At 35.9% G+C, this 72,089-nt stretch overlaps 1 protein-coding gene, 1 long non-coding RNA gene and 1 pseudogene across 2 annotated transcripts; 1 reads left to right on the forward strand and 2 right to left on the reverse strand.

The window, feature by feature from the left end:
• Nucleotides 1–9,090: 9,090 nt before the first annotated feature.
• LOC141337994 (SLAM family member 5-like) lies at nucleotides 9,091–14,212 on the reverse strand. Its single transcript, XM_073843568.1, has 6 exons — nucleotides 14,155–14,212; nucleotides 12,793–13,110; nucleotides 12,295–12,579; nucleotides 12,061–12,180; nucleotides 10,552–10,619; nucleotides 9,091–9,144 (listed from the first exon to the last, which is right to left on the reverse strand). The coding sequence occupies exons 1-6, from the start codon at nucleotides 14,210–14,212 to the stop codon at nucleotides 9,091–9,093; spliced, it is 903 nt and encodes a 300-aa protein (XP_073699669.1).
• Nucleotides 14,213–35,684: 21,472 nt separating this feature from the next.
• Nucleotides 35,685–50,389, reverse strand: LOC141337995 (flavin-containing monooxygenase 5-like; annotated as a pseudogene).
• An 11,330-nt stretch (nucleotides 50,390–61,719) lies between these two features.
• On the forward strand, nucleotides 61,720–66,733 carry LOC141337828 (uncharacterized). The gene is made up of 3 exons (XR_012355791.1): nucleotides 61,720–62,260; nucleotides 62,380–62,475; nucleotides 65,625–66,733. It is a non-coding gene; the product is annotated as an uncharacterized lncRNA (long non-coding RNA).
• Nucleotides 66,734–72,089: the final 5,356 nt, after the last annotated feature.

Below are 72,089 nucleotides of genomic sequence, written 5' to 3' on the forward strand. Positions count from 1 at the left end.
AGTCTTTTATTTATGGACAGAAGCCCAAAATGAATGATTAACCACTATCGAACACAAATCATAAACTGTATATCATACATTGTATTTATTCTTTAAATGACCTAGACACTGGCCGAAAAAAAAAAAAAAACAGGATATGCCCTGATAGCACATGTAGCCTACATCACGGAGACGTCTATTTGACATCTGCATTTACATTATGTTAGACATAATTTGTATGTAGCTTGCTCATCTGCAGTATGTCTATTGGATGTTTCCTATCAGATCTCAAACAGATGTCTATTAGATGTCTTTAAGATGTTTATGACTTAGAATGTAAAAAGCCATCTGAAAGATGTCTGTTAGATGTTACACAGCAGATCAAGTGATCTTTAACAGACGTCTTGCAGATGTTTGTGTGCTCTTTAGGAAACTAATTTTAAAAAAAGGCACAAGTTATAACTAGTGCATTACTTTTTTGCCCATGTGAATTTTAATATGCACCCATAAGGGATAAATAAGATGCAAACATTTTTTTTTTAAAGTACTGCACATAACAGTTTTTTTACACCTTTTTTTCACACTCAAACAGACATTATCGACACCTTGACATCAAGTTCGAACATCTAGCAGTAGACACGTTCTCACGCACAAGCATTTTTTTTTTTTCTGCCCAACAGATTAAACCACATTTCTGTTCAGTTGTAAATAATGGACACCGCAGCAGAGTTTACTTTGTCACCTTTTCAGGGATAGTTTGCATCTCTGTTTTGACATGAAAAAGCTGCAATGAAAACGCTCATCCATAGACTCAGAGTCTGGGGTCATTGCAGGAGGTTTCCAATGAAAATGATCTGGGTCTTTTACTTAGAACAACATTTAGGTTTGATCATCTTCTGATTTTGATTGGTGCATATTTCACATGACTCTCCTCTTCAACTTTCTGTGAAAAAAAAACAACAAAAAAAAAATATCTTTTTGGTAGTAGTAGTCTTTTATAAACACATGGTGCAGTAGTGTGTGAAATGGATGTGATAGATCCTTATGCTATGAAAGCTCATTATCGCAACTAGGCCTGTTGCAATAACCAATATACTGAGTTGTCAAACAATATATGCAAAGAACGGACATCGACAGGTGCAAAGAAGGCATTATTTGAGGCCTTATGGAAGAAAAAGTCCAAATAAACTCAAAGTTGCTATTCACTGTTATGCTGTATATATAAATGTAACAATGCACAAATAGGGCTCTTTCTCAGCTACTGTTAATGGAAAGAGAATGCATTTTTTGCATTACACTTGTGCTGTTTTTTTTCTCATGAAAATCTGATTTTCAATGTGAATATTTTGCTCTTGTAAATAAAAATCTATTTTAAAAAAGTGACAAAGTAAAAATTCTGAGTATTAATAATTGAACAAATTGAACCAATTTTAATATATGCTGTAGTAAATGTGTTGTTCAATGTTTGCTCAAGTTAGGCAATACAGACCTTTTTGTAAATTGTCAAAAATCATACAAATACTCAACAAAGGACCAATAAATTGTCTTACCGATTTCTGTGTGTGTCCTACGTGGAACGTCATCTCAACATAAGTGATCTCTTCTTCACAAATCTCAACTGTTTTAACAAAAATACATAAATTAAAAATACAAAACTCAGTCTTGATTAGATCTGGTTCTCCGGAGCCAATGTGTTATATTTAGGGTTTTCAAATCGAACACCAAAGTAACACTTTTAAATATGGCATTAACAAATTTAACTTCTTGCGCACACAAATAGCTTCTAAACCAGTGTGCATCATTGCATTTACAGAGACACATAAATCACATCATTTTTACATAAATGAAACCCAAATTTTTAACAAAATAAAGTACTTTTAAGTCTTTGAATTTTATCAGCATTTAAATTCAACAAGCACAACAAAAGTTACCATTAATATACCTTTTAGAGCACCTGCCACATTTTTACACAGTAAAATAGAGATACGATAAAATGGAGAAAGCTTTGTGTGTGTGTAAGTGATATGCTCAGTGTTCAGTGTCGTTACATACAAATAGAAATCTTGTATAACAACAGAAATTATGAGAATCATTTTAATTAAATGATAAAACAGTGCTGTCTGTTGGCTTAAATATTTGTCCTTTTAACATGGTTTAAAACATTTTTTTTAATCTGTTTAAAAGAAAAGCATAATACTTGCCTTCTGTATCCATTTCTTTGTGTTCCCTGCAGATGCAGAAGATTACAAATGCTGCTACAATCAACAGAGACCCAACAGCCGCAGCAACAGCAGAGATCGGTACTATGAGAGAGACTGAATCTGGAGGATATGAAATTTAGTAAAAGAGATGTAAGTGATTGAATCAGTCTGATCTACAACTTAAGACAGAGATCAGCTCACTAAATAAACACGTTGACATTGTCGTACCTGCACATGTGTGACAGAGTTCACTGATGTCCAGATGTTGAGTCTGGTTGCTGATGGGATTGTTGAGCACACAGCTGTAGGTGTTTTTATCCTGATATTCCACCTCCAGAGATAGAGAGAGACTGATGCTGATAACAGACACACTGATGCTGGACAATAAACTGTTTCCTTTGTACCAGGAGAGAGTCACACGACTCACATTCAACACCGAACACAACAATGAACAGTTTGATGGTGAAGGACATTGTGAAGAGTTACTGCTGATGACAGGAACAGGCAGACGAGCTGAAAATATGAGACAATAAGAGGAACATGAACACAACAATCAGCTTATTATCAATTTATTGAATTGTAGTAAATCAGTGTAATACATTTAGTGTTGGGTGAGTGTTTTATCAGTGTATTAACAGTCACTAAATGTTAAACATTTGACTATGTAAATAGCATGTGAACATTTCAACAAATGATCTCTACTCACCATAGACAGAAACACTGAATGTTTTTGATGACAGTTTCACTCCCCTAATCTGTTGTTCATAGAGTCCAGCATGTTGAGTTGTGATGTTTGTGATGGTCAGAGATCCAGTTTTACTGTCCAGCTTCAGTCTGTCTTTGAATCTCCAACCAGCATCATTATGTGTGGAGACGTTTTGCTTACTTTTTGTCATTGTAGCAATGGCAGAGTTTTCAGCTCCATATTTCCATCGTATGTAATCGCCTTTACATATTTCAGTAACATTAGTTTTTAAAGTGACAGAATCTCCCTCCATCACTGACACTGACTCGCCAAACACACCTGATGAATAGATTTTACACAGATTAAAGCCTCTTTTGTTTTACAAAGTCTAAAATCAGTTTAATCTGCTTGTGAAGTTGAGAACAAGCAGGAGAAACAAAACAAAACAAACAAGATGTAAAATGCCAAAGGACTTAATAAATGACTTTTGTAGGCTGTTAACTGTTACGGTAATAGAGAGACTGTAAGAATCAAGCAGACAAACGATACGTTGCAGTAGGGCTGGGCGATTTGGCCTAAAATCAAAATCTCGATTAATTGAGCATTTTAACCCGATTACGATTAATGAACGATTATTTTATTCATTAATAAAATTTGATTTAATTATATTTAAATAATATTTATTTTTTTGCCCTCATAGTTCACTGACAAGTTTTGTACAGTAAATATGCTCACATATTACAAGTGAGAGATTTTTGAAGGAAGGGTGCACACACTATCTACTATCTATGATTATTTATTGAACATCAGTGTTGAACAACTGAAATTAAAGCACATATTGCTTAAAACGAAAAGTCACATTTTTCTTAAATTTGTGAAAATAAATAACTTGCACTTTTGGAAACAAAATAAATTATTTATGAAATAATAATAAATATTAAAAGTAGAAAATAAGCAGTATCTCTTCTAAATAAAATTACTCTTGTATATCCTGTAAATACTTTTTACTGTATAAATACTGCTTAAGCTCTCCATCGACATGTTGGAGGAATAACGTAACGGAGCGGGGCCACCTGACTCCACACTCAGTAATGTTTTTAAAGGGAAAGTAATTGAAATAATTGACCTGGAAAAATTTTATCGATTATAGGTTCTGAATGTCGATTTTGATTACTTTTCGATTAATCGCCCAGCCCTACGTTGCAGCAGCGCTGTTTAATCGAACAGAAAGTTCGCATTTTCTGATCATTTACATTCACTGCATAGATTTTAAATATTTTCATGACCTTTTCCAGAACTGGAAGTGTCAATGTAAACTTGGACCTGGATTTAAAATCAGTAGATCTTGTATTATATTCATACAAAAAACTTACCAGTCAGACTCCAGCAGCACAAACAGAACAAGACAAAGTTGTGAAACATTTTCTTGAGTGGTTCAGTGTGAGATATAACACAGGAACTGCTAAAGTGTTGTGTGAATTCTCCCCTGAGAGCGTTTGACCCTCCTAGTTCACATCCTGCATTTGCATATGATCAGTGTTGAGGCTTGTATATATATATATATATATATAGACCCCCTTAAATGTTTCACTCTTTGTTATATTGCAGCCATTTGCTGAAATCATTTAAATTCATTTTTTTCCTCATTAATGTACACACATCACCCCATATTGACAGCAAAACACAGAAATGTTAACATTTTTGCAGATTTATTAAAAAATAAAAACTGAAATATCACATGGTCCTAAGTATTCAGACCCTTTGCTGTGACACTCATATATTTAACTCAGGTGCTGTCCATTTCTTCTGATCATCCTTGAGATGGTTCTACACCTTCATTTGAGTCCAGCTGTGTTTGATTATATGGACTTGATTAGGAAAGCCACACACCTGTATATATAAGACCTTACAGCTCACAGTGCATGTCAGAGCAAATGAGAATCATGAGGTCAAAGGAACTGCCTGAAGAGCTCTGGCCAAGGTTACAAAAAAATTCTACAGCACTTAAGGTTCCTAAGAGCTCAGTGGCCTCCATAATCCTTAAATGGAAGATGTTTAGGACGACCAGAACCCTTAGAGCTGGACGTCCAGCCAAACTGAGCTATCGGGGGAGAAGAGCCTTGGTCAGAGAGGTAAAGAAGAACCCAAAGATCACTGTGACTGAGCTCCAGAGATGCAGTCGGGAGATGGGAGAAAGTTGTAGAAAGGCAACCATCACGTCACTAGATAGCGCTCTAATATAGCGCACTGTCTGTGGTGTGCACACCGTGTTAAATACTAGGCAAGTTATCAAAAAGGCACACTGTGCGGATGCCGTTCTTGCAAATAAATAAATAAACATTTATGCAGCATTAATCGGTCAGTTTTAGACTATGGGTGTTTCATATATGGGAGAGCCTCTAAGTCTGTACTACAAAAAATAGAAGTTATACAAGCCCAAGCATTAAGGATATGCAGTGGAGCCTATAAAACTACACCAGTTCCAGCCAGGTTTGAGTGAACTAACATTTAGCCAATCACAGCTCAAATCTCTTGGGCGTCTGCCATGAGCTTCAAATGTTGTTGCTCTTGTGAATTTTCGTTCGTTAATCCCCCCCCCCCCCCCCCCCCAACACTTAAATTGCCTGCTACGCCCTTGGTTGCAGCACTTCATGTGGAAATGTGGGGAAATATCTCTAGAAAGCAAGCAACTCATGATGAACTTGGCTACTGGATCAATCTCCAAGTTGTTTTGTCTTTTTCATATTCCCGACTTTATGTAATTTAATCATCTTGAAACAAAAGTCCTTTCAGTTCTGCTTTCTGAGTATGAATTACCATATGCAGCCTTAATTAAGGCAGGCTTCTCAAAAAAGAAACACGCTACCAAATCTATGTTCACTCCACACTCCAGATCAGTAGGTGGCGGTAATGCACCTCTTTCTTTGGTTTGCCAAAAACCGCCAAAAAAAAAGAAAAAAGAAAAAGAAGACTCTCTAGTGGTCAAGCGATGTATTAGTTTCAGTATGTACATCTGCTTTCTGTCAGTTTCTATACACGCATGGCGACTTTTTGGTGTACAACAGAATCATTAGGTGGATACACATACATCTGATGCGGGATGTAATTTATGCAAACGAAAAGAACATGACTGAAGACCGACACATGTTGCTCTCCGTGTTTGCGTGACGTCATAAACTCGGCGGCATTTTCTACCTCAGCTGTCATTTTGCTACGCAGATGTATTTATCAATGTGTAAGTTTTACTGCATAGTTTCAGCCCTGTTTTCCAGACACGAATAATTCCTCATCCTGTGTTGCTGAGGAGAGGTGTGCTGCTTTAACATGACCAGGCTTATGATTTTCACCTGCTGGACCATGAATCCGGTGAATAGTACCCAGAGGCGTAGCAATAGGGCAGGCGAGACAGGCAATTGTCTGGGGCCCCGCATTTTGAGGGGGCCCCCGACAGCTGACCATTTGAACAATATGAAATGTCATTATTTAAAACATACACGTAACATGAAGCAATATATCCGCATCCCCCCTAGAGGGCTCTCTCTCGCGTTACGCTGGATGTGCTTGCTTTTTCTTCATGATGCGTCAGCCGCGGTTTTCAAACTGGCACAGCAGCACTTATTACTTGGCTTTTTTAAAAATGAAAAGGACTTACTTATCTGGCAGCCAAAAGCAGGAAAAAAAAACAAACAAACAACAACAACAAAAAAAAAAAAAAGAAGAGTAGGAAAAGAGGAAACATGACAGCGGTAAGTTAAGTGATGGAGATAATGATCATTAATGACTTAATGATAATTATATGACAAACCAATGTTTTTGTTGTTCCAGCTTTTCTAGGTTGTCTAATTTCTAATAGGGTTACTAGCTAGAGTTACACTTACTGTAGCAGCAGCATGTATTTCATGCAGGTATTAATAGGCTGCAAAAGAATAGGTGATAATGTTATTGGTGAACACTGCCCTTCAAAGGCAAAGTGCAGTAACTATGCGAACACTGAAACTGAGAAAAATACCTTTAAAGTTTTTTGACAGCAAGTCAAACACTCTTGTTTCTCTGAAACGGGACAAAATTAAACCAGGAGACTTTGCCACGACAGTTGTCACAAAGTCCATTTTAAGCCTCAATTCAATTTTGACCAAATGTGTAGTTACTGTACTTTGCTTTTGGAGGGCAGAACATGAAACTTGGCAAGTTTTGATACTGTTTTTTGCTGCCAGTGGAGAGCTCACAAAACAATTTAAATAAATATCATTACATTTACTTAGTTGACATTTTTGTATTTAGCTTTTCTACATTAAAATAGTTGAGTTAACATAATTAGTTGTCATCTAACAATGAACTAATAGTCAATATTCTGCAGAGTGACCAAATATTTTGTATAGGGTTTAAAACTGAAGTCTGACCAGGCCAAACATGAGCCTGATGAACTTTGTTCTCAAGCCATGTATTTGCAGTGTGGGCAGTTGCATTGTTTTGTTGGGAGGAAAAAAAAAAATCTTTAGATAAAAAAAAACAATTGAACGGAATATACAAAGGTCTTTAAATATGGAGGACAAAGTGACAGCATTTGCTGTAGCTAAGGCTCGTAAGCACCATTTTTAAGCCGACAATCCATTACTGTAAATAAGAAGATTGTTCTGTATCTTTAAGGTTTTAGATTAATATTTTGTTAAAGAATATGCACTTTGTTTAAAAAATAAACTATTGATGTTATATTAAGTGTTTTGACTACTTTTTGTATGTTGTATAAATGTATAACGAAATAATCTTTTAGAAGGGCCTCGTCTATTCATTTTGCCTGGGGCCCCCACTTCACCTTGGTTCGCCTCTGATAGTACCTCAGACTCGCATCCAACGAGGGACCTGAGGAATATCTACAGACCACATCAGACATGTGTGCTCTCCTGACCAGTAAACAACCATCCAGTCAGAGCACACAAGCATAGGTACTACAATCTACCAGAACACTGCACTAACCAAGTAGGCCTACTTGCTAATGCTTTTTTTCTACTAAAAGTTCAAAACAAGTGGTTTGTATCATTTGTTGGATAACACCCCTTCTCCCCATTACTCATGTTTTGTTCTCTGATTCTCAGGTGGTGATTACAGAGCTAGAACTGGAGCAGGAGTGGATATCTTGAGCAGTCCACATAGCCTATTTGTGACTGATCTACTATTATCATTGGAAAGCTAAGGTGAGATTTTCTATCTGATCATAGTCTTATACTGACAATTTCAATTTTAATCATTGTTTCATCTATGGTCAGAAGCCCTGTTATGCTACTGAAAAATGTAGTGTAGCTGATGCAAACAAAATGAATAATTGACCATGATCAAACACAAATTTACATTGCATTTATTCTTTAAACGACCCAGACACTGACTGAAAATAATACAGAATATAACCTTCACATGGGTTTAGAATCTGTTTAGAAAGAATAGAAACTGCTGAAACTCACTTTTAGAAAAAAGGTACAAGCTATACTGGTGCATAACCCTTTTGCCCATTTAGATATTAATATGCACCATTAAGGGATAAATACGATGCAAATATACTTTTTGAAAAGGTACTGCACATAACAGCTTTTGTACCTTAACTGCAGGATCACTGTATGAGATCACAGTGCACATAATGTATAAAATATATTACATTTTCGTACTGTAAATATTGCTGTTTGATTGAGACCGTTTTTTTTTTTTGGCAAAAATCTGCATTAATGAGTTTAGTATTTTGTAGTCCCTGTAGAGAAGAAGTAAACAGTTTTATGTAAGTGTAAATGAAAAAATCCTTGCAACGACAGGCTGATCACACAGACTGACACCTCAGACACACTCGCATGGCACACGCTCACACAGACGAAATACTGACACCTCAGACTCATACTTGCACAGATGCACACTCAAACAGACACTATTGACACCTTAGACACACACTAACAAACTGACATCAAATGCAACCATCCAGCAGTAGAGACGTGTTCGCATGCACAAGCTGTTTTTTCAGCCCAACAGATCAAACCACATTTCTGTTTAGTTGTAAATAATGGATACCACAGCAGAGTTCACTTTGTCACCTTTTCAAGGATAGTTTGCATCTGTTTTGCAGACCTGAAAAAGCTGCAATGAAAACGCTCATCCATAGACTCAGAGTCTGAGGTCGTTGCAAGGTTTCCACTGAAAATGATCTGACAATAAGGGTCTTTTACTTAAAACAACATTTAGGTTTAATTATCTTCTGATTCTGATTGGTGCATATTCCACACGATCTTCCTTTTCAACTTTCTGTAAAACAAAAAGCATAACACAATGTTTTGTTTTTTTTTTTTGTAGTAGTAGTACCAAGTCTTTTATAAACACATGGTGCAGTTGTGTAGATCATTATGCTATTAAAGCCCATTACCGCAACTAGGCCTGTTGCAATAACCAATACATCGAGTTGTCAAACAATATATGCAAAGAGCAGACATCGACAGGTGAAAAGAGGGCATTATTTGAGGCCTTACAGTTTTTTTCCTTACATCTCCAGATAAAAAAATCCAAATAAACTCAAAGTTGCAATTCTCTGTTCTGGTGCATATATAAATGTCACAATGCAAAATGGTGCTCTTTCATAGCTAGTGTTAATGGAGTTTCACAATGGAAAGAGAATGCATTTTTGTATTCCGCTTGTGCTGTTTTTTTTTTGTTTGTTTTTTCTCATGAAAATCTCATTGATTTTCTGTGTAAACATACATTATATAGATGTGTTCGACTGTCTTTTGCAGCATCTTGTGCATGCAATACTTGCATTATTATGCTGTTATGTTGTCATTATAAATTCAGTGGCCTAAAATGGTCTTAAAATGACAATAATATTGTTTATTGCAGTTATTTCTGGGACACATTGGCCAACAAAAGTAGTTTTTACGACAGGCCTAACTGCTAAATAATAATAATAATAATAATAATAATAATAATAATAATAATAATAATAATAAAAACTCTGGTAAATTATAATCCATTAAAAGTGACATACAAAATCAAAAGTGTGAGATTAGAAACTCCAAATTTTGACCTTCTTAAATCAGATAATGGCATACGGAAGTTTAGTTATATGCAAAATTAGTCATAATTTAACATTTTAAGTTATTACATTTTTTTAAAAAATCTCATTATGTAAACTTTGTACATTTTTTTAACTTTTTAAATTATAATTTTTAATTTGTAATCTTAATTAAAATTAATATGTCATAAGTAATTTTTTTTTTTCATAATTATGATTAACCAGAGCATTTTTTTTATGTAGTGGAAATGGACTTATCAAAACAAGCTGATCTACAAACTACTCTTTGCTAAAATTGCACAGTAACATTTTGCAATAAAGATTGATTAGTTAACATTTTTTGGAATTAGAATGAACAGTACTTCTACAGCATTTATTAATCTTAGTTATTATTAATTTCAGTATTTACTAATGCATTATTGAAATTAAAAGTTGTGTTAACATTAGTTAATGCACTGTGAGCTAACATGAACTAACAATGAAACTGTACTTTTATTACCGTATTAACAAAGATTAATACTGTAATGTATTGTACGTTGTTTGTTCATGTTAGTTTATACATTATTTAATGTTAAAAAAATGACACATTATTGTAAAGTGTTACCAATTATACAAATACTCAACAAATCAACAATAAATCGTCTTACCGGTTTCAGTGTGTTTCTTTTGTAGAATGCCATCTCAACATAAGTGATCTCTTCTTCACAAATCTCAACTGTTTTAACAAAAATAGATTCATTAAAACCACCAAACTCAGTCTTGATCAGATCTGGTTCTTCACAGCCTATGTGTTATTATTAGGGTTTTCAAGTAACACGCACAATTTTAAATATGGCATTAACAAATTTGAATAAATATTATAGCATTAGGCCTGTAACATCTTACACGCACAAATATTTCCTAAAGCACTGTGTATCATTACATTTAGAGAAACGCATAAATCACAAATTAATTTCTATAAATCAAACCCAAATGGGATGTTTAACCAAGTATTTTGCATTCTTTGTCTTTAATGGAGAATCAGTTTGTGTGTGTGTGTGTGTGTGTGTGTGTGTGTGTGTGTGTGTGTGTGTGTGTGTGTGTGTGTGTGTGTGTGTGTGTGCACCTGGTATTTATCACGTTGTGGGGACCAAATGTCCCCACAAGGATAGGAATACCAGTAGATTTTGACCTTGTGGGGACATTTCTTAGGTCCCCATGAGGAAACAGGCTTATAAATCATGCACAATGAGTTTTTTTGATGAAGTAAAAGTGTGCACAATCTCCTGTGAGGGCTAGGTTTAGGTGTAGGGTAGGTGTAGGGCCATAGAAAGTACGGTTTGTACAGTATAAAAACCATTACGCCTATGGAATGTCCCCATAAAACATGTAAACCCAACATGTGTGTGTGTGTGTGTGTGTGTGTGTGTGTGTGTGTGTGTGTGTGTGTGTGTGTGTGTGTGTGTGTGTGTGTGTGTGTGTGTGTGTGTGTGTGTGTGTGTGTGTGTACCTGGTATTCATCACGTTATGGGGACCAAATGTCCCCACAAGGATAGGAATACCAGTAGATTTTGACCTTGTGGGGACATTTCTCAGGTCCCCATGAGGAAACAGGCTTATAAATCATGCACAATGAGTTTTTTTGAGGAAGTAAAAGTATGCACAATCTCCTGTGAGGGCTAGGTTTAGGTGTAGGGTAGGTGTAGGGCGATAGAAAGTACGGTTTGTTCAGTATAAAAACCATTACGCCTATGGAATGTCCCCATAAAACATGTAAACCCAACATGTGTGTGTGTGTGTGTGTGTGTGTGTGTGTGTGTGTGTGTGTGTGTGTGTGTTCAACAATTGTTTGAACAATTATTTCTTATTTTAGTTGCACTGTAAAAAAAAAAAAAAAAAAATCATAAAAAAGGTCAAATGACTGGCAGCTACGGCTGCCAAACAAAAAACATAATATTACAGTAAGATACCTTAATTGAAATAAAGTGCAAAAACAATAATTTTACAGAAATTTTCATTAAGGGTTTTAAAGAAAAACTTTATTTTACAGATTTTTTTTTGTTTCAATTACGATATTTTACTTTAATTTTATGGTTTTTGTTTGGCAGCCACAGCTGCCATTCATTTGACCATTTTTTTTTTTACAGTGTATATAAAAAGAAAATGATAATACTTGCCTTCTATATCAGTTTTTCTGTGTTTCCTGCCGATGCAGACGATCACGACTGCTGCTACAATCAACAGAGATCCAGCAGCTGCAGCAGCAGCAGAGATCAGTACTATCAGAGAAACTGAATCTGGAGGAGATGAAGGACAGTAAAAGAGATGTAATGTAAGTGATTAAATCAGTTTGTTCTACAACTTAAGACAGAAATCAGCTCACTAAATAAAACATGCTGACGTCGTCGTACCTGCACATGTGTGACAGAGTTTGCTGATGTCCAGATGTTGAGTCTGGTTGCTGATGGAATTGTTGAGCACACAGCTGTAGGTGTTTTTATCCTGATATTCCACCTCCAGAGGTAGAGAGAGACTGATGCTGAGATCAGACACACTGATGCTGGACATTAAACTGTTTCCTTTGTACCAGGAGAGAGTCACATCACTCACATTCACCACTGAACACACCAACGAACAGTTCGATGATAAAGGACATTGTGAAGAGTTACTGCTGATGACAGGAACAGGCAGACGAGCTGAAAACATTACAGAATAAAGAGGAATATGAACACAGCAATAAGCCTATTTTCGGTGTTGTGAATTATTGTGAATCAGTGTAATAAATTTTGTGTTGAGTGACTAGTGTGTTAACAGTCACTGAATGTGTCTGTCATCTAAAACCATAAAACAAATAAACAATTGACTATGTAAATAGAATTTGAAGATTTTGACAAATGATCTCTACTCACCATAGACTGAAACATTGAATGCTTTTGAAGTTAGATTCTCTCCAGTTATCTCCAGTTGATAATATCCAGCATATTCAATTGTGATGTTGGTGATAGTCAGAGATCCAGTTTGATTGTCCAGCTTCAGTTTGTTTTCGAATCTCCCATCAGTATCTTTATCTGTGAAGTCCTTTTGCTTCCTTTTCTTCATTTTAGCTATGACAGAGTTTTTAGCTCCATATTTCCACTGTATGTTATCACCTTCACATATTTCAGTTACATTAGTTTTTAAAGTGACAGAATCTCCCTCCATCACTGACACTGACTCGCCAAACACACCTGGAGAATATAAACAGATTTTACACAGATTAAAGTCTCTGATGGTTTACAAAGCCTGACAGTAGGTTCAAAAATACAGAGAATGTTGCAGCGGTGGTATTTAATGGATTAAACGCATGTATACGTAATGCACAAATCTATACGTATTATTTTCTGTCCCAGATGTATACTACATTAGTATTATTTCCCCCCTTAGTCTTACTTATTTAATTGTTCTTTGTTCTCGTTCTCATATATGTTCTCGTGTCATATATGTATATTTTTGTGTATGTATATACCAAGAGATACACTTGGCAAATTAATAATAAAGAGATTACATCAAAGAAAAAAGGTAAAGTTAATCTATTTTAAGCGTGAAGTACGACTAGGATCAAAAAGATGATTTAAATGTAAGTGTAAACCCTGATCCAATCTAGATTTAAGATTAACCTTATTGGTGTTTCACATCCTTAGTGTTTAATTTGTTTTAACTTGAAGGGGACAATCAGTTTTGTAAGTTTTATCATTTATTGGCAATCAATACACAGTAATTTTTGCAGATTAAAAGTACAGTTTCAAGTGTGCTGGATATTTTAAATACATTTTTCTTAAATAAACACGAGATTTATGGTTAGTCTTCTGTAGACTGTAAGGTTCCTGCATTTTTTGAGTAGTACATTTTCATGGCATTCGCATGACATGTTTATGATGCAATATATTTTTAAATATGTATAAATGTATTTTTAAAAAGACAAAAATGTCTGATATTGGAAAGCAGCTCAACAGAAATTCCACACTTTCTGAACATTAACATTCACTGTATGGATTTTATACTTTTTGCATCACCTTTCCTCGGACTGGAAGTGTCAATGAAACTTCCTAACCACCTGAATTCAAATTATTAGATCTTGTATCATATTCATAAAACAAAAATAAAAATAATTATTATTATTTTGGTGCATTACAGGAAAATGTCAAATAAATTAAATAAAATAATATGAGCAGCAGGTTTGTTACTCTGGAAAATAGTAAAAAACTAAAACATACTTATTTGAACAAACTTACCATTCAGACTCCAGCAGCACAAACAGAACAAGACAAACTTGTGAAACGTTTTCTTCATTGTTTCAGTGTGTGATTTTACACCAGAACTGCTAAAGCGTTGTGTGATTTCTCCGCTCAGAGCGTTTGACCCTCCTAGTTCACATCCTGCATTTGCATATAATCATTGTTGGGCTCGTTACTCAAAAACTTAATATATTACTCATTACTTATTACTCATTTCAAAAGTAATATTATTACTTCACTTAAGCTATTACTCCTATAGTCAACAGTAATTAATTACACTACTAGTTACATTACTTTTCCGTTACACCCCAAAAAATTACAGAATTTTTGCAGCCTGTGAATCCATGAAAATTAAAATAAATGAAGAGTACAACTTGCTCAAACTGACGTCAAACCACAATTTTCAAACTATCTCAACCAACTAAACATGTTGGCATTTGCAGTAGACAAAGTCTTACGACTAGATTATTTACATGTGACATTGATGTTTAAGCCACTGTAAGAGCCATAAAGAACACCAATAATTTTTTTTATATTTTTCTATAATATTATTTGTATAAAGAGTGATTGTTATTGCTGTTTAAGTGACTGCTGAAAAAAGAAGAAGGGAGGGGCTTGGTGTTAGACAGTCTTTTGACCATTCTTCGAAACTATGTTTAATTTTGGCGCTTTTCCACTACACAGTACCAGCTCGCCTCAGCTCGCCTCGGCTCGACTCGACTCGGCTCTGTTTGGTTTTCCACTGTGTAAAAGTTGTACCTGTACCGGCTTCCAGGTACTTTTTTTCGTACCACCTCCGGCGAGGTTCCAAGCGAGCTGAGGCAATACTAAATGTGACGTGAAAACACAGCAGACTGCTGATTGGTCAGAGAGAATCGTCACTATTCACTCCGTCATCATTGCACGCGCCAGCAATAGTATCCAGAAACCCCGCCATTTTTAAAAAGTTTGGCCAGAGATTGCGTGACATATCCAATCCATTACATATTATGGCAACTCGGAAGAATACGCCGTGGTCAAACGAGGAGGTGCAGACAGCGGGTGTGTGTCGCGTAGAAGATTACATCACGGCAGTTTCTTGCAGCGTCGCTATGACAACCAGGTACTATTGTGGAGGTACAGGTACAACTTTTACACAGTGGAAAACCAAACAGAGCCGAGTCGAGCCAGTACTGTGTAGTGGAAAAGTGCCATTTGAGGCTTGAAGAAGTGTAAATAGTTCTTAAAGGGATAGTTCACCCAAAAATGAAAATTTGATGTTTACCCCCAGGGGTTCCAAGATGTAGGTGACTTTGTTTCTTCAGCAGAACACAAACAAAGATTTTTGACGAAAACCGGTGCAGTCTGTCAGCCAAATAATGGACGTGGATGGGCACCAGACCTTCAAAAGTTACAAAAATTACAGTCATCCGTTCTCCTTACAAAATTCTGCATTTCCAGCTGGGTAAAATAATTTAATCTCTTGCTGATTTTGTATGATTGCCCCCTGACAAAGAAATTATCAGTCTATAATTTTAATGAAAAATGCATTTTACAAAAAAGTTATAAATTGAAGATTGAATAAGTATTTGGCTCCCAGATGACGTTTATACAGTTAGCAAGCTGAGATTAGGAGCACTCTTCTTGTTACCTGTATAAAAGACACCTGTCCACAGAAGCAATTAATCAGTCAGATTCCAAACTCTCCACCATGGCCGAGACCAAAGAGCTGTCAAAGGATGTCAGAGACAAGATTGAAAAGGTTACTACAGTTGGTGGGATTAGTCGCAAATGGAAGAAACGCAAAATAACTGTCATTCTCCCTCGGTCTGGGGCTCCATGCAAGATTTCACCTCAAGAAGTTTCAATGATCGTGAGAATGGTGTGGAATCAGCCCAGAACTTCACAGAAGGATCTTTTCAATCTCAAGGCAGCTTAGACCATAGTCATCAAGAAAACAATTGGTAACACACTACGCCGCGAAAGATCCTGCAGCACCTTCCTGCAGTCACACTGCTCAAGAAAGCACATGTACAGCCCCAGTGGACATCAGACTGATTCAGAGGAAAACTTGGTAAAAGGGTGTTGTGGTCAGATGAGACCAAAATCGAGCTCTTGTGTATCAACTCAACTTGTCGTGTCTGGAGGAGGAGGAATACTGCCTATGACCCTAAGAACACCATCCCCACCATCAAACATGGAGGTAAAAACATGCTTTGGGGGTGTTTTTCTGCTAATGAGGTGATTCATCATGGCCTCCCTTTCATGAAACTTGTGTAAATATGAGTAATTCTGAGTAATTTGTGTAAAACAGACCTTCCCCAAAATTTCCAAACACTTCGTAAACCTCCGATTTGATAGTTAATCTTGTATCTTAATGCATTTAAATAATTTGTAAATAGGGTGCTGCTGCACGCTCATTACCAATTAGCATAATCCCTGCCTATGAATTACAGCTGTGCAAATTGCGTGTTGAGGAACGCAACAGAAAAATCTGGTCTACTTCCTCAGGTCTGGCTCCAGTATAATGCATAAATGCAAAAGACTAATAGGCCATAATTATGCCTAACAATATATTCAAGAATGTGTGTCCACCAAGCTGGCCATCTGAAAAAAATGTCAGGCGCTCTTCAGAAAACGACCAGCTGGTGGCACTTTAGAAGTCTTTGGTGGAACAGCATTTTTCCAGCTAAGGCGCTTTAGTTGCTATGATTTAGAATATCCATGGCGGCACTGTATTACTAGTATCTTATTATTATTATTATTTTAAAGATTTATTTTTGGCATTTTTGCCTTTATTATGATAGGACAGATCAGACATGACAAGAAGCGAAGTGGGAGAAAGATGGGAGGCGGAATCAGGAAAGGTCCTCGAGTCGGGATTCGAACACGGGACGCCCGGAGTGCAACGGCGCAGTATGCCGACGCGCTGCCCACAAGGCAAGTAGGATGGTTGGAACTACTGTGTTGAAGGATCAGTGATGCCACAGGACTGAATTGTGATGAAGCATCACTTAACCATTTCTCATGTTATTCTTCTTCTCTTCTCTACCACCTGAAGTAAAACCTAAGTATGATTACATCACATTTTCTTAATGAAATCAATAGATTGCTCCTGCTGACTATAGGCCTATCCAGTTTTTTGTGAAGACTTCAGATGACCAGCACCTGTGAAAAGATGACGCCAACCCTTGAGAGGACTTCAGATGAAGCAGACTCTAAATAAACATACAAAACTGATAAATTGTCCTTGCATTGTAATCAACATTATCACATCATGCTTTAATTTGTTCATTGTTTCTGATTACAAGATGTTACTTAACTGCATGATTTGTATAGCCTAATTTCAGAAAATTTCTACAATATTGACATTATAGTAACAGATACACCTGTTAACAGAGCTCTTATTTGTTAAGCTGTTAGAACGTGTATACAAAAAAAAAAAAAAAATGTAAATTGAACAAAACTTGATGCATCATTTTTTTTCTCCTCTCCAGATCAGTAGGGAATCCATACATTCACTCTGCTTTATGTGACTGGAGCACTCCCATGCAGCACATCAAACTGTAGTGGAGACTTTTCAAGGACAACTTGGTTTATAATTTATTATAAATGTCTAAATCGATTTCTGTAAATATGTGCATAACAAACTCAACATACATAAAATATATGATTTAATGTGTAAAAATGTTTTTTCAATTTGACTTCAAATATTTTTTTAGATATTAATAATTGAGGGGTGCACAAGAATCAAAAACCTTAACCAAGATTCATTTTCACTTGTGCTTAAAATAAATGTACTTATTTGGAATTAATTTTAAAAAGACAACAAACTTAACACTTACAATGAGATTAGTAAAACGACAATAAACATTAAGATGTGATTGCACTTTGTTAACATACAAGTTGTAAGAACACACACGCACATATATAATTATATTTATATGGAGAGGCTGAATTACTTGGTAAAAGACCACGATATCGTTTTAATAGCAAACACAGATTTTACCACGGTAACTTCAGCCTTAAATATGTTAACAAGGAAGGTACGGATCGCTAACCACATGAGTCCTCAAATATTAGCGTTTTTTATCTTTTAAAACCAACACTGTTACAACTACATACATATATACACTACGTATACGTGTATACATTATTTTATAAATAATGTCAATAAGTCATTTTTGTCAACTAAATAACAAATACCAAAAATCGCTGTTCTGTCCCTCAAACTCAATGTATTCAAATTGCCCGCTTTGAACTTCCCTCCTGGAACTATTTGAGGGCTGCATGAATCACGTGACGATTTTTCAGACTAGTGGAAAGAAAACATCCAAAAGACACCATTAAGTGTTTCTTATATAGCATTTTATCTATTTTTGTCAATATAATTCAATAACAATCCATATTTTTAAAGGCTGTTTTCTCAAAATGAGTTTTTTTTCTCCTACACTGAGCCATAAATCTCCACTTCAGTAGCCATTACACACACCAAACTTCGCATTTTTTATTCCAGTCTATATCTTGAAGGTTTTTAGAGAGGGATTTGTTCTTTTAAAACATTTCATTCTTTTATAGATTTTATTCTCTAAAAATAGTTTTCTGTCTGTTCTAAGCTAATTCTGAATTTTGACAAAATGAGACACCCAAAATTCCTTCTGTAAAAACATTTGACTTTATTATGTCGAAAAATGTAAACAAGAATTTTAAAACTGACTTCATCCAGTGTTTAGATTTTTTGTAAACAAGGATTGAATGCAAATTAGCTCATATTTAATTAAAGATTGGCTCGTTTGCATATATAGACCTAACATTTTAGAAAACTTGTAATACAAAAAATGTTTGCTATTATCAATGTAATTAATCAACTGGGTAAATAAGGAGATAACTATTCATTTTTTTATTACTTTATTCACCTATCTCGCCTTAAACTGAGTAATGTAATCGTTACCGATCCGAAGGAACACGACAGACATCAGTTTTGTTAAATTTTGAAAAATGTTTTGTTTTGATGCTGCGTTCAGTTTTAAATAGCGTAATTCCGAGATAAAAACACATAACATTATACTATTTATTATATCCATGTTTCGAAAATTAACTCTCAGAACATTCGATATAATAATAATAAAATAAAATAAAATGAAAACAATAAAAAAATATATATATATTTACACGCTGTAATGAGTTCAGGAGATTGGCGTTAAAGTGTGGTCTTCGGCGTTGACATTGTTGCCATAGAAACAGTAGAATGTCACGCGTTGTCAAGAGGCATTGTGACGTCACGAATGGAATGTTCGCTTGAGTGCACAGAAACGCGCGAATCTCTGAGGCTCATTCTGTAGCTTGTAGTCGCAGATCAAAGTGCGGGTTATAGCAATACTACAGTATCGGTACGAGTCAGTTTAGTACAACGGTATTTTCAGTTAAAGTTGTAACAGTTTAAGAGTATTTTGGTTAGGTACAACTGTGTGGAAATGGGTCTATTAAGGAAGGCCCTGGCCCGTCTAAGAAATTTCTTAGCCGGGTCGCCTGAGCAAGAACCCCAACCCCATCCTGATCTGGATAATAAGACACCTGTTGGGGCTTGTGAAAATGGAGCAGATGGCGGTGGTAGTGAGACGAGGAGAGAAAAGAAAACGAAAAAGAGGAAGAGATTTTGGAGATGGCGTTTAAGAAAGAAAAAGCACCGTGTTGCTGAGGCTGAAACAAGGACATATAGGAGTCAAGGTAAAATCACATGCCCATCTTATGAATTTTTCTTAAACAGTTTTTTGTATATGTGGCCATGGACCACAAAACTATGTTAGTTTTAATTTGAAATAAGATTTACATTAATGTATGATTTGTAAGGATAGGATACGATTTGGCTAAGATAAAAACAACTACAATAACAACAGACACATCTGAAAAAATAATATGAGGCTATGTTAGCACGATGCCAGCTCTAAAATACTGGATGACACAGTTTTGTTAAAATTGTAGGAGTAGGGTAATTTGAGCCTTCTTATGATTCCAAAGTAATATTTTACTGTAATTCTACATTATATTTAAAATAGTATACACCATACATGAATCCGATTTTGTTCTTTGTTGTTGAAAACTGGCCATTGAAGTATTGGTGAAATTGTATTTCCCTGCTAAATTTGTGAGTTGTTGAGTACTATTACTATCTGTATGGTTAGTTGCTGTATGATTTTATTTTTTTAAATAGTTCAATTTGAGCTTTTTGTGCTGATTCTTTTAAAATAATTTATAAAACGGCTTCAGAGCTGTGAATTGTATCTTTCAATACGATTTTAAAGAAGTCATCCATCCATTCTGTTATCCAAACCTTTATGACATTATTAGGGTTGTTAGGAAATGGATCTTAAGTAGTAATTTTTATTGAATGTCTCTATATAGCATGAGGTGAAAATGTTCAAGCGCAATCAGTAGCACAGTTTAATTCCATGTGTCCAACTCACCCTCTCCCTAGGCTCAATTTACCCCTCAATGGGTGTAAGTTGTGCCAAGAGACCATTTTCTTTTAAGCCATATTTTGTAAGCTGTTTATTTTAGACCCCAAATGTTTATACCCAGGGATGCACGATGCCTTGAAATTTATGTATATTGAAGTTGGACACATTACAGTTATGTGCTCGCTTTAAACACGACATAAGTAAAAACTGGCTCAACTCACCCTGCTCTCTTCTAAAAAGTGCCCCTAAATGAAGAAACTCTTCGATATGGGTTTTATAATATATGTTTTTTTTTTTTTTTTTTTGCTTTTCAGATGTTAGGGAAGTCGTCCCAGGTGCTGAATATCAGCCTGACCAAGAAGTCTTCCAATCTTCGGTCCTCGACACACCAGTGCGTTCATCCACAGATGGCGGCGCTGACTCACCAGTGCGTTTGTCTGTAGATGACGCTGCTGACTCTCCAGTGCGTTTGTCTGTAGATGACGCCGCTGACTCTCCAGTGCGTTTGTCTGTAGATGACGCCGCTGACTCTCCAGTGCGTCTGTCTGTAGATGACGGCGCCGACTCTCCAGTGCGTTTGTCTGTAGATGACGGCGCCAACTCTCCAGTGCGTTTGTCTGTAGATGACGGCGCTGACTCTCCAGTGCGTTTGTCTGTAGATGACGGCGCCAACTCTCCAGTGCGTTTGTCTGTAGATGACGGCGCTGACTCTCCAGTGCGTTTGTCTGTAGATGACAGCGCCGACTCTCCAGTGCGTTTGTCTGTAGACGACGCCGCTGACTCTCCAGTGCGTTTGTCTGTAGATGACGCTGCTGACTCTCCAGTGCGTTTGTCTGTAGATGACAGCGCCGACTCTCCAGTGCGTTTGTCTGTAGACGACGCCGCTGACTCTCCAGTGCGTCTGTCTGTAGATGACGCCGCTGACTCTCCAGTGCGTTTGTCTGTAGATGACGGCACCGACTCTCCAGTGCGTCTGTCTGTAGATGACGCCGCTGACTCTCCAGTGCGTTTGTCTGTAGATGACGGCACCGACTCTCCAGTGCGTTTGTCTGTAGATGACGACGCTGAGTATCCAGCGCTTTTGCCTGCAGATGATGCTGCTGTGTCTCCAGTGCGTTTGTCTGCAGATGATGCTGCTAAGACTTCAGTGTGTTTGGCAGCAGATGTCACCAATGAGTCTCCAATGCGTTTGCATACAAATGTTGACGCTGAGTCTCTGGTGCATTTGCCTGCAGATGAAACCACTGAGTGTTCAGTGCGTTTGCCTGCAAATGACAACGCTTTGTCTGTAGATGACAGCTTTCACTTTGCAGTGAACTCCACGGCACACAGTGTCATTGTCAGTGCAGTGGGTCCCATTGCAGATGAGAGCATTGCCTCTGCAGTGAGTCTCAGAGAATATCAGGACGTTAATTCTGCTGTGAGACCCAAAGCAGATAGGGACATTGCCTGTGCACTGCGTCCCAAGGACGAGAGGGAAGTTGCCTCTGCAGTGCATCCTGAAGACGAGAGGGACGTTGCCTTTGTGGTGCGTCCCAAAGACGAAAGGGACGTTGCCTCTGTGGTGCGTCCCAAAGACGAGAGGGACGTTGCCTTTGTGGTGCGTCCCAAAGACGAAAGGGACGTTGCCTCTGTGGTGCGTCCCAAAGACGAGAGGGACGTTGCCTTTGTGGTGCGTCCCAAAGACGAAAGGGACGCTGCCTCTGCGGTGCGTCCCAAAGACGAGAGGGACGTTGACGCTGCCGTGTGTCCCAAAGCCATAAGGGACATTGCATCAGTTGTTAGGGAGATTGCCTTAGCGGTGCGTCCTAAAGAAAAAAAGTGGTTTGCCTTTAGAGGTCGCCCCAAGAAAGATAGGGCAGGGCACTCCAAAGAAGAAAAAAGCATTGCTACTAAAGGGCGTCACAAAGAATTCCAGGCGGGGCGTCCCAAAGGAGATGCCATCTTTGAGCTGGACAAGGGTAAGTTTACTGCCTTAAACCAAATCACCACTTAGCTTTGTTGTAGTTCATTTAAATAATCCTCCAGTTAATTTTAATTATAAACTGAATAAAAATGAAATGTCATTGTCACTTACATTGATATTCTTTTAACAGATCAAATTTCTTTGCGGTACAAATTTGCTGGCAAGCTGGGTGAAGGAGGTTTTGGCTCGGTGCGAAAAGGAATTCGCATTAAGGATGGTCTAAAGGTATGATTTTTTTAATTACTGTAAGCCTTTTTAATGTATATTATGTTCACTAGTTAGAGAAGTCAATCTTTTTAAACAGTCAGTATAAACAAAACATGCTTTACTAGGTTTTAATTTACTGCTTGTTGATTTACTTGTCTTCAGGATTCATAAGTGGATTGAAATCTCCTCTGTCCATTGCTAATTGTTTATTCTTCGTTTTATTAATCAGGTGGCGGTGAAAAATGTCTCAAAGACGAACAATACAACATATATCACCACAGTAAGTATGCTTCTCCCTCTGCATTTTTTTCTCATTCACTGTTTACCCATCTGATATTGATGTTAATCATATACAACAGTGTGGCAAAAGACCTCAATCTAATGATCATATTTTCATTTTTCTAGGCTTTTCATCCCAAACCTCTTCCCTTAGAGATTGCGTTGACACTCATCGTCAATAGGGAACCCAACTGTCCGCAGATCATCGAATTGTTGGACTGGCAGGACGAACCAGACTGTTACCTCTTAGTCTTAGAGCGTCCCGTGTCTAGCATGGATTTAGGAAAATTTCTCCAAAGCAGCGGAGGTGCGATCAACGAGCAGATCACACAGTCCATTATGTGGCAAGTCATTTATGCAGCAAACTTATGCTGTAATCGTGGCGTTTTCCATCGCGACATCAAGCTGCAAAACGTGCTTGTGAACCCAACAACGTTTGAGGCCAAATTAATCGACTTCGGCTGTGGTGCCCTCATAAGGGATTCAGGGTACACTGCCATCTGTGGTGAGTATGATGCATCGCTTTGCTATCAAATTGATAAGCTCACTTAGACACATCCAGTATATAAGTATATCCTTTAACATATGTGTGTTGTAAACATCCTACATTATTTCTTTCCCCCAGGCACCGAACCGTACATTGCTCCAGAAGTTTTTGACAGAGGCACATACCATGCAAAGCCCGCGACAGTGTATTCCCTTGGGGTGCTCCTGTTCGCAATGCTGCATGGGCGTTATCCAACAGAAAAGGACTTGCACTGCTTGGGTAACAACCAGTCGGCATTTACTGTGTCAAAAGGTGAGATTTTCAGTAAAGAAGGAATAATTATATTGCATGTATAATGCTGTGTATAAAGTTAAAGATAGCATGTTAGTTAAGGTATTCTAATTTCTCTCCTCTTTTTCCACAGAATGCATCAATTTTTTGTGGAAGTGTCTGCAGCGTCATCCAGAATGCAGGATTCCACTGGAGCAGATGCTTTACCATGACTGGTTTGTATTGGGTTTTCCTAATCGCCTGCCAGTTCACGGGAATGCATCTAAACAGCCATTACGTCCTTGATGAGAAGTAGGTTTATACTGTGAGTGTCGTGTCAAGCTGACATGAGTGGCCTTTGCGTGCCTGACAAAATTCCATTTTTAGGGTTGTTTAAATATTGTAAACATTTGTAATACTTAAAAAGTGCTTAAATACTGCTGATCAGTAATATCGCCAGTAATGACTAAAACATACATTACTGAGGATATTACTGATCAGCAGTATTTAAGTATTATATTGTATACTTTTAAAGTAGTTTTATACTTTCTATATTTGAAAAAAAAAAAAAACTATGGCCATGGACACACTGTAACTAAATTCGGTTGTCAGTTCAGCTTTTACTCTTTAATCGCGTTCTGTACACACATAATTTGTAATAATACATAATTGACACATAGTGACAGCCGCATTAGACAACCGCATTAAGTTCAAGTACTTTATTGTCTTAGTGTAACAACAAAGTTTCTTGTGTCAATCCCAAGGTGCAAATAATACAACAGTATGTGGAACAGTCCACATACAAAATTCTTTTTTTACTCAAAATATAAAAAATGCCAAATAAAGTGGCATTTTGAAAAATCCTAAAAAATACAGTTAGTGACAACCGCATTCACAGAAATTCTATGCAGTGTGTACAGAACTGAACTAAACAACTAGTTGTTAATTTCATATTTAAATGCGCTTCAGAAATGTGCATTTGTCTTTATGTGAGATGCAAGAAAATAACTGAAAAAAACACTGCAGTAAAGTGTCAGTGTTGCCAAATCCTAATGAGAAAAACAACAACAACAAACAAGGTCAATTGCAAAAAAAGTAAAACTCCCAAAAGCTTTGTTTTATAACACAAAAAAAAAAAATATATCTTGTATCTGCCACAGACCACTTTATTAACTCTGAAAAGTGTCTAGAATATTGAGCTAGGACCAAACTACTTGCATAAAAGCTTTTGAACATGGCAACACTGCAAGACAGTGCTCTCTAAAGCAGCCTTCCGAGTATAAAAAAAACAGCACATCTATAAGCGATAGTTTAGTTAAAATTGCCTTACAAAAATAGGCTTTTTTACCATAAAATGGCAGATATCAAATGGCTAAATTCTTATTCACTCCTGCAAAATGTTTTCGACCAAAAATTTCATTTCGTTGCATCCCTAATATTGTATTTATACTGACAGTTATAATGTATATTTTTTAATTTTATACTTTTTATATTTAAAAAAATGATATCATCCCTTCACTTTGGCCTTATTACAGCCTCAGGGGTGTTAAAATTGTGTATATTATATATACACTGTAAATAGCTTTTTACTTTTAATATTTAAAATATTTAATATACATCCCTTCACTTTTGCCTCATTATCGGCTCAGGGGTGTTCAATTTTTGTATATTATATATACACTGTAAATAGCTTTTTACTTTTAATATTTAAAATATTTAATATACATCCCTTCACTTTTGCCTCATTATCGGCTCAGGGGTGTTCAATTTTTGTATATTATATATACACTGTAAATAGTTTTTACTTTTAATATTTAAAATATTTAATATACATCCCTTCACTTTGGCCTCATTATTGGCTCAGGGGTGTTCAATTTTTGTATATTATATATACACTGTAAATAGTTTTTACTTTTAATATTTAAAATATTTAATATACATCCCTTCACTTTGGCCTCATTATCGGCTCAGGGGTGTTAAATTTTTGTATATTATATATACACTGTAAATAGTTTTTACTTTTAATATTTAAAATATTTAATATACATCCCTTCACTTTGGCCTCATTATCGGCTCAGGGGTGTTCAATTTTTGTATATTATATATACACTGTACATAGTTTTTACTTTTAATATTTAATATACATCCCTTCACTTTGGCCTCATTATCGGCTCAGGGGTGTTCAATTTTTGTATATTATATATACACTGTACATAGTTTTTACTTTTAATATTTAAAATATTTAATATACATCCCTTCACTTTGGCCTCATTATCGGCTCAGGGGTGTTCAATTGTGTATATTATATATACACTGTACATAGTTTTTACTTTTAATATTTAAAATATTTAATATACATCCCTTCACTTTGGCCTCATTATTGGCTCAGGGGTGTTCAATTTTTGTATATTATATATACACTGTACATAGTTTTTACTTTTAATATTTAAAATATTTAATATACATCCCTTCACTTTGGCCTCATTATTGGCTCAGGGGTGTTAATTTTTTGTATATTATATATACACTGTAAATAGTTTTTACTTTTAATATTTAAAATATTTAATATACATCCCTTCACTTTGGCCTCATTATCGGCTCAGGGGTGTTCAATTTTGTATATTATATATACACTGTAAATAGCTTTTTACTTTTAATATTTAAAATATTTAATATACATCCCTTCACTTTGGCCTCATTATCGGCTCAGGGGTGTTCAATTTTTGTATATTATATATACACTGTAAATAGTTTTTACTTTTAATATTTAAAATATTTAATATACATCCCTTCACTTTGGCCTCATTATCGGCTCAGGGGTGTTCAATTGTGTATATTATATATACACTGTAAATAGTTTTTACTTTTAATATTTAAAATATTTAATATACATCCCTTCACTTTGGCCTCATTATCGGCTCAGGGGTGTTCAATTTTTGTATATTATATATACACTGTAAATAGTTTTTACTTTTAATATTTAAAATATTTAATATACATCCCTTCACTTTGGCCTCATTATTGGCTCAGGGGTGTTCAATTTTTGTATATTATATATACACTGTAAATAGTTTTTACTTTTAATATTTAAAATATTTAATATACATCCCTTCACTTTTGCCTCATTATCGGCTCAGGGGTGTTCAATTGTGTATATTATATATACACTGTAAATAGTTTTTACTTTTAATATTTAAAATATTTAATATACATCCCTTCACTTTGGCCTCATTATTGGCTCAGGGGTGTTCAATTTTTGTATATTATATATACACTGTAAATAGTTTTTACTTTTAATATTTAAAATATTTAATATACATCCCTTCACTTTGGCCTCATTACTGGCTCAGGGGTGTTAAATTTTGTATATTATATATACACTGTAAATAGTTTTTTATATTTAAAATGGAAAAAAAAAAACATCCCTAAGGGTTTTTTGTATATTATATACTAAAATATAAACAATATATTTAAATATAAATATAAAATATATTTAAAAAAATATATATTATTATATATACTGAAAATATATAAAAAATATATATTTTTTACTTTTAATGTTGCAATTTTTGGTATATTATATATACACTGCAAATATTTTTTTTTTTATTTAAATGAAAAAAAAAAACATCCCTCAGGGGGGTTTTGTATAATATATATACTATAATTTCATATATCAAATATACCAAAAAAAATTCTTTAGTTTAAAAAAATATATAATAATAATAATAATAATAATAATAATAATAATAATAATAAATATATTTATTTATTATTTATTTATATTACATATACTATAATTTTGTATATTGTATATACTGATAGTTTTTTTACTCTTAATTTAATTTGTAGAATATTTTAAAATACATCCCTCCACTTAGGCCTCATTACAGGCTCAGGGGTGTTGCAATTTTGTATATTATACATACACTGTAAATTAGGTTTTTACTTTTAAAGTGAAAAAAAAAATTATACATCCCTCAGGGGTTTTTGTATATTATATGTACTGAAATTTTTTTTGTATACTTACTTTTATATTTTTATTATTTAAAATGTTTATTATGTCATCACTCTGGGCGGCACGGTGGCTCAGTGTGTAGCACTGTTGCCTCACAGCAAGAAGGTTCCTGGTTCTTGTCCCAGCTGAGCCAGGATGCCTTTCTGTGTGGAGTTTGCGTGTTCTCCCCGTGTCTGCGTGGGTTTCCTCCGGGTGCTCCGGTTTCCCCCACGATCCAAAGACACGCAGTATTAGACAGTCTAAATTGGCCCTAGTGTGTGAGTGAGTGAATGACTGAGTGAGAGTGTGTATGGGGTTGCAAATTGGCTGTGATAAAATTGGCTCTTGCTCCCCTGATAAAAGAAAGACCCCACCCTATAAAAACACCTTTCTTGCTATTAAAACAACAATCTGAACTCCATAGTGGCGACGAGAGAGAATGTTAGATCAACATTCAACACACAGTCCCTTTTTCAGCTCGAAATTAGCTACTCGAATAGCAACATGAAATGTTAGAACTAGGGCCGAACCTCGATTAAAAAAATCAATCTAATTAATTCGAGTCTTTGCAATTAATTAATCGCATTTTAATCGCATATAAATATCTGACCTTAGAACACTGAGGAGTAAGTTTTTATCATAAGGATTTTTAATTATACCATTGAATAATGACTGAATACATAAGCTTAAGCAACAAAATATTGTTTATTTTTGTTCAACCAAGTCCAACAGACCAGTGCAATATTGCCATTAAGTGTAGCAATTGGCTCGATGTCGAATTCCTTGTTGCATAGCTTGCACACAACCATGCTCTTATCGACGCTTCCATCCATTCGTTTTTTAAAACAAAATTTCCCATCCACAGGGCCAACCAAAGCGGTCTCTTCAGCTTCTTTGTCCATGTTCACTGTGGTTTGTTTTTGTCTGAACGCTAGTTGGTGCTCCAGTATAATCGGTCCTCCGAAACTCATCCAGTGAGAAATGTTCCGCAGTTCATAAATAAGTGCGATTAAAATGCGGAAAAAAAAATTTGTGTAATTAATTAATCTAAATTAACGCGTTAAAGTCCCGGCTCTAGTTATAACCCTTAACTAAACTGGTAAACTTGCCCACTACTTTTTGACAACTACCGTCTTAAAGGTGCCATAGAATGGAAAACTGTGTTTAACTTGGCATAGTTGAATAATAACAGTTCATTACATGAACATGACATACCATGAGTCTCAAACACCACCATTTCCTCCTTCTTGCAAAAGACCACCGAAAAATAGGTCATTGCCAACATAACAGTAAATATTTCCTCCATGTGCAAGCTATTGAGATGAGCAGCTCTGTGAAACAGCCAATCAGAGCAGAGCTAACATTAATATTCACGAGCCTTCCAAATAAGCCAATAACGGACCATTTCACTCTAGGGAAAAATTCTAGGGTTGTAAATTGACCTGTAAAACCACTTCTGGAATTGTTTTGCCCTGTCCTATTCCATATACCTTCTATGTAGATATCAGAGAACAATTTAAATATTGTTTCAATGCATTCTATGGCACCTTTAATATCCTGGGGATTGCAGAATCGTTAGCGATGATAAGATAACATGTACTCTGGGCATGGAGTCATACCATGATATTTTCTTTATTTGGTGTTTATAATGTTTGACTATCCGTTGACCATATTGGACATGGTGACCAAGTCATTATGGAAGCACTGTCTGCCCTCCTTAAAGGAGAACTCCGGTGTGATATTGACCTAAAGTGTATTGAATCATGATACCGAGTGTGAACGTACCTTGCATATCTCATCTCGTCTTGTCCACTGCTGTCCGAAATCTGGGGTCAGTTAGCCGATGCTCACAACAGCTTGTCAATGAGATCAATGGGGCATCGAAGCAGTCATGTAAAAAAATCACTGTTTTATGCCATTTACGAGGCACAAAGTAGCGCCACACTTCATCGGTAGACTTCCAAGGGCCCTGACATTTAAAACGAAACATTGAAAACTCATAAAAAGCACCGGTAGTTTATTTACGAGAAGATTTATACAGACAGTAACTGCAAGAAGTTAAGCGATCGCCGCCATCTTGAATGTAGTCACGATAAGACGAGTGACGAGCAGGAAGGAAACTACAACCTGATAAGTTGAAAACCTGATACGTTCCTTCCTGCTCGTCACTCGACTTAACGTGACTACATTCAAGATGGCGGCGATCGCTTAACTTCTTGCAGTTACTGTCTGTATAAATCTTCTCGTAAATAAACTACCGGTGCTTTTTATGAGTTTTCAATGTCACGTTTTAAATGTCGGGGCCCTTGGAAGTCTACCGATGAAGTGTGGCGCTACTTTGTGCCTCGTAAATGGCGTAAAACAGTGATTTATTTACATGACTACTTAGATGCCCCATTGACTCTCATTGACAAGCTGTTGTGAGCATCGGCTAACTGACCCCAGATTTCGGACAGCAGTGGACAAGACGAGATGAGATATGCAAGGTACGTTCACACTCGGTATCATGATTCAATACACTTTAGGTCAATATCACACCGGAGTTCTCCTTTAACACCTGCTGGAATGAATCAGTCCTGATGCAAGATTGGTGCTATATTTAAAGGATTACTCCCCTTCCAAAATAAAAGAATTATTTTACTCACCCTTATGTCATCCAAGATGTTTATGTCTTTCTTTCTTCATTCATAAAAAAATCTTTTTGAGGAAAACATTACAGGCTTTTTCTCCAGATTGTGGACTTCAGTGGTGTTCAACAGATTGAAGGTTAAAATGCAGTTTCAGTGCAGCTTCAAAGGGCTCTACGCAATCCCAGTTGAGGAATAAGGGTCATCAATCATGTGTGCAGTTCTCACAAGATTCTGAATTTTTGTTAGACAACAAAACATTTATTGGAGGTTTTGACTAAATGTTTGTTGCTTCAGTCTGTTTTAAAAAAATATATATTCATTTCAACTGAATAACTAAATAGAATTTGATTTTGGGGCGCAACAAAATGCAAAATTGCAATCTTTTAATTATTAAACGTGTAGATGTTACGGTCATGGATGCAGAGGTTCATGTGCCAGCAACCAAAGGCACCATGCCACGATCCCAGAGACTCCTTTTATGGCTGCTACAGATGTTCCTGTACCTGAAGATTCCCAATCCATTACAACAGCAGAAGCTCTTGCCATGGCTGTAGACAGAATTGACAGACTCAGGATCACCATAGATGGCGGATGCGGTCTGCAAGCAGAGGAGAAGATGAGAAAAACCAACACATTGCACCAGTGCTAATATTTTTTATTAAATCTGATTATTTTAAAGTGTACAGGTTCAACAGACTTGTACTTTGCAACCAAAAGTAACTGACATTATTTGTTAAAATGAATCTTGGCCCGTTTGTTTGGAATGTGAAGTGAGAAAGATGGCTATATCAATTATGATATCTACCAGGAAATATGTCAGATATCAGTAAAATAGAGACAACACCAATTATAGAGGGTTTGCACTTACATCACGATTAGGTCAGATGCCTGGATCCACGGCCATATCGGCGATACTCGGATGTAAACAACAGCGGGGATTGCTTGGTTAATGTACTGCTGAAGACGTTGTTCTTCTAATGCTGTCTAAACCACGGAAAACATGTGTGGAAGCTGTCAAATTATACAGAGAAGCACTCCGGAAGCAGGAAAGGGGCAATACTTTGACAAACTTAAGTTAATAGTTGGTTAAGATATGTACGGGCAGAATTAATTAAGATATTAGCCTAATTTTTCACCTTCCTGACCAGAACAAGAACAAACACAAATGTTGTCAAGATTCTTGCCCTGGAATCCTCGTTCATTTTGGCCAACCACAAACACTTTATTCTTCCGTTTTTTTGCACTCTTCTCTTTGATCTGTTCTAACTTTTGGCAGTCTGTAATATTCAAAATGTTTTTCCTGTTCCGACCAATTAGTACAGGCCAAAACATGACAATAATTGACCATTTTCAGCAGCAATAATCAGCTAAATATGCGAGTTTCATTTGGTTCAGTGACATTGTTCCCATTGTTTACCGCCAATAAAACGTGAGAAAACACTCTATAGTCAGAGGAGTGGCCCACATTTCTAGCCAATAAGAAAATTAGTTACGCAAAGATGGTGTAGTGGAGTTGGATGCTGTTTGAGATCCCTGATAAGATGATATGTTTACAATATCAGTAGTCCCTGTAAGACTACTATTTCTGGGTCGGTTGAACTGAATCAAAACACTACTGGTCATAAGCATCAACTGTTTTATATCCCTAAGGACAACAGGGGGCAGTGCATCCACACAAAAAGTGCAAAGTGTCACCTTTATTTCTTAATTTGTCAGACCAAATTCAAAAATTGAAGATTAAGCTGCTCAGTTAACAAATTTTTGAAATCTATGAAGAGTTCGGCACACACAATAATAGGCAATGAACTGCATTTAATCAGTGATTAATAAAAATCATAAAGGTCATGTCTTTAATGATTTGCGACATCTGAAAGCTGAATATGCTTTCCATTGATGTGTGGTTTGGCTGAGATACAACTATTTGAAAATCGGGAATCTGAGGGTGCAAAACAAATCTAAACACTGAGAAAATCACCTTTATTGTGCATATTACTATCATAAATTACGTTTTGATATATTTACGGTAGAAAATGTACAAAATATCTTTATGGAACGTGATCTTTACCTAATGTTGTCTGCTTTAAAAGAAAAATTGATCATTTTGACCCATTCAATGTTGCAGGGGCGGATTTAGCCATTTTGGGGCCAAAGGCAAACACAGACATGGGGCCCTCTACATCTTTTGTTCCTCCTTGTAAAACTAAAATCTTATTCTCATAATATATTACCTGTGCAATGATATTTATTGTCAAGCAGAATCTCCTAACTGTATCTGTTTGCTGCTGCCTAAATTGGAAAACTTGTTTATTGTCTTCTATCTTGTTTTACTAAAGCGAGAAGAAAGTTTCTTCAAGATAGAAGACAAGAAACACACGCCATAAATCATGTAAATGATCAATATGGACACATAAAGGTAAAATGCTGTACTACAGTCTTCGTCAAAAAAAATTTAGGAGCACCCAAATTCTTTTTAGTAATGCACCGATCTTGATTATTCATGGCTGATTCTGATTGCCGATGTTTTACAAACAAATGGGCTAATTCTGAAAGCCTTTTTATATTTATTTTACGCCTTAAGCAAGGGACAAGAATGAATGAAAACATGAGTACATGAACAAGATGGTTATTTTTCTATTATTGGTAGAGCCATTTAAATTAGAGGCAACCACTGCATTTTTAAACAATCTACGGTAGAAATGACAAAAAATAAATAAACGACAGTTCGTTCTTAGTGGTGTTGACAAATGCAGCCATAATCTCTTAATATTCAAAGTGCAAATAGAGACCGAATTTTTCAAGCATGACAGAGCTATAGACAACACAACTTATTATATCTATTGCGCACATACTAATAACAGCCTAGATAATAACCTTTACACCTCGACCAAATTTTTTTGAGGGGGCCCAAGGCAACTGCCTACCTTTGCCTAATGGCAAAGTCCGCCCCTGGTTACTCAAAGTTCTCAAAGACAGTCTTGGCCTTGTTTTTCCATGTTATAGCGCGACCAAGTGTCGCTGCGTCCTTTTCCATGCAACCACAGAATGCGCTCTTACATGAGTGCTGAGTTTGATGAAAGGAGCTCATCCCGGTCACAAGTTGTAGCCATTTTAGTAAAAGTTGTTCAATCCACTTGAAGTTTTGGCGCCCTTTAGTAGCCATGAATTGAAATGTCAACTTTTTTGATAATTATTGACAATTGTAGGCTACTGTTGTCTATTGACTATCGATAGTGCCCTTGCCATTTTCACCTAGAGAGCGAGGTGCCAGTTAAGGGAACAAACTTGGAGGAGGATTATAATTGCACACTTACTTAAGTATTTTCTTTTATTATCAGGGTTTCGTCATGAAAGCCTTCGTTCCTGATTAGGCACATATTAGGCTCCTTTAAGAGCCGCGTAGTCTCGCCTGAAATGTAGGCGAGAGTAGGCGGCCTGCAGTGAGGGGAGGAGTAAAATAAGCACAGTCAAGACGTACAGTTCTGAGCTCTGGAAGCGGAACAGATACATACGAGATCAAAGGCGGATATCGCGTTATTCACACTCACGTGCTGTGTTGCTGATAAACATGATATAATTTCAGTTCTGAATGATGCTTTTATATGCAAATAAATACGATACATAAGACAATCAAAGTGCTTGCTTTTTAATTCCACACGAAAGGCGTATTTATCACCTATTTTTTTCATTAATACAAACATATGTTTTAGATTTTTATAGTAATATGACAACAAATACAAATCACACAGAGATCGCACTGTCATAGTGTTTGGGAATATTCATGCAGAATTTAAACACATAACCACATGATATTAGATTAAAAAATAAAACATTTCAGAAAAGAACGCAACATCACAGTTGTTTTAACCAATGAGCATTAAGCTGTGTCGTCAGCCAGTCGTTTCCCATCGTGCAGAAAGCTACTGCGCAATCCGACACACAGCCGCCTCGCCATAACATCAGCATGATGTCAGAGAAAGTCAAAACCACTGTAACCAATGAAGAATAATAAGTGAAGACTGTTAGTACTAAATATGACATCTCGTGGTGACCAAATGAAGCTACAGGTTGAAAAAGTGTGTTCAGGTAAAAAAAAAATTCTACTACTCCTTCCATTACACAATGTGTTCTTTGAAGTGAAAACATTGAACGTTCATCAAACTAAGTTAAAAATAGTTCTGATCATTGAAAGGTTTTTTGGGGAACCAAAAATGGCTCTTCTATGGCGTCGATGAGAAAATCCCATTTTGGAATCTGTATTTTAAGTGTGTCCTCTGTCTTTGTATCTTCTATCTTGCTTGCATGCATTTCTATCTCTTTTTAATCTCTATTTTTTTTCTTTGATCACTCTCTTCTTTTTGCTGGGGTGCCAACCAAAACATCAGCAGTTTATGTCACACCTAATTTTTCACCTTACATTTGGAGTTTGTTCCTTGGGTTCCTTGAATTCAACCATCAATGGTTCTGCCAAAGTGAAGAAAGATGGCTAGGTTTCCACCTCATCTTTGCGACTGTGATTAAAGAACTTTTTACTTTAGCAAGTGGAATTTGGTATTCATAATTTGGCTCCATTTGAATCATCAGTGGTTCTGCTGCAGTGGAGAAATTTGGCAATGTTCTCAACAAGAATGTCCTCATAATCTCTCTCTTCCTACACCTCTAAATCTTCTGGAGGGCTCTGGTACTTTCATTGATTGGTTGATGCATTGTCTTGCCAAATGGTGTCTTAGCAAAAAGATCATTATGTGACCAAGAAATTTGCTCACTAATATATGTACAATGGATTGCAATAGATTGAAAATGACACAAGACTGATCAACTACCAAACATCAGATATCAACTACAAGGAATTTCGAAGCTCTGATATATCTGCTAACGAGACTTACGCAATAGATCACTTTCCAAAGATCACAAAGCATCGGATTCAGTCATATTTGGACAAACAAGCAGCTCTGCTTTAAGTACTTAACCTCTGTGATGATTGTCAAAAGATAAATAACATTACCATTACCTGGTTGAAAAATGAAAGATAATTTTCATGTCTGGAAAATCTGGCAGAGCACTTGTTTTGAGATAGATATAAGGGAAAAAATTGACAACTAGTAACACTTGTTAGATTAATTTGTTAGATGACGATTATTTATAATTTTCTCAAAAGAATAAAACATTTAACATATTATTTATTACACAGATTATAAAATATAATGAATCAGATTAAGAAACAATTAGGTTAAAGTACAAATACAAAACAGAGCTTTCAAAAATCAAGTAAGGGGGATCTAATCGATATTCAGACAAAGAGTGGGATTTTCTTTTGCACTGCCATTAAAGAAAAAATCACTGCAGCCCCTCCTGACAGGCCCAGCCAAAAAAATAAACTGAAGGAAGAAGGTTCTGGAATTGGTCGTGTCTTCATGGGTTTGGCCACACGATCCCATTGGGTAAGGATGGCCTGACGGGCACCTCTCCACTGCCCCGGTCCGCTCAGTCGAAACTGGTATGAAGTACAGGGCCCGAAGAAAACTCTCAAACCAACAGCAGGGTCCGTTAGGAGCAGCCAAGCAATGTTTGGAGAGACTCCCACTTCCTTTGCTAGTGTGTCTAGGTATTGGATGTTGTTCACTTGAAGGGCAGCCAGTTTTGGGGGGTAACTGTGGAGACAAAACATTAACTGTAAAAATTATACCTATTTGAAATGATCATCTAAGTAAATAATTATTACCTTTTTAAGTATGGTTTCATGTCTCTCTCAATCATTTTAGCCATTTTTTCAGCTGGAGGAAGTTGGTTAAGTCCTTGAAGAACAGGAGAATTGATATATGAAAATAAGTTTTCAAAGTATAAACATTTACTGCTCTGATAATTACTTTTTTCATGGTTGTTCATTACCTGCAATGACCCTGGTGGCCCAGCGTGCCTGTAGTTCAACGATTGGCATGATCGCCCCTTTGTTCATCAGAAGGCCCATGATGGCCAGTGTTGGACGCTCAAGAGATGGAGGGAAGACTTTTTTATAGAGTTTCAGATCTCCATCAGGACCAGAGTTTAAGGAGGTGGGAAGGAAGGGGAATCCATAATCATATCCTGTGCATAGGATCACTGCATCAATCTTCTCTTCTACACTCCCATCATCAAAGACTACCGTTGAGCCTTGGAACTTCTTCACATTTGCTTTCATCACCAGCTCTCCTACCAGAATGCGACCTGCAAGGTCATCATTTATAGTAACATGCTGGTCGAGGATCCTGGAGTCACAAAACATGAGTAAAGGTCACTTTAAACTATGAGATACATTTTTAACTGTCAAGGCTTTACTTTAATCATCAACAAAGAAAGAGTTTGGAAAGAGTCTTTGAGGATCATGTTTCGGCTTTTCACCTGTGTGGAGGCTGTAGTCCATACAGCTTGTGATCGTATCTCTGATTGACACTTCTCTCCATAATCCAGTTGAGCAGAGCTCGAGGCATAAGAGAGTCCATCAGATGGCGAGCTCGTGTCATCAGTGTCATATCTAGAGGAAGCCCTCTACTGAACATGCGGCCTATGACCCAAGAACCTTTCCGGGTACTGAGGAACGTCTAAGAGCGTGACAAAAAGGAAGAACTGAGAAGAGGAAATTGAATCTGTGGATAGATGAGAATGAATTTGAGCTTGTCTAAAGAGAATAATAGAATGTTAATGAGAACTAAAAGAGTGACCAGTGAATGTGATTCCCAATTGAACGGTCTCTCCCGTTGTGTTTGGAATGCTTATGGGTAATCTAAATAATAATGCTTATTTACTCTGAATACTAAAGCCTGATTTGTTCATGTTTGTGTAGCTATACACGAACAATTGGCGCTTCAACCTGCCAAAAGAGGCAGAGGTGCCTGACAGGTAAGTCGGCTCTGAGCGCGATTTCATCCGAAATTTTCTCCTTCAGCACGAAGATCATCTCTTTGCCGGATTCTAAAGAAGAAACAAGCAGTTCAGAGCCTGAAAGAACGCCTCTCGTCAACTTTTCCAAACATCCGGCAAACACAAGACCGAATTGCCTTAAAATTGAATTGTCATTGAAAATGTTGCACTGGCACTTGGTGTGGCGCGAATGGCGTGGTGCGCAGCGATGCGACAAAATACAATAGAACCTATTTTTGAAATAGTTTTGCATGTATTTGACCGTTTAGGCGCACAGCTTGAGTTAAATGATAACTTAATATGTCCATGTTCTGCTCAGTCTATGAGCGCAGACACAGAACAGTGCAAGTTTTCTTACATGTTAATAAAAACACAACATGAAAGAAACATGATAAATCAAGCACGTCCTGCTTTATGAAAGTCCTGTTACATGATTTTGCTGATTTGTATGTGAAATTAGGCTTTTATGGAGGATCGAAATCTCACCACTAGTAAGGGGGCGGAATGGGGCACGATAATCGTTTCATCTTGATTGCTGTATTTTCATGATTGTTTGAAGCCAAAATTGAAACTGAATTTCGATTAATTGCACAGCCCTACTTCAAGTCAAGTCAAGTCACCTTTATTTATATAGCGCCTTTTACAATAGATTGTGTCAAAGCAACTGCACAGTATTTAAACAGCACAATAGTGTGTAAGTAACGCATTATTGTAACAATCAATTTTCAGTTAAAGGCAGTTCATCAATGAATTCAGTGATATCATCGTCAGTTCAGTTCAAATAGTATACGATATCGCTGGAAAATGTCCCCAACTAAGCAAGCCAGAGGCGACAGCGGCAAGGAACCAAAACTCCACAGGTGACAGAGATGGAGAAAAAAAACCTTGGGAGAAACCAGGCTCAGTCGGGGGACCAGTTCTCCTCTGGCCAGACCAAACAACAGTTTGTACCAATGTCTGATTGTAGAGAACTCATCAGGATCCTGTAGTGTAGCGCCAATGGCCGTCAAGGTTGGCGAGGTCTTTATTGATGATCCGCCTTGGAGCTCATCTGGTTGACATCCACGGCTATTGAAGTCATCTCCAGGTGGTGATCCATGATCTAAGCTGGGTACGGACTGGATCCGGGGGACTGGAGTGACCATCTGATCTGGATACAGGCTGGGTCTGGAGGCTACGGTGACCTCGGAATAAGAATGAAACAGACTAATATTAGCGTAGATGCCATTCTTTTTACTTCCTCCTCAAGAGGGGCTGCCTTGGACAGCAAGCTGATTCGTGTCCTCACTTAGGCCATGGAGGAATTCGGCTTGGATTTTCTTGAGCTCCGAAAGAGCCCGCCCACAGCCGCCTAGACAATTGGTATATCTTCCCGCCAGAGGCCGACATCGTCCTTCCTGGAAGTTCATGGTGCTCTCCCTACTTGATGCGCATTCATTCCTCCAGGCTGGCTTAAGGCTTCATGCATTGACAATGTTACAAGTTTTTTGGGCCAAACTTCTCTGCACAATGGACGAGTCCGGCCCGAGTTCTGACACCTTTAAGGAGTTACGCGCAGTGAGTGACCTGGCTCTGAGCACTACATAGGCCACTGCACAGGCAAACAGCAAAGCCATGGCCAACCTGGTGGTGCTGGAGGGCCACCTTTGGTTGAACTTATCAGACACTTGTAAATCTGGGCCACCCTTCCCTCTCACCGTGCTGCAATGCAAAACACCACTGTGACAGCAGACCCACACTTCTCCTCTTCTTATTGGCTGGTGTTAGCCAGATCAGGGGCATGTGGCCCCTCCAATTTCGGCTCAAAGTATTAATTCTATAATATTGTATTGTATAATATTTTATTATACAGATTCGGGCACTCGAATCTGCCCGGGTAAGTATACAGCGCGATCCTAACACTCCCATAACCTCTACTCCGTGTGGGACTCCACGGACCTTGGGTGCAGCAGCAGCGGAAGACGCGAGCCAGGCCCCGGGCGAGGACCTCTCCACCTCCGCCGCCTCCGGTCTTCGAGATCTCCACCCGAAACCGCTTTGCTCCCCTCCACGAGACGGAACGCGATGCTGTGATCATCGGAGACTCCATTGTCCGGTACGTTCGTGCTAACTTAGCTAACGGTAAAGTGCACACTCGCTGTTTTCCTGGTGCTCACGTTCTCAATGTCTCTTCACAGATACCTGCCATTCTGAAGGATGATGTGAGCTTCGGTGCGATCGTCCTGCACGCGGGGGTGAACGATGTCAAGCTGCGGCAGACGGAGGTCTTGAAGAGGGATTTCGGGAGCCTGATCAAGAAGGTACGCAGCACATCGCCCACGACGAGGATCATCGTGCCAGGACCGCTTCCCACGTATAGACGTGCACACGAAAGGTTCAGTAGACTTTTTGCTCTAAATGAATGGTTGTTGTCATAGTGTAAAGAACAGAAACTGCTCTTTGTTAATAATTGGAATCTTTTCTGGGAGCGTCCTAGGCTTTTCCGCACTGATGGCCTGCACCCCAGCAGAGTCGGAGCAGAACTGCTGTCGGACAACATCTCCAGGACGCTGCGCTCCATTTGACTAGTAAGCATATCTTCAAATAGTTGCGTTGATGGCTTTTGTTCTGCACATTTAAACGATAGCATTGGTGCTGTCCAATCTATAAAGACTGTGTCTGTTTCTCGAATAGTGAGGTCAAAACAAAAATTTAATGCAGGATCTAGAACAAATCTAATCGTGATTAAACCAGAAAAATGCACAATAAATGAACAAAAACAATTTTTAAAGCTTGGGCTCCTAAACATTAGATCACTCACACCCAAAACACTTATTGTAAATGAAATGATCACAGATAATAGTTTTGATGTACTCTGCTTGACTGAAACTTGGCTAAAACCAAATGATTATATTGGTCTGAATGAGTCTACTCCACCAAACTACTGTTATAAGCATGAGCCCCGTCAGATTGGTCGTGGCGGTGGTGTTGCAACAAAATATAGTGATATTTTCAATGTTACTCTGAAAACAGGGTACAGGTTTAATTCATTTGAAGTACTTCTACTTAATGTTACTCTGTCAGATATGCAAAAGAAATCTCTCCTATCTCTTGCTCTGGCTACTGTGTATAGACCTCCAGGGCCGTATACAGATTTCCTAAAAGAATTATCAGATTTCCTTTCAGACCTATTGGTTAATTTTGATAAAGCATTAATTTTTGGGGATTTTAACATTTATGTTGATAATACAAATGATGCGTTAGGACTTGCGTTTACTGACCTGTTAAACTCTTTTGGAGTCAAACAAAATGTCACCGGGCCCACTCATCGTTTTAATCATACACTAGATTTAATTATAACTCACGGACTTGATCCTACTGATATAGATATCGTACCTCAAAGCGATGATGTTACCGATCATTTCCTCGTATCGTGCATGCTGCGTATTAATGACGTTAACTATATAGCTCCGCGCTATCGTCTGGGCAGAACTATTGTTCCTGCTACCAAAGATAGGTTCGCAAATAACCTGCCTGATTTATCTCAACTGCTCTATGCACCCATAAATAAACATGAACTAGACAAAATGACTAGTAACATAGACACTATCTTCTCTAACACATTAGAAGCTGTTGCCCCCATCAAGCTAAAAAGGTTAGAGAAAAACGTACTGTGCCATGGTACAACAGAAATACCCATTCTCTAAAAAAAGAAACTCGTAATCTTGAGCGTAAATGGAGAAAAACTAACTTAGAAGTTTTTAGAATTGCATGGAAAAACAGTATTTCCAGCTATAGACGGGCTTTAAAAGCTGCTAGAGCTGAGTACATCCACCAACTCATAGAAAAAACCAAAACAATCCAAGGTTTTTATTTAGCACAGTGGCTAGATTAACAAATAACCAAACGCCACCTGACCTGAATATTCCTGCACAGTTTAATAGTAACGTCTTTTTGAATTTCTTTACTGATAAAATAGACCACATCAGAAATACAATAACTAATAAAGATACTACAGCAAATGATACTTCACCATTAGTCATTACACCCGAAGAAAAACTGCAGTGCTTTACAACTACAGGAACAATTAAATAAACTTATCACCACATCTAAACCAACAACATGCCTATTAGATCCTGTACCCACTAAATTATTAAAAGAGTTGTTACCTGTAGCAGAAGTACCGCTTCTTAATATTGTTAACTCATCGTTATCTCTAGGTCATGTCCCAAAACCATTCAAACTAGCCGTCATTAAACCTCTTAAGAAACCACAGCTAGACCCTAGTGAAATGGCAAATTACAGACCCATTTCTAATCTTCCATTTATGTCTAAAATTCTAGAAAAAGTTGTGTCCGCTCAATTGTGCTCCTTCTTGCAAAATAATAATCTCTTTGAAGAATCTCAGGTTTTAGGCCCCACCATAGCACAGAAACTGCACTTGTAAAAATCACAAATAACTTGCTACTTGCGTCAGATCAAGGCTGCGTCTCATTGCTAGTTTTACTTGATCTTAGTGCTGCATTCGACACTATAGATCATGACATAATCATAGATCGATTACAAAACCATACAGGTATTCAAGGGCAGGCTTTAAGATGGTTCAGATCATACCTGACTGATCGCTACCACTTTGTTTATTTAAACGGGGAGTCATCGCAGCTAACACCAGTAAAGTATGGAGTGCCACAAGGATCTGTCCTAGGTCCTCTACTATTTTCAATTTACATGTTACCCCTCGGTAATATTATTAGGAAATATGGGATTAGTTTCCATTGTTATGCTGATGATACTCAACTATATACTTCAACAAGACCAGATGAAACTTCTAATTTAGCAAAGTTAACAGAGTGTGTTAAAAATGTGAAAGACTGGATGACCAATAATTTTCTACTATTAAATTCAGATAAGACAGAGATATTACTTATTGGACCAAAAAACAGTACACAGAATCTCTTAAACTGCAATTTGCAACTAGACGGATGTACTGTTATTTCCTCTACAGTCAAAAATCTGGGTGTTATATTAGACAGCAACCTGTCTTTTGAGAATCATATTTCCTATGTTACAAAAACAGCATTCTTCCATCTCAGAAACATTGCTAAGCTACGGAACATGTTACAATCCCTCACGCTCCCTAAGGTCGCAAAACTCTCGACTTTTAGTAGTACCTAGGATAACAAAGTCCACTAAAGGAGGGAGAGCCTTTTCACATTTGGCTCCCAAACTCTGGAATAGCCTTCCTGATAACGTTCGGGGTTCAGACACACTCTCTATGTTTAAATCTAGATTAAAGACTCGTCTCTTTAGTCAAGCATTCAAATAATGTATCTCATAACGTGGTACTTCAGTTACACCTGATCAAATGCACTTCAACATTCTTCAGCTTGGGCTAAACACATAATTTTTGCTTGGTTGGAACAGCAGCTACGCTAATTATTTCTCTATTTGTTTCTCTGTTTCTGCCACAGGATTTCCATCCCGTGGTAACTAGGATTTACACAAGATTCAGTCTGGATTCAGAATACCCGGGAAGAGATGATGCCAACCCCTCAGAGGACCGCCGATGACGCCAGCCTTGAAACAACATACAGCACTACGTGATTTTTCTACAAGTTTGATTACAGCACATAATCATTACAATTAGTGTTCATGATCAGTTTGATTACACCGTTACTGCTTTTAACATTTATATCATATGTACATCGACTTAACATCAGAGGTGTCAAGTAACGAAGTACAAATACTTCGTTACCTTACTTAAGTAGAATTTTTGGGTATCTATACTTTACTGGAGTAATTATTTTTCAGCCTACTTTTTACTTCTACTCCTTACATTTTCAAGCAATTATCTGTACTTTCTACTTCTTACATTTTAAAAATAGACTCGTTACTCCTATTTTTTTCGGCTCAATTGTGTTCATTCATGTCATCGTTCAAAAAAGAAAAAAAAAAACTATCCAGATAAATTGCGCCATTCACATGAATTTGTGAATTTGGTTGTGGTTGGATGAGAAGTATAAACATATCCCATTCCGACACCCTATTGGTTTGTACGCGATCCATCACACCTGCACGTGACACAAATCACGTCACACTCCAGCAGGGATGTACTGGCCATCGGGGAGAACCGGGACATTGCCGGTGGGCCCACTGGGCCGATCGCCGAAGCGAGGCAGACCTCCTCCATATTAGGCGCTATTTTAAATGACATTCGAAACTGCAAATAGCCCAAATGTGTGAAGCGGCGGGATCAGTCACCCGCACAGCGCTGACGAACGTACGCTGCGCTTCCACCACGATGTAAAGTGATAAACAGCGCAAGTTGCTTGACGCATTCAGATTTAAAAAGAGTTGTGTTAGGCAGTTGTGTGATATGAGCAGGGCCGCTGCTGGCCAAATGGGTGCCCTAAGCAGAAATTTACTTTTGTGCCCCCTCCCCCAAATATTACGGAAGTTATTTTTGGTCAAAAAGGTAAATAAAGAGCGAAATAGCAAGATCAAGAGCAAGAGTTTTATCAACAAAAAAGATTTACCTCCAATGGCTATGATTTTATTAATACAGTTGTCTGATTGATTTAATAATCTCAGAATCATACAAAAAGGAAGTTTTTACTATGATAAAAAGCATGGTTATCTGCCTTTTTATCTATCTTTCTATCATATCCATGCTTGTAAATTGTGTTTTATAGAATATATAATATTTGTATTTGTCTGTATTTTTGTAAATATATTTTTATTCTGTGTTTTTACCTGTACATGCACTGTACATGTCGCAGTTTTGACAATAAAGCAGACTTTGACAATAAAGCAGACAAGGGTTATGATGTCCACATATTTTTGTTGAGGAAATGATAGGAAAGATTATGTGGACATTTTAATTTTGGTCAATATTAAACAAGGAATTCGATCATCATGTAAGTGTAACAACTGCATTTACCAGACCTTTGGTGCCCTTTTCAGGCATTTCTATTAAAATTGTAATGTAAACTGTTACTTTTGTATTAGATTATGTATTTTAACACTGTTATTTAATGTCACCATATGGTCATTATTAATCAATAATCATAATTGCCTCTGTGTTTTAATATAATGCATTTTAAGTCATTTTGTTTACTTAGATCTGCTTGTATTCATATTAAGAAAGATGCCTTAGTCGTGAAATTATTACCGACATTAAAACACTATTAACGTCGACAGAATAAAATAAAGTTTCACAGGATTATGAACGTACCTAAGTGATGCACGGGCTTCATATTGGGCTTTTTTTTCTTTCGTTTCTCGGCGGCGGACTGTTGATGTCTCTTTCCAGGACCAGGCATATTGTTCATCAATTATTATCATCATTTTTGGCCAAATAGGCAGCCGTAAACAGAGGTTAAGGCACGTCGCTGCGCGTCATCACGTGTGCTTACTAGCCTACTCTGCATTCACAGAAAATGCAATATAGCCTATACGTTTATATTTTTGTTTATTTGTATATGTATATTATTAATATTAATTTATTATTAAAAAAGGCTATATAAAAACTAAAATAAATAATAATAAAAATAATAAAATAATACAAATATTTTTTTTGAGCAGCTGGGATGGTGCCCCCCTGGGACTTGGTGCCCTACGCAGACTGCGTACTCTGCGTATAGGGAGCGGCGGTACTGGATATGAGAACATTAAAGGTTCTGTAGGTTCTGCTGGGCTGCTGAAAACAGCTGCAGGATGAGGTAAAGTGATAAATGCCAATACATAATTACTGTCATTTTATAAAAAAAATTATTGTTTATTATTATGAATTAAAAAAAATAGCTATTGTAATGTTTTCTTGTGACGATATCGTACTAATACTTGTCAGTTAATATCTGGATTTTAAGCAAAAATTTCTTCCTTTTTAAATGTTAAGTTGTAATTCATTTTAATTGGAGAAAAATGTTAATTCAGTAAGAGCCTGATTAAGGATAAATATCAGTGCCTTATATAAATAAGGTGTTTACTACACATATTAAAGTTCTTAAAGGGACAGTTCACCCAAAAATAAAAATTGTCATTATACTGTATACAACATCATGTAATTTTAATCCTGTATGAACTTCTTCATTCTTCTGTGGTACATAAAGGAAGATACTCTGAGAAATTCAAACATTTTGTCTTTAGTATAAATCAATAGAGTAGAATTGTTCTACAAAAGTAAGTAATTTTTACAGAATTTATTAGCATGTCCTGCATTCTAGCTCAAAATCTGTGCTTTACTGCATGTATTTCTATGTGACAAAAATGCATTATTCATTTGTTGCATTTGAATTCAGTATCAATCATTATTTGATTCTGTCCTGTTTTATTCATACATTTATTTACTTCAATTAAAGGCCCTATAACCCAAACAAAACTCACGGGGGAACTTGTGGGCTGGATTTGTCCAAGGCCAAATTTTAACCCCAGTCCAGCCCTGCACTCCAGCAAGGATATAGCCAGTGTCCGGGTCGTTACTCAAAAATGATGATTTCTCTCAAGTTATTATTTCTCCACTACTAGCTTATTTATCAAACGGGTGCTTTCTCTTCATCCTCTGCAAATGAAGCTACAGTAGGTAGTTTGGTAGAGGGATGTTTGAATAAATTAGCGTTTGCGATTGACAATGTTGTGATAACACAATACTTATAGTCAGCAACTAGTCATCATATCTCCCGCTTTGTGAAACATGTTAATGCTCAGTAGTACACATTTATGGTTCTTTAATGTATTTGCATTGTATTAAAATGCTTTTATTTTCATTGGGCATATGTGGCTGAAACAGGTAGCCTAGTGCATCTCAATTTTTTGTCATAGTCACTATGGCCTTTAGAAATGTTTTTTGGGGAGGTGGGGTAGTGCACAATAGGTCCCTGTGGCGCGGCCCAATCTTTTGTCCTTAATGGTATTTTTTTCTATACATTACTTTTACTTTTTTACTTTAAGTAGTTTTAAAACCAGTACTTTTATACTTTTACTTGAGTAAAAAGCTTGAGTTGATACTTCAACTTCTACAAAAGTCTTTTTAAATCCTAGTATCTATACTTCTACTTGAGTAATGAATGTGAATACTTTTGACACCACTGCTTAACATACAGTATTCACCACTAATAAGCTACGAAATATATTGTAGTAGCCTACATTTTTGTACAGCTGCTTTGCAAAGATTTGTATTGTGAAAAGCGCTATACAAATAAACTTGAATTGAATTGAATTAATTCTTGCTTGCCTTCTCACATGTTCTGCTGAGCTCCACAGCAATGTCTCCACCAGAATTCCCAATCCCAACGACAACAACTCTCTTCCCAATGTAAGGACCAGGGTGCTTGTATTCCAAACTGTGAATTTTTGTCCCTGGGAATGTATCAATACCTGTAGCAAATAAAATTATAGAAAAAGATATATAATATACTAATGTTTCTAAATATTAAATCCATAATATGCATTGAGTTGAGCCATGCAAGGAATTAGTTCTATTCAGTGCTGAATGCTGTATATATGATGACAGAGGTAAGCACCTGGGAAGTCTGAGAGGGGTTTATTGGGTTGTGTGAATTGTCCTGCACACACTAGCACACCGTCAAAGACATGTCTCTCCTCTCGTCCATCTCGATCCACCGTCACCACGTCCCACTGACCAGAGTCCGAGAAATCCGGCCTTTGTCTCACACTGTGAACTGTGGTCTGAAATACACCCAACCACATACAGCCTAAATGCTACCTGTCATATTTATGAATGGAATGATTCTTTTCATTAAACACTGCAGAAATTCCTGTGCACAATGTGCTTCTGGAACATCCCTGTTACCATACAATCTGATTGGTTGAAAGGTATGTTTGCTAGGACCAATAAGGATGTAAATCTAGGAAGTTTTAACAGTTGTGATGTTATGGTTTTTATTACCTGAAAGTGAATGTAATTGAGCAGGTTGAAGTGCTCAGCATAGAGTTTTAAGTACTGCATGAACATAGAGTTGTGCATGAAGTTGGGGTAATGATCAGGCATAGGAAAATCACTGAAGCACATCATTTCTTTAGAGGTGTTCACTATGAGAGAACGATAAATGCTGCAACAACCAACTGTCTCAGGTTGTTCCTGTGGATGAACAGGGGAACACAGTCAGTAACTTTGAATGCACTAATGGATAAAACACAGTTAGCTTTGAAAGTTTTGTTAAAAGGTGTGTAATATTGTTTAATGTGAACGGATACGTTCACTTCCAGAACAAAAATTTACTTACCCCAAGTGATCCAAGATGTTCATGTCTTTCTGTCTTCAAAGGGCTCTACAGGGGACTTATCTAGCAAAACGACCTGTCATTATCTTTAAACTGATTTACTGTTTAACCACAAAGGCTTGTCTTGCACCAGCCTGACTGCATGCATGACGAAATCATGTTGGAAAGGTCACGCGTGGTTAGTTCTTCAACGCGTGACCTTTCCGACCTGGTTACGTAATGCATGAAGATGCGCATGTGTATGTCTGGTTGAAAAGTATATACATATTTATTTTTAAAGAAAATAGCAGATCATTTCACTAGATAAGACCCTTATTCCTCAGCTGGGAGCATGTAGAGTCCTTTGAACCTACACTGAAACTGCAATTTGGACCTTCAACCCATTGATCCCCATTAAAGTCCACTATATGGAGAAAAATCCTGGAATGTTTTCCTCAAAAACCTTAAATTCTTAGCGACTAAAGACAGAAAGACAAAAATGTCTTGGATCAAATAATAATAATACTAAAAAAAAATACTCTTTCTTATCCCATCATAATATGTAGCAATAACAATAAGTAAGCCATTTGAAGCATTTTTGCCAACAAAAGTGCAAACAAAACCAACTCATCCAGGGATGGACTTAGACTAAACTTCAGGCCGGGAAATCTTACACTCATACAGGCCATCCCAAAAACCCACAACAAATTCTACAACCATGGACAATATATATATATATATATATATATATATATATATATATATATTTTTTTTTTTTTTTTTTTTTGTCTAGCCATTATTATTATCACATAAAAAAAAAAGTTTAAATCCATTGGCTGGTGCCACTTAAAATAATTAAAGGCCATCTCTTGAACCTCCATTTACCTTTTTATAAAAGACCATGTGCTATTGTTTTATCTTACCTAAATGTAAAATTTGTTAGCCTACAATAATAGCTACATCCTGAATATATATTTAGTAAAATCCTAATACGGAACATGTTTTTGCATTATCATGGGTCATGTTTTGTTATAAGGAAAATTAACCATGGTTTTTAAGGCCTATGGTAAAAATGTAGTTGCCGTGTTTTTTGTTTTGGTATTTTTATTACAATTCGTATAAACCGAGTTTTACCACAAATAGCCTACAATAAAGTCTAGAATTTGTGGTTACCATAGTTTAACTGTAGTATGGTTTTTGGTTTTTAGTGAAAACATGGTTCATTTTTGTAAGGGTTGTATTGTTGTTGGCCTAAGCTCCCTCTAAACTTGTTGTAAGACAATGTGAATGTTTGTCTGCAAAGTTCCTACTCTTTACCACAGTTCTGTCATTTTGTTAATTTTGCAGCAAACTGACTGCTACTGATAATATTTGCAAGCAGTATAATGCTTAAATAAGTAAATAGTTTACAGATGTATTTGACCTGTACATGAAGTCCTTAACAGGACAGTTTTGCCTCTCTGTTCCACCCGGGCGCTACATTCTTGCATTCTTCTGGCGGACGCGCGGATGGGCGGAGCCGTGCGCGAGACGAATTGCGTCAAGGCGAAGCAGATTACGATTTATTAGAGTTACTTTGTATCAATGTTATTTACTTTTAATGTGTATATGTTTGTGTTTGTCATCATTTTAATTTAAATTATTGGTCATTATTTTATGGATTTGTATGTGATCCCTTGGCTTTGTTCTTTTTGTATTATCTGTTCAAGCATTAATAAAAAAAAAAAAAAAAAAAAAAAAAAAAAAAACGATTTATTAGAGTTTTATTATTGAATAGCGAATTTGGAAATAATGCCTTTAGTACATTCGGCAGGCAACAGAAACAACAACAATAATATATATGAAAATAAAATATAAATTTAAAAAATGACAGCGGGCCAAGCTGGCTGCCAGGCCACCGGGAATCTCCCGGTTCTCCCGATGGCCAGTCCGCCCCTGAACTCATCTAACAATGCGAGTTGTGAGGTAGGGCTAATTTGTGTATTTTCTTCTGTACAGCAAATACAATTTAAACAAGTAAAAACATAAAAATATTTAGAAAAAATAAAATAAAATAATAAAACTAACAAGAAATGACCATAAAACATTATTCAAAAATTTGGAGATTTTTTTTTTTAGAAGAAACGGGAAAAAAAAAAAACTTTAATACGGTTCACAAGGGACAGTAAGGACATTTATAATACAACATATTTACTTTTAAATAAACGCTGTTCTTTTGAACTGTCTATTCATAAAAAAAAAAATCTTTACAAATGTACCATGGTTTCCACATAAATATTAGCAACACAACTGTTGTCAACACTGCTAACATTATATTAATAATTGTTTCTTGAGCAGCAAACCTGCATAATAGAATGCAATCTGAAGGTCCATGTGACACTGAAGACGAGTAATAATGCTAAAACTTCAACTTTGACATCGCAGGAGTAAATACTAATTTTGATGTATGTATATATTAGAAAATGGTTATTTTAAATTGTAATAACATTTCACAAAATTATTATTTTTACTGTGCATAAGAGACTTATTTCACTTATTTCAACATTATCAACTGTAGTACAATGGAATTTAATAAATTTTTAAGGCAGGGGGTTTGGTATCTTATATTGCTCATTGTTTTCCCAATTCCTTTTAGTATCATGCATGGCACAGACATGACACACTTTACCTTTATTGTTAATCTGTTTAAATTCAATTTACATTGTTTAAAATTAAGTTTAAGTTTAATTTCAACCTTAAACCTCCAGAGTCCTCCAATATCATCACTGCTCTCAAAACACACAGGCTCCAGCCCTTCATCCAAGCAGCATTTGATGGAGGTTAATCCAGAGCTGCCTGCTCCAATCACAGCCACTCGCTTGGGCATGCTGTGGGTCTTCATAAGAAACACAGAACGATCACTCAAAGAAAACAAATGGTCATTATTTTGAAAAAAATTGGTCTTCTCAACTGTGCACCGTTCATTTATCACAGTCATTCACAAAACACACATGCCAGCAGACACAAAGACAGACACCAAACATATGCTGCAAGCTTGACACTAAAGACGCAAATATAAATCTTACCTTTAAACTGAAGATGGTCTCAAGCCCTCAGCCTTCAAAAACGCTGAAACTGTGTTTTTCTGTTCCTAACAGTTACAGCAGCTTCCCCTGGCAACTGTCTCATTGAATTCAGCCTTTTATGCAAGTATCTTATATTATGTATCTGAGGTCTCAGCTGCCACTGGTTTAGGGTGGTTTGAACTGGAATGAATAATTAAGGTGGAAAAAAAGGGTAGGTTAAATATTAGGAAGACTATCAAGAACATTCAGTCATTTCTTATTGTAACAAACATGCAAGTTTTTATCTTTTGTTGTTGTCACAAACCTTATCATAAGACAAAAGATTATTACATTGCTTTTTTGCAATAGTCTAAAACCTTTAGTTAATAAAAAAAATCTAATAATCCACAGAAATAAATTATATTTGAAAGTATTTTAAAATATAAAACTGTTATTTTAAATTACAATATTTCATAATATTACTTTTTTGAATCAAATAAATGGAAATTTAATGAGCATGAGAGACTTCTTTAAAAAACAGAAAATCTTTTGAACAACATTGTAAATGTGTTTTCTGTGTTTAAAATATCAGTGGCCACTAAAACTTTGATTAAAATAAGCCATACAGGTTGTCCTTTAATATGAACAAACCTGGAAAGCCATAAAATTATTTTACCAATGTTTACTGATAACTGTTAGTGTCTTCCTTAAAATTCCCTGCAGAGGTCACTGCGGCATTACAGTTTTAAGAACATGAGACTGTGATTCAATCACTGGTGGAAAGTGTACTAAAAAATTGCACTTAAGTATTGCTACTTAAGACATAAAAGTACAAGTAAAAGTACTGAAAAGTTATATGACCCAAGTACGATATGTTGTTTGCGTAAAAACAACTTAAGTTATTGCGTTATTACGCAATACATGCCTTTTTTATTTTGACCGAAATAAGGCGTTGTGAACATTACGAAGCATTATATTTCCGCATTTCGCTGCGTTTGAAAGTTCAAGCTTGGTGAACTCTGACTTGCGAAATTGCATCACATGACTCTGTCAGGGTATATACAGAACTTCTTAAGCTGAATTTAATACCTTTTAATACCTTTTTAATACCTTAAAAAATAATACCTACGCAACTTAGAGCTGCAACTAGTGGCGTAAATGAAATATCTTTGCAAATGGAATAACGTATTTCATCACAATGTAACAAGGTCATTATAACTTGATGTTTAATGTTTAGAAATTATTTCAAGAATATAAGCATTTTGGCTCGTTTATGTGTGTGGTGTTCTGTGAGAGCTGTGTGTGGAGAGAGGAAGTGTTTTTCTGAATGTCTAAATGTGTTTTATCTATTTGTCCACATTGTTTTAAACTGCTGTACAGATGTGTGTTGCTATCAGGGCTGTTCCAAGCATGTTTACGATGTGTTCATTATCAAACTCCAAAATTAGATTTTTTTTTAAACGTCATTACTTTATTTGAAATTAATGCATGTATTTTAGTTTGTTGTGTATATGTGTTTCATTCGATCAGATAACATTTTAAGCTGTCATATGGTCACGTTACAATGTACCCTACCTACGGGGCATGTTGTCACATTTCACTTCTTTTCTTTTGAGGTAAATAACGAAAAACGTGTACACTGTAAATATGAAACAAAGCCACATATTTGTACTAGACAAGTGTGAAAGCAATGTGGACAAAAATTGTACTCTGAACCCCGTGTAGACTTACACAAACCGTGAAATTCAAAAAGTGTTAGGTTGTGCCCTGTGCTCCCCTTTTGAAAACGAAACTATTTAAATCGCTTTAAGTTATGAATGAAAAGAGAGGCGAGATAAATCACATCAATAACAATCTGTATTTTTCTTGTAATCAAGAACATTTATTTTGACAAAATTACCTAATTAATGCCAACGACAGTGAACACATCTCCACCTCATAGCCGCATAAAATCGCTGGTGTCAGTCGCAAATATATGTTTAAAAAATCTTAGTGAAAACGACTGGCAACGACTGTTTTTCTAAGATTATAATCTTTAGACACCACACTATGCGATTTTTTGTGATGACTACAAACAGTGACTGAGCCCAAATGGAACAGACTATGTCCGACTAGGCACGATCCGTGATCAGGACCAAATTCCATTCATAATCTGCACGACAATCGTGTAGTGTGTTCTCGGTTTAAGGGCACCGGAAGGACTGCTGTTTTTGCAGTTTGCTTGCGGTTTAATAATCATTTGAAATGGGCAGTTCCAGTAGTAAGGTTTAATGATTTATATTGAACTCTGTCACGGAAATTATGTATAAACCCTTAAACAATTTAATTATATTTACAGCGAACTTGTATCTTTTGTACGCTGTATTATGGCATAGACGAGCGCATTGTAAAATGAATGGATGGATGATTAAGCTGGGGGCGCCATCTTCTGGTGAGAGGCGGATCGGGAATTCAAACAGACAGCGAATCTCACAGTGCATTATGGGTTATCTCTAACTGTAGAGTGTACATCGGTTGTACACTCGTTTCTGCGATGAATTGTGGGATTGAATGAGTGCACTCGATATCGTCCACTATGGTTTCGAACACCACTTAAAATGGCTGTTCGCTCAAATAGTGCACTATTTGAGGGTATAGGGGGCGATTTCGAATACAGCCCGTCTGTGGATAAAGACTAGAAGGGAGACATGATTCGCTACTGGGCATGCACACATCAATCTAATGTTATTTTTATCACACTGTACAACAATTATGCTATTTTTGTATTATAGTATGGGCTAAAGTTTCGGGTTGGGGTAGGCGACGTTAAAAAAACACAATCTAATAGGTCGAAAAATTAATTGCATTGTTAGTTTCTGGTCGGAGATGTCTACCGTGACCAACAACGGGAGATCGATTCGTTACAGCATGAACTCTAGCTGAATGAAAAGAACCTTAAATTTAAATATTAAAAAATGCTGCATTGCAGTAAAGTGACTATTTTTTTTTTTACCTTTCAAATGTATTATTAGTTGTCATGTGCTGAATTTAAGTTTTTTAAAGCAGTATCCGATGGAATTTTGCATGCTCAAAGTCTAGTGTGACCGGAGCTTTACACAGTATAACATTAGTACAACTGTATAAAATAACGTATTTTCTGTTTCATTCTGTGATGAGAAGCAACATGGAACTAAGCAAAACATGATATTAATCTCATATTTGACGCTATATAAGCAAAAGTAAATTCAGTCGTTTTTGAAACGCCTCTAGAGCATGCAAGTGCAGCTCTTTGAATGGAAAAAAACCTTTAAATTCTTCAAAACTGTTCAATAAGCTTATGAATTCATATTTGAAAACACCAATGAAATCTGACAGCAACAGTTTCATAAAGCTTGTTTCTAATGTTCACATACCGTTCAAAAAAGGCTTGTTTTTGATGCGAGTGTGCCAAAGCTGCCTTTTTCACTGGAGCTTCTAACGGCTGCTGCAGTGACACGATGATATTACTTATCAACGATTGGCTCTTTCATTTAGAAGGCGGGGCTTATTCTACACATATGTATATTTATGTTTCAATGCTTTGTATATTTAGTAAATATGTCTATATTCAAACAAAAATGTGTAACATTCTATGAGGTGGTGATTAGTTATTTTTGTATTTTTTGTTTGTTTTTCATGAGTCTTTTTTATGACCTTCAAGTGTATATTTGTTTTTTGGCAGCATTATTGTTTCTAAGTTGCTGGTTTTGATTCATCTTTCATTTTGTGCTCATTTTCTTTAGTTTTCTCTTAAAGTCCCCCTGAAATCAAAATTAAAGTTTTTTGGCTTTTAGTATGAACATATTAGCCTTAAGGTTATCTATAAGCTATTGTGCTGCAAAACAAAGACAAAATTCGCGTTTACAAGAGATGGGCATTTAAAACTTACAGTCTCGTCACTTCCGCCAATATGAATCAACGATTTTGATGATATCACCATGCACTTCAGTTTCTCATCAAACGTTCTGTCCAATCAAATGCTCTCTAGAGTTCGTAGTGTCCTGCCCCCTACACAGAGACGCAATATCCCGGAGCAGATCATATGTGCGATCGGCATGTATTAAACTACACAGCCTCAGCATGATTACGATCACTATATCGTTTTAGCAAGAGTTTCATATTGAATCTGTGGGGTGATTTATTAGACTGTGGCTGTCATAAGGTTATGCGGCTTTACCGAGTTCAACTGCTCTGGCCGGAGCTGATATAAATGGAATGCTATTGGCTATTCAAAATTAGTGGGCGGGGCTGGGCGATATGTTTTTGTTTCATGTAAAAGTAGGTCACCACATAGAATAACGCTGCGTGTTTCAAGGCACTTCAGTGTACCTTTAATTGTGCATCAGTCAAAGGAAAAAAATATAATATAAATCATAAGTCATTTAAATATCTCAATATTTCAATATTTAAAACTGTATATTTAAAACATTAATCTCATAACATAGTTATTATGATATGCATTAATGCCACCTCTGAATCGTGTAAAAAAAAAACTGTTCTTGCTGTGCAAAAGTGATTTGTTGCTGATCTCATTTGACTGAAAACGTATTCCTCCCAATTGTATCGATTTAATTTATTTTAATTTGATGTTTAATTGCATTTAAAAAAAAAATATTGCCATGAAAGATGACATGCATTTGATAAATTTAGAAAAAATGGCATTACAAAGGTTAAAATAATAATAAGAAAAAAAGTTCAAGGAGTCAAATGTCGCTATAGGAAGGTTAATTTCTGTACAACCGAAAGGACATCTAAAATTACCATTATTAATATATATTATATTGGATTAGTAGACATTTTGGGCCACACTCCATACAAGTTGGTGGCGGCACTCTGCTTCATCTTGCTTGCCAACCGCTAATAAACCCTAGAAGAAGACTTGAAAATGACTCTTGTCCTCTAGTGGTCAAACGCTGTAGTTTCATTTCTGAGGGTATGTATCTGCTTTCTGGGATTTTCTATACATGTAGGGCGGCTTTTAGGTTTACAATACAGAAGCATTAGGTGGGTACACGTACTTTTGATGTGTCATTTATGTAAAATAAAAAAATATTACTGCAACAGAAACACAAAACAGATGCCAGTATTGCTGTGGTTGTGTTATAAACAGAGGGTCATTTAGTGTCACTGCACAAGTGTAATTAATCTTTTATTATCATGTAGCGTGAAATCTTCGACACATTTGATGCTCTTTATTTGACTGAAATATATGTATTTTTTAATGTGAATGTTTTGTGTGACTACCGCTCATGTTCGCGTGACGTCATAAACTCGTTGAAGTGTCGCCGTTGTGTCACTTTTGTAAGTAATGAACGCAGGAGCATTTAGCAGTGTGTCAGCTTTACCGCATAGTTTCAGTCCTGTACGTGTTCCAGACACGAACGATTACTCATACTGTCCCGTTTGTTGCTGAGGAGTGCTGCTATTTAAAATGATCAAGCTTATGATTTTCACCCGCTGGACCATGAATCCGGTGAAAAGTCCCTCAGACTCACGTCGAACAAGAGACCCGATGCATACCTACAGACCATAGACATGTGACTAGTAAACAACCAACCACCCATTCAGAACTGGGTACTAAAATCTACCAGAACATTGAACTAGCCAAGTACACCTATTTTATAATGTCTATATATATATATATATATATATATATATATATATATATATAAAGTGGTTTGTATGCATTTGTTGGGTAACACTCTTTCACCCCATTGCTCCTCAGGTGGAGGTTACAAAGCTAGAATTATTGGAACAAGAGTGGATATCTTGAGCGGTCAACATAGCCTATTTGTGTCTGATCTACTATTATCATTGGAAACTCAAGGTGAGATTTTCTGATTATGATCTTAACCTGACACTTTACATTTCAAACAGTGTTTTACGTGTGGACAGGAGCCCTATTATGTTCATAAAAAAAAAATAGTTTGTTAGTTTCTTATTAAAGTTGATGCAAACAAAATTAATGATTAACCACTATCAAACACAAATCATAAACTGTATGTCATACATAGTATTTATTCTTTAAATGACCTAGACACTGGCCAAAAAACAACAACAGCAACAACAACAACAACAACAACAACAGGATATTCCCTGATAGCACATGTACATCATAAGGGATGAATAAGATGCAAACATGTTTAAAAAAAATGTACTGCACATAACAGCTTTTGCACGTTTTTTACACTCAGGCAGACACTATCGACACCTTGACATCAAGTTCGAACATCTACGTTCTCACGCAGGAGCTGTTTTTTTCTTTCTGCTCAACAGATTAAACCACATTTCTGTTTAGTTGTAAATAATGGATACCAGAGTTTACTTTGTCACCTTTTCAAGGATAGTTTGCATCTATGTTTAGCAAACATGAAAATGCTCATCCATAGACTCCAAGTCTGAGTCCGTTGCAGGAGGTTTCCAATGAAAATGATCTGACAATAAGTTTTTTTTTTTTTACTCAGAACACTTAGGTTTGATCATCTTCTGATTTTGATTGGTGCATATTTCACATGACTCTCCTCTTCAACTTTCTGTGAAAAAAAGCATAACACAAGATATTATAATTGTTATTTTTTTTAGTTACTAAAAGTTACTATTCACTGTTCTGCTGTATATATAAATATAACAATGCAACAATGGTCCTCTTTCTCAGCTAGTGTTAGTGGAGTTTCACAATGGAAAGAGAATGCATTTTTGCATTACACTTGTGCTGTTTTTTTCTCATGAAAATCTGATTTTCAATGTGAATAATATTCTCCTGTAATCAATTTAATAAAAGTGACATACAAAGTAAAAAAATATGAGTTTAGAAATGTCAAATTATGATATACTTGACATACTATGACATACAGATTACGAGATATGCAAGTTTGTTTATACACACAATTAGTCAAAATTTCAACATTTTAAGTAATAATTTGAGTTTTTGAAGTCTCATTGTTTAAACTGTAGATTTTAAACGTTTTAGGTTTTATCATTTTGATAATTTTCATAAATTCTAATTTGGCGATAATTATGATAAACCAGAGCACGATGAGCATTTTTTTTCTCATGTGGTGGAAATTGACTTTTTTATTATCCAGTAAATTTTTAGATTTTAATATCCATAAGATTATCGAAACAAAATCAAAATTACACAATGATATTTAGACACTGTGTAATAAAGCTTCCTTAGTTAACACTGGTTATCTACATCAGTTAACGTGAACTGAGAATAAACAATAGATCTACAGGATGTATTATTAATGTTAACATTAGTTGATTCACTGTGAGCTAACATGAACTAACAATGAACAACTGTACTTTTTATTAACTAACATTAACAAATATTAGTAAATGCTGTATAGTTAATGTGTTGTTCAATGTTTGCTCAGGTTAAACAATACAGACCTTTTTGTAAATTGTTACAATTATACAAATACTCAACAAATTAAAAATGAATTGTCTTACTTACGTGTGTTTCTTACGTAGAATGTCATCTCAACATAAGTGATCTCTTCTTCACAAATCACAACTGTTTTAACAATAATAAATAAATTTTCAGATCTTGATCGGATCTGGTTCTTCGCAGCCAATGTGTTATTATTAGGGCTTTCAAATCGAACACCAAAGTAACACTTTTATATATGCCATTAACAAATTTAACTTCTTGCTCACACAAACAGTTCCTAAAACAGTGTACATTTACAGAGACACATTAATCACATCATTTTTACATAAATTAAACCCAAGTGGGATTTTCAAACAAAACAAAGTACTTTTAATTCTTTGAATTCAACCAGCATTTAAGTTCAACAAGCACAACAAAAGTTATCATTTATATACCTTTTAGAGCACCTGCCACATCTTTACACATAAGATTGTCAGAAAAATAGAGATACGATAAAATGGAGAAAGCTTTGTGTGTGTGAGTGACTTGCTCAGTGCTCAGTATAAAATATAAATCTTGTATAACAATAGAAATTATGAGAATCATTTTAATTAAATGATAAAATAGTGCTGTCTGTTGGCTTAAATATTTGGCCTTTTAACATGTTTTAAAACAATTATATTTTATTTGTTTACAAGAAAAGGATAATACTTGCCTTCTGTATCCATTTCTCTGTGTTCCCTGCAGATGCAGAAGATTACAAATGCTGCTACAATCAACAGAGATCCAGCAGCCGCAGCAACAGCAGAGATCGGTACTGCCAAAGAAACTGAATCTGGAGGATATGAAGGACAGTAAAAGAGATGTAATGTCAGTGATTGAATCAGTCTGATCCACAACTTCAGACAGAGATCAGATCACTAAATAAACACGTCGACATCGTCGTACCTGCACATGTGTGACAGAGTTTGCTGATGTCCAGATGTTGAGTCTGGTTGCTGATGGGATTGTTGATCACACAGCTGTAGGTGTTTTTATCCTGATATTCCACCTCCAGAGGTAGAGAGAGACTGATGCTGAGATCAGACGCACTGATGCTGGACAATAAACTGTTTCCTTTGTACCAGGAGAGAGTCACATTACTCACATTCAACACAGAACACACCAATAAACAGTTCAATGGTGAAGAGTGACTGCTGATGACAGGAACAGGCAGACGAGCTGTAACATAGGAGACAATAAGAGGAACCTGAACACAACAATTAGCTTATTATCAACATGTTGCATTGTAGAAAATCAGTGTAAAACATTTGGGTGTTGAGTGAGTGTTTTATCAGTGTATTAACGCTTGACTATGTAAATAGCATGTGAACATTTCAACAAATGATCTCTACTCACCATAGACTGAAACACTGAATGTTTTTGATGACTCTTTCGCTCCACTTATCTCTAGTTGATAAACTCCAGCATGTTGAGTTGTGATGTTTGTGATGGTCAGAGATCCAGTTTTACTGTCCAGCTTCAGTCTGTCTTTGAATCTCCCGTCAGCATCATTAGGTGAGACGTTTTGCTTACTTTTTGTCATTGTAGCAATGACAGAGTTTTCAGCTCCATATTTCCACTGTATGTCATCGCCTTTACATATTTCAGAAACATTAGTTTTTAAAGTGACAGAATCTCCCTCCATCACTGACACTGACTCGCCAAACGCACCTGATGAAAGTATTTTACACAGATTAAAGCCTCTTTTATTTTACAAAGCCATAAATAGTTTCATCTACGTGTGAAGTTGAGAACAAGCAGGAGAGAGAAAAAAAAAGTAAAATATCAAAGGACTTTATAAATAGCTATTGCAGGCTGTTAACTGTTACGATAAAGCTATTATAATAATAAGTGAATAAAGAGTTTACATCAAATTAAAGGGGTTGAGGTTCATCAATTGTAATTAAGTAAGACTAGGATCAAAACGAGGCTTGAAATGTAAGTGTACTCATATCAAACTTTGATTTAATCTAGTTTTAACCTTAATCCTTATTTTATTTAATGCATGATAAAAATTGCAACTGTATTGGTTGAAAATACAGTTATATAACTATATATATATATATATATATATATATATATATATATATATATTTTTTTTTTTTTTTTAGTACAGATGTAGATCATTAGATCACTAGCTAGTCTCCTATGGATTACAAAGTTCCCACACTTTTTATTACTACATTTTTATGCCATTTGTAGATGTTTAAGGATCATTGCAGAATTATTTTAAATAAGTATTAAATGTAAAAAAAAAAAAAAAAAAAAGAAGCAGATATTTGAAAGCTCAACAAAAGTTCACATTTTCTGATCATTTACATTCACTGCATAGATGTTGAATATTTTCATGACCATTTCCAGAACTGGAAATGTCAATGTAAACATCCTAACCCTGATCCCAACAGAGACCTGTATTTAAAATTAGTAAATCTTGTATTATATTCATACAAATTCATAAATATTTTGGTACATAAAAAGGAATTAAAATAATTTAACAGCTCATGAAATACAAAAAATATATAATTAAGAAAAACTTTACCAGTCAGTCTCCAGCCGCACAAACAGAAAAAGACAAAGTTGTGAAACATTTTCTTCAGTGGTTCAGTGTGAGATGTAACACCAGAGCTGCTAAAGTGTTGTGTGAATTCTGCCCTGAGAGTGTTTGACCCTCCTAGTTCACATCCTGCATTGGTATATGATCAGTGTTGGGCTTGTAATATATATATATATATACACATGTGGACAAAATTGTTGGTACCCTTTGGTCAATGAAAGAAAAACTCACAATGGTCACAGAAAAAAAAAAAACTTTAATCTAACAAAAGTAATAATAAATAAAAATTCTATGAATGTAAACCATTAAAGTCAGACAATGCTTTTCAACCACGCTGTACTTACAAAAAAAAAAAAAAACACTAGATGGCGCCATTTACTAGAAAAGGAGAAACAATGACTACAATTCTGAAAATAAATGTAGTAATTCTATTAAAGGGGTCATCCGATGCACAAAAAAAAAAAAATAATAAAAAAAAAAAAATAAAAAAAAACCTTTGCATATTGTTTGAACATAAATGTGTGTTTGGCAGGGTGTGTACACTGTGAGATTGAGTTCATAAGAGTGATGCAAAAAAAAAAAAAAACATTGTCAATGACCAAATACTTGACTGAAAAATACAAATAGTCTGCATGTGCATTTTGAATTGTTTTAACTTATCACCCTGAAACAAAAGTAATTTCAGTTCTACATTCTGAATATGAATTAACATATGCAGCCTTTATTAAGGTAGGCTTCTCAATAGCCTATTCAAAGTTCATAGAGACCAAACATGAAAATGGCAGTTGTGAAAAATGTGAGATTCCAGAAACAGCAAAACACATTCTTCTAAAATGTGATGCTCATGAAAGAGAAATAAATAAACTTAGTCAAAAATAAGGATTGATGGGGTATGATTAAGTATCACCCAACTGTTACGGAATAGACAAATGCAATCAGGAATTAATGAGGATTTGTTCAACTATTTAAAACGACAGAAAACAAGGAAATCGTTTCATTTTGTATCATAAAAAAATTAATTTACCTTCCAAATCCTTGTTCACTCCACACGCCAGATCAGTAGGTGACGACAATGCACCTCTTTTGTTGGTTTGCCAAAAACCCCAGAAGAGAAAGAAGAAGACTGGTCCTCTAGTGGTCAAGCGATGTATTGGTTTCAGTATGTACATCTGCTTTCTGTGCGTTTCTATACATGCAGGGCGGGTTTTAGGTTTACAATGCAGAATCATTAGGTGGATACACATACATCTGATGCGGGATGTAATTATGTACAAGGAAACAACATGACTGAAGACCGACACACAGACACAATATAAATATAAATCTCCCTTGTTGTTCTTCGTGCTCGCGTGACGTCATTAACTCGGCGGCATTCGCTACCGCAGCTGGAGTCGTTTTGTCACTTTTCTACGGAGATGTATTTATTCATGTTTAAGTTTTACTGCATAGTTCCAGCCATGTTTTCCAGACACGAATGATTCCTCACCCTGTGTTGCTGAGGAGAGTTGTGCTGCTACTTAACAAGACTAGGCTTATGATTTTCACCTGCTGGACCATGATTCCGGTGAAAAGTCCCTCAGACTCACATCCAACGAGGGACCCAAGACATATCTACAGAACACATCAGACGTGTGTGTTCTGACCAGTGAACAACCATCTATTCAGAGCATACTAGCATATCATCTACCAGAACACTGCACTAACCAAGTATAGGCCTACATGCTAATGATTTTTTTTAAAATTAAAATTCCAAAACAAGAGGTTTGTATCATTTGTTGGATAACAGTCCTTTACCCCATCACTCATATTTGTTCTCTGAATCTCAGGTGGTGGTTATAGAGCTTGAACTGGAGCAGGAGTGGATATCTTGAGCAGTCCTCATAGCCTATTTGTGACTGACCATTATCATTGCAAAAGCTAAGGTGAGATTTTCTATCTGATTATAATCTTGATCTGATCATTTACATTTTAATCATTATTTCTCCTATGGTCAGAAGCCCTGTTACGCTACTGAAAAATGTATTGTAGTGTAGCCGATTCAAACTTAACGAATGATTAACCATGATCAAACACAAATCATAAATTGTAAACCATACATTGCATTTATTCTTTAAACGACCCAGACACTGACTGAAAAATACAGAATATAACCTTTACATGGGTCAAGAATCTGTTTAGAAAGAATAGAAACTGCCAAAACTCACTTTTAGTAAAAGGGTTCAAGCTCTAACTGGTGCTTTACCTTTTTGCTAATTTAGATATTAATAATGCACCCTTATGGGATAAATATGATGCAAACATGTACTTTTTGAAAAGGTACTGCACATAACAGCTTCTGTACCTTAACTGCAGGACCACTGTATGAGATCACCGTGCACACAATGTATAGAATATTTCACATTTTCCTACTGTAAATAACACTGTTTGATTGAGACCTTTTTTTTTGCCAAGAATCAGCTTTAATGAGTTTAGTATTTTGTAGTAAAGTGGGTTCCCTGTAGAGCAGAAGTAAACGGTTTTGTGTAAGTGTAAATGGAAAAATCCTTGCAACGACAGGCTGATCACACAGACTGACACCTCAGACACACTCACACAGACGAAATACTGACACCTCAGACTCATACTTGCACAGATGCACACTCAAACAGACACTATTGACACCTTAGACACACACTAACAAACTGACATCAAATGCAAACATCCAGCAGTAGAGACGCGTTCGCATGCACAAGCTGTTTTTTTCCTGCCCAACAGATCAAACCACATTTCTGTTTAGTTGTAAATAATGGATACCACAGCAGAGTTCACTTTGTCACCTTTTCAAGGATAGTTGCATCTGTTTTGCAGACATGAAAAAGCTGCAATTAAAATGCAAATCCATAGACTCAAAGTCTGAGTCCATTGCAAGAAGTTTCCATTGAAAATAAGGGTCTTGTAATTAGAACAACATGTAGGTTTAATCATCTTATGATTCTGATTGGTGCATATACCACATGACTCTCCTCTTCAACTTTCTGTAAAACAAAAAGTATAACACAAGATGTGTTTTTTTTTTTTTTTGTAGTATTAGTAGTACTAGTAGTAGTACCAAGTCTTTTATAAACGCATGGTGCAGTTGTGTGTGACATTTATGTGATAAGAGCAGACATCGACAGGTGAAAAGAGGGCATTGTTTGAGGCCTCATAGTGTTTTCCTTACAACTCCAGAAAAAGTCCAAATAAACTCAAAGTTCCAATTCAAAGTTCAAAGTCACAATGCAAAATGGTGCTCTTTCACAGCTAGCGTTATTGGAGTTTCACAATGGAAAGAGAATGCATTTTTGTATTCCACTCGTGCTGTTTTCTTTTTTTTTTTCTAATGAAAATGTAATCGAATTTCTATGTAAACAAACATTTTATGGATGTGTTCAACAGTTTTTTGCAGCATCTTGTGCAATACTTACATTATATTGTCAATATATTCGGTGGCATAAATGGTCTTAAAATGACAATAATATGTTTATTGCAATTATTTCTTGGCCAACAAAAAGTAGTTATTGTGACAGGCATAACTGCTAAATAATAATCATAATAATAATAATAATTATAATAATATTAATAATAAATATCTGGTAAAAAATAAATAGTGGCATACAAAATCAAAAGGATGAGATTAGAAACATTAGTTTGTATGAAACAAAATTAGTATATCATAATTTAGCATTTTAAGTTATAGTTAGATTTTCTTTAAAATCTCATAATGTAAACTTTGTATTTTTTTTAACTTTTTAAAATATAATTTTTAATCCTAATTTAAAATTAGTGTGTCATAATTTTTTTTTTCATAATTATGATGAACCAGAGCAATATTTTCTTATGTAGTGGAAATGGACTAAAAAAAAAAAAAAAAAAAAAAAATATATATATATATATATATATATATATATATATATATATATATATATATATATATATATATATATATATATATATATATATATACATACACACAGTAACATTTTGCAATAAAGTTTCATTAGTTAACATTGGTTGGAATTAGAATGAACAGTACTTCTACAGAATTTATTAATCTTAGTTATTATTAATTTCAGTATTTACTAATGCATTATTGAAATTAAAAGTTGTGATAACATTAGTTAATGCACTGTTAGCTAACATGAACTAACAATGAATAACTGTACTTGTATTACCTTATTAACAAAGATTAATACTGGTTAAAACTGTATTGTACATTCTTAGTTTATACATTAACTAATGTTAACAAATGACACATTATTGTAAAGTGCTATCAATTATACAATTACTTATTAATAAATAAGTTACTTATTACAACTAAATTGTCTTACCAGTTTCGGTGTGTTTCTTTTGTAGAATGCCGTCTCGGCATAAGTGATCTCTTCTTCATGAGTCTCCACTGTTTTAACAAAAACAGATTAATTAAAACCACAAAACTCAGCATAGATTAGATCTGGTTATTCACAGCCTATGTGTTATTATTAGGGTTTTCAATTGTAACACCAAAGTAGCACGCACAGTTTCAAATATGGCATTAACAAATTAAAATGGAGCATTAGGCCTGCAACTTTTCCCACACACAAATAGTTCTTAAAACAGTGAGTATCATTACATTTAGAGAAACACATAAATCACAAATTAAGTTATATATAAATAAAACCCAAATGGGATGTTTAAATATTTTACATTATTTGTATTTAATGGAGAATCTGTTTGTGTGAAACTGAAAAAACCACAAAAAACAAAACAAAAAAAAAACGTAATATTACAGTAAAATATCTTAATTGAAATAAAGTGCAAAAACAATAATTTTACAGAAATTAAATGACTAAAATTAAATGTTTTACAGAAAAACAACTTTATTTTACAGATTTTTTTTTTTGTTCCAATTAGGATATTTTACTTTAATTTTACGTTTTTTGTTTGGCAGCCACAGCTGCCAGTCATTTGACCGTTTTTTTTTTTTTTTTTTTTGGAACAGAACTTTTTTACAGTGTGTATAAAAAGGAAATTACAATACTTGCCTTCTATGTCAGTTTTTCTGTGTTTCCTGCAGATGCAGACGATCACGACTGCTGCTACAATCAACAGAGATCCAGCAGCCGCAGCAGCAGCAGAGATCAGTACTGTCAGAGAGACTGAATCTGGAGGATATGAAGGACAGTAATGGAGATGTAAAAGGAGATGTAATGTAAGTGATTCCATCAGTCTGATCTACAAGAAAATAAAGAAATCAGCTTCCTAAATAAATACAAATTGACAGCGTCATACCTGAACATGAGTGACAGAGTTCGCTGATGTCCAGATGTTGAGTCTGGCTGCTGATGGGATTGTTGAGCACACAGCTGTAGGTGTTTGTATCCTGATATTCCACCTCCAGAGGTAGAGAGAGACTGATGCTGAGATCAGACATACTGATGCTGGACAATAAACTGTTTCCTTTGTACCAGGAGAGAGTCACATGACCCACATTCACCACTGAACACACCAGTGAACACGATGATGATGAACAGTTTGAAGAGTTACTGCTGATGACAGGAACAGGCAGACGAGCTGAAAATATGACAGAATAAAGAGAAATACGAACCTAGAAATCTCTAATTTCAGTGTTGTGAATCAGTTTAATACATTTGGTGGTGAGTGACTGTTTAGTGTGTCACTGAATGTGTCTGTCATCTCAAAATATAAAATAAATAAATATTTGACTATGTAAATAGCATGTGAACATTTCGACAAATGATCTCTACTCACCATAGACTGAAAGACTGAATGTTTTTGATGACTCTTTCGCTCCACTTATCTCTAGTTGATAGACTCCAGCATGTTGAGTTGAGATGTTTGTGATGGTCAGAGATCCAGTTTGATTGTCCAGCTTCAGTCTGTCTCTGAATCTCCCATCAGTAACATTAAATGTCAAGATGCATTGCTTCCTTTTCTTCATTTTAGCTATGGGGGAGTTTTCAGCTCCATATTTCCACCGTATGTCATCGCCTTCATATATTTCAGTTACATTAGTTTTTAAAGTGACAGAATCTCCCTCCATCACTGACACTGACTCACCAAACACACCTGATTAATAGATTGTACACAGATTTTAAACAAAGCATGAAATCAGTTGCATTTACGTGTGAAGTTGAGAACAGGAGAGAGAGGGAAAAAAGTAAAATATCAGCCGACTTTATAAATAGCTATTGTAGGCTGTGAACTGTTGCCGTAATGCAGAGATTAGAATCAAGCAGACAGAGCAGCACGGTGTATTGCATTAAACGCATGTATAAACAGTGCATAATGCACAAATCTGTACATAATTCCTCTGTTCCAGACATATACCACATATTATTCATATTATTATTTTTCTTAGTCTTACATATTTAATGTTCCTTCTGTTCTCATGTCATTTTTTTAAATACTGTAATACACAACTTGTATTGTAATAAGCGCTGTATAAATAAATCTTGACTTGGCAAATAATTGAATAAAGAGTTTACATCAAAGGGAAAGGGTTGAAATGAATCTGTTTTAAATTTGAAAACTAGCATCAAAATGGTGATTGAAATGTAAGTGCTCTCATATCAGACTTTAAGAGTTTAGTGCAAAGAAATTGTTAGGTAAACCTTGATTTATTTAAGTTTTAAACACAGTTCTTATTGGTGTAACACATTCTTAGTCTTTAGTATGTTTTAAAGTGTAGGGGACAATCAGTGTTTAAAGTTTTATAACTTACATGATAATTATTGTAGATTGAAAGTCAATTTTTAATCGCGCTGGATATTTCAAAAACATTTTTTTATTAAATGAGAGATTTAGATCATAAGATTACTGGATAGTCTAATTTAGACTAGAAGGTTCCTGCACTTTTTGAGTAGTACATTTGTGGATGATATTTGAAAGAAGCTCAACAGAAAGTTCACACTTTCTGAACATTTACAGTGTATGGATTTCCATTATTTTCATGACCTTTTCCAGACAAATAAAATAATTTGAGCGGCAGCGTTATTACTCTGAGGGGAGAAAAAAAAATACAAATAGAATAACTTACCAGTCAGACGCCAGCAGCACAAACAGAACAAGACAAAGTTGTGAAACATTTTCTTTATTGTTTCAGTGTGCGATCTAACAGCAGACCTGCTAAAGTGTCGTGTGAGATCTCCCCTGAGAGTGTTTGACCCTCCTAGTTCACATCCTGCATTTGCGTATGATCAGTGTTAGACTTGTTACTCAAAAAAACATATATTACTCATTACTAGTTACTCATTTCAAAAGTAATATTATTAATTTACTTATTACTCCCAGCTAACAGAGATTAGTTAAACTAGTTACATTACTTTTCCACTATAACCTAAAAAATTAGTAATTGCATAATTGTTGCAGCCTGTGAATCCATTAAAGTTCAAATAAATAAAGAGTACAACTTGCTCAAACTAATGGCAAGCCACAATTTTTTTTAAACTTAATCAACTAATCAGCATTTGACAAAGTCTTGGACATGGGACATTGATGTTTTTGTCATCCTTTCTCCCTACAAAATTAAAATAATGGCTATATTTCTATCACAGTACACTGTCGTAGAGACATGGTGGAGCACAAATAAATGTCAATAGTCTTTAAATATGTAAACACAAGGGATAATCTATGATACAGGCAGGAGTTCACACGTAAATCACAAGTAGACCCGACAAACTCAACTGAAGAGACAGGAACTTAAACACACAGGGTAATCAGGGAAACAGAGGTGCATGAAATTAATCAGACTAAACGAGGACAGGAACAAGACCAAATAAAGAAAAACAAGAACTGAAACAGTGGAAAGGCATGACAAAACAGGTCAGAGTCCTGACAATTTCCAGCCGCCGTATGATGGGGGCTTATCCATCTACCTACAAAGCTAACTTGTTGCATTGGTTGCATTTATGTCATGTGTGTACATGCATGACAGCTATTATGAAAATTAAGAGGGATATATATATATATATATATATATATATATATATATATATCAGAGGTTGCATCAGACTTCGGACAGGATTATACAAATTCCATCATAATCTATTAATACATATCTATTAATACATTTTAATTGTCATATTCTAATTATAATAACTAGGGCTGGGCAATTTGGCTTAGAATCAAAATCTCGATTAATTGAACATTTTAACCCGATTACGATTAATGAACGATTATTTTATTTATTAATAAAATTATATTTAATTATATTTATATAATAATTATTTTTTTGCCCTCATAGTTCACTGACAAGTTTTGTACAGTAAATATGTTCACATATTACAAGCGAGAGATTTTTGGATGAAGGGTGCATTACTTGATTTTAAAATAATTGAAGGAAACACACTATCTACGATCTATGATTATTAATTGAACATCAGTGTTGAACAACTGAAATTAAAGCAAGCATTGCTTAAAACGAAAAGTCACATTTTTCTTAAATTAGTGAAAATAAATAGCTTGCACTATTGGAAACAAAATAAATAATTTTCAATGTTTTTCATATTAAAAGTAGAAAATAAGCAGTATCTCCTCTAAATAAAATTACCCTTGTATATCCTGTAAATACTTTTTACTGTATAAATACTGTTTAAGCTCTCCATCGACATGTCGGCGGAATAACGGAACGGAGCGCTTGTGTTTTTTAAAGGGAAAGTAATTGAAATAATCTTCCTGGAAAAATTTTAACGATTATAGGTTCTGAATGTCGATTTCGATTATTTTTCGATTAATCGCCCAGCCCTAATAATAACACATTTAATTGCTTTTATTTTTGTTCACATTTTCATTTTTAATAACAAACCTAAAGGACGATAGGCTTATGCATTTATTTGGAAGAGAGCAGATGACACTGCCTAACTCAGCACCACACCCGGCAGTGACAGCGATTTTAATATATGCTAATTTTTACGACCAATATCTATTTGTAAATCCCAGTCGATCTTTTGGTCTATGCTGTTTTCATTTGATGAATGAACTGTACACAGGCCTCCAATCCAATAAATCACAATAGATAAGCTTTGTGTTACTTTTGAAACAAAGTTTCAGATATCACATTATGTCCATTTCATTAGAAAATTCAAGCGATAAATACCGTTTTGGTGCTTTTAATGTGGCGTGATAGATCGTTGTATCTTTTGGATAATCAAACGCATAGCAAAAGATTTGTGACAATTTCCCTTTCTGTTCTGGATCCAATGCTCTGCTGCTACACTACAGCACACTCGCCACCAACTTGACAGGGGTGGGAATTACAGTTAAAATTTACGGTGTGTTCACCAAGGGGCAACCTTCCGGTCTCCCTCGTGAAACCAACACGGAAGTGACTGAAATTGCAATTCATCGACTGGCCGCTTGAGGCTGGCTGCAAAAGGGAGTCAATCCCATTGACACTCCATGTTAAAATGCCCAACTTTACAGCAGAAAAAAGTATGTTTACAGCCTGGTTCCAAAAATGGTTTTGGTCTATATAGCTAGTTTTGCCCTTCATGTCAACTGTGAGGGGGGTGAATTTTTTTATAACTCATCGGTTTAAGTTATATTAAGCCTTAAAGTTCAGCATAATTAAGGGCGTGGTCACTTGAGTGACAGGGGGATTGCCGCTGCTGTCACCACTGTCGCTCTAGGCGGGCGTGGTTTCAGCAACCAGCTCCACCCACATCCCGCCTTTTTGCCCATTTTTGATTATCCGGGAGTGACGCGCGATGACGCGATTCCAAGATGGCGCGGCCGAATCCCGCCCACTATGAGCTTCAAATTAGCGCTTCAGAATCCTACGGGTGACGTCACGGATACTACGTCCATATTTTTTACAGTCTATGGTGTTCACACGGGGCATCAGCGTCAACACTTGATGGAGGGCGTGGCTGAAGTGTGGCACTGACGCCATGGTGATAGCAGCGTCAGCCAATGAAATTAGACAGGAACTCAACAACAAAAACTCGGATACAGCTTTATTGACATTCAACATGGTTGCATTAGCGATCCCGGTACATAAAAAGTGATTGGTCATAAAGGACCGGGTGATTGCCCACCGCAATTATGAGTTTCTCCTCCATTTTCAAATTTATCCTCAGTTTGCGGCTCTTGAACAGGATGAACGTGATTGGTTGCCGCCTGGCTACTGTATTTGCATAGAGCGATCCTGATTGGCTGACGGCAGAAGTTGAAAAATTCTCAACTTCTGCTGCGAGCAATGCCAGTGAAGCGCTGCCGACGGATCCACAATTTTTTTCGGCAACGCTTGACGTCACCCATTCAAAGTCAATGGGAAACGTTGACGCTGACGCCCCGTGTGAACACACCGTTAGATCAACTTCAGTGTAATCTGTCAAAGTGATGTACGGCCTTCAGATTTTGATAAAAAACATTCCGTCAATGACCGACAATTTTCAATTTGCGACCTCTCTCTCTCTCTCTCTCTCTCTCTCTCTCTCTCTCTCTATATATATATATATATATATATATACAGTGGTGGAAATGGCCAAAATTCACTGGGGGGACTGGCTTGGATGAAGGGTGGGGGTGCTGGGGGTACTAATGGTAATTTTACTACCGTTACATTTTACCCATAACGAATTATATCTCATCATGTGTTACCACTACAGAGACATCAGAGCCAGTGGTAAAAAAAAAAAAAAAAAACAGACCCGACTAGAACAAGCGAAGTGATACCTGATACAAAATTGTGAAAGGGCCTTCCTGTAGCGATACCAGTACAATATCTCACGGTTCTCAACCAATCAGATTTGAGAGCCAGAACAAACTGTTGTATAATATATATAAATAGACCTTAGACCCAAAAATAGACGTAAGTGAACAGTAGCCTTTAAAATTACTTAAAATACATATGTAATGTAGTGAGGCAATAATAATTAGTTCAAATAAAATAATCATGTAGTTCCATTGAAGTATTGAACAAATGTGCATTACGCATTATAGCAAATACCTGCAGAGGGCGCTTACAGCATATTTTAAAACCTGCATTGCATATATTTATTGAATTGAATCGTAGCAATTGTGAATTCATAATTGCATTATACTTCATTATGATTTTTAAATAAAAATATTTTGCCAGTTACTTGATGTGGACAAAATGGAATACTCAAATAGAATCGAGGAATCGTCGCAGCCTTATAATGATATAATGTTATAGTGTATCTGCATATTGAAATTTAAACAGATAACTCTGTTTTTTTGTTTTATTGTGTTAATTAGCCGAATTTTTTTAGTTATTTTTACTTTATATCAAAATATCAAATGCAGTTGACTGAGATTAATTAGAATGTGCATGAAAAAAAAAACATGATTTATCCGACATGATTTTATAACATGAGTTATCTGTTTTTGCAAATAAACTCTTTACATATTCTTTTTTTTTTTTTCGAAAGGTTAAGGGTTTAGCAAGATTTGGATAATATTACCACCTCAGTGACTTCTGAGAGTGTAATTAAATTGAATGTTTCAAATGGCTAAAAGTAGAAGAACACTGTGAGAATTGTGGATAAACTACATTTCA

Source organism: Garra rufa, chromosome 7 (genome assembly GCF_049309525.1).
Source record: "Garra rufa chromosome 7, GarRuf1.0, whole genome shotgun sequence".
In the NCBI taxonomy this organism is placed as follows: domain Eukaryota; kingdom Metazoa; phylum Chordata; class Actinopteri; order Cypriniformes; family Cyprinidae; genus Garra; species Garra rufa.

Coding starts and splice junctions, on each gene's coding strand:
- LOC141337994 (XM_073843568.1), bottom strand. CDS start 14,212: ATGAAGAAAACGTTTCACAAGTTTGTCTTGTTCTGTTTGTGCTGCTGG. Junction 12,181..12,294: donor ACTCTGTCACACATGTGCAG/GTACGACGACGT, acceptor CATCTCCTCCAG/ATTCAGTTTCTCTGATAGTA. Junction 10,620..12,060: donor CAGAAAAACTGATATAGAAG/GCAAGTATTATC, acceptor TTGTTAAAACAG/TTGAGATTTGTGAAGAAGAG.